Raw genomic sequence first — 72,089 nt, 5'->3', positions numbered from 1 at the left:
CAGTAGAGCCTACATTCAAAGTACTCATTGCCTTGCCACTGGTTATTTAATTGGCCGGGTATGAAAGATCTTGATATGAAGAAGAGTTCTTTGGTGACAACATGCGAGATAGGACGCTTTCCCAGTCAGAATGCCTGTAGGGTTAAGGCAGATGGCATGGGTTCTACTTATAGACGAAGATTTCCGCTGCTTGTGCTTTATTTGATGTTCAATCCTTAAGGCTTTATCTATGTAAGACTTGACCATAACGGTCATAACTTGTGTAAGACGGTATGTATGGATGTAAGACTCCTGTATTCAACTTATGTGTGTTTAGTGAGCATTGATCTCCGGGATCACTGTACACGTGCATTCGGTGATCTCGACTTATGAGTTGGGGTCCCCACAACCGGTCATGGCAAAGACCTCTTTTTTGTGTGATGAGGAGAGGAATTGTAAACTAATTTCGAGTGGGTGGTTTTTATAACCCAGTGCTAAGTGGGAACATGTTTAGGTTGGATCAGTGTGACCAGATTTGCAGTAACTTATTACGTGGTACTCTGGAATGTGACGAGAAACAAACTCAAAATTTATTGATGGTTCTGGGATTGAAGCCCAAAACGGTTCCCAGATAGCGTACGTGGGCCCGCTTTCTTGGACATGTATGTGTCTGCCCACTATCACACATGGTCTAGCTATCACCATCATGTCCGATGGATGGGCCGTAGCGCCTCCCACGGGGTGCCAAAAGGTTGACCAGAATTGCAATACGCAGGTGTGGTTGCTTGCCTTTTAGGTGGCCGCGGCACGCTCTTCTCCTCCCCCCTGCCGCATGCGCGCGCTCTGCTCGTCATTGAGATGGACGCGGCGTGCTCTACTCGCATTTGTCCACGCATTTTGCTCTCCATTGAGAAAATCATGGCGCGCTCCTCTCTGGCATCCCTACGCGCACTCTACTCATCGTTCAGGCAAATTTACAATGGCAATGGTTAATAGTGTCTTACAAATTCAGGATAATTTAAAATGCCACATGCGTCAATGCCCAAAACACACACGAGCTACATATGCTTAGTGACTTAAAATGTCGATATGCGATATTTGCATACAATTATAATAAAATATAGGCTAAAAGGTTGAGCTGGCGGCCTTCCGATGACTGTCTTCTCGGACTCCATGATCAGCATAGCACCCTTGTTGCCATTCATTCTAAGTGTCCCGACCCGCAGCCACGTTACCCGTCTCCGCCTACGGAGCTGCTGGTGCTGGGAGGCTCTTGGGGCTGCTGGGCCTCTTCAAGAACAGCTTGATAGCATTCAATTGCGCGCATAACACACCCGCGGAACCACTCCATTTCCATGTGTCTGCCCTGGTAGCAAATTCCATCCATCACCTGCATCCTCAAGATACCACATTGGCGATGTTCTACTTCGTCGGGGATGTCAACTCAGCCATGGATGCGCTCAAGCCTAGCGACCACATCATCGGGATCGAGGTTGACACGACCGCCGCCGACAATGATGAAGCCGTAGGCTGGCTATCTCATAATTGAATCGCAGAGGTCCTCTACCCATTCCTTGCAGGGCATTAGGCTCTCGATGAGCATTGGTAATGGTGGCTCTTCGGGTGGGTCATCGATCATGCCGCCTAGCAGCTCTGGATCTTTTGCATGGTGGATGGCAAACTATTCATCACACTTCCTCTGCAATATGTACATTGCACCCTCAAGGACTGTCACGGCAATATCGCTGCCGATGGGCCATGGCTCCAGCACCGGCCAATGAAGCTCTTGCTCCCCGACCTGCTCTGGCTCGTTCTCCTTGCCGAAGGTGTAATGCATGAAAGGGTCGACATTGAAGCATTCATCAGTGCCTAGCATGCTTGGAATAACTAATGGTAGATGGGTGTGGACTAGATCTATGCATAGTGTCGATACGGTGCGTTGCCGCCTGGGTCATATGGAGCAAGCCACTTGCTGGTGGCGGGAAACTGATGAGGGAAGAGGCGGGAAGCATTGGTGTGGAATGCGAGACACATTTATAATGTCATTAATTTCTGTACTGGGCGTTTGTGTTCATATAGGTACTACCTCTGTCATGGTTTATTGTCCCCCTTCGTATTTTATAGTACCAAACTTTTACCTTGGATTTAACTAAGAATATATTAATGCATGTCATCAAAAATAATATTATTGGACGCCTATTCCCGGCTATGTTCATCTGCTGTATGAAATAATTATGCATGTGTTTACTCGTCGTTTAGGCGGTCGCGGCGTGCTCTGCTCGCATCCCTCTACGTGTTCCGCTCTCCGTTTAGGCGCCAAGGCACCCTCGGGTCGCATCCCTCTGTGCGCTTTGTTTACCGTTTAGGCGCCAAGGCACGCTCGGGTTGCGTCCCAGCGTGCGTGCTCTGCTAGCGGTTGGGGCCAGCGCACGATCACGTTGGGGAAGCTTCACTTATTTGATCTCAGATTATGTTAATTAATTATACTCCGGATATATAATTAATTAACCTAAACTATGATCTCCGGTGCCCATTCCCGTCGCACAACTCCATCCTGTCGTTGGCTGTTGGGGGTATGTCGGTATGTGTGGGTAACTAGCTAGCAAGTGGATCAGTAGCGAGTCGTTACCGGTGGCCATTGTTGTGGTTATTTATAGCAAGCAGCTAGCTAGGGGATTTTACAAATCACCCTTGTGGAGCGTGGGAAGCCTTCCTGGAGCGCGGCAAGACTAAGTGGAGCACACAACCAGACAACCGTATGTGGTGTCACGTGTTACGACACACGTGTTAACTTAAGGAAACATATGTGTAACTTACTAATCATCGCACACGAGTACTTGCACGCGCATCATGTGCGATACTCCTAGCCATTGCAAGCAACTGGTTTGCATTTTTCAAAGTTTTTTCTACACACAGAATCGCACACGAATTAACTCTAATAACCGTCTTTGTTTTATTTTCTCATTGCAAATAGTTCATCCGAGTGGTTGTTTGCTGCGTATCACACATATCTTGTTTACACGAATCGTTTGTGTTCTTTTGGTTCATAGCAAATAGTTCATCTATGTGAATTGTATGCCACATATCACACACATCTTGTTAAGTTGAACCGTATTTGTTGTGTTGCTTATTCAAAAATAGTTCATCTCGATGAACTATATGCCGTATATCGCACACACCTTGATCTCGCTGACCGTTTCTGTTGTGTTCCCTAATCGCAAACAGTTCATCCGAGTGAACTGTATGCCGTATATCGCACACACCTTTATATGGCTGACTGTTTTTGTTGTTCTGACTCATCGCAAACAGTTCTTCTGGATTAACCATATGCCACATATTACACACGCTACTACAATCTAGATCGTATTTGATGTCTCCACCATCACAAACATTTTGTATCATTTTTTTGGTTATTTTACATCATCGTTTGCGATTAATGCATCACACACAGTTTCATCGAAGGGTCTCTGAGTGGACTGTAGCGTTTGGACCATCCTGCCGTAGTGAACGAAAGAATAAATCGTCAGATGATGGGACGGTTTAGACGCTACATCTCGGACTTGGACCCAAAAGATCTATATCTCAATGGCCGGAGATACACGTAGTCCAATGACAGGCAAGAGGCTACCCTCGAGAAGCTCGATAGGGTTTTGGTTTCGATAGATTGGGAACCATTACACCTGCAGTCTTTCCTCACAGCTCTCAGTACTAGCACATCTTATCACTGCCCCCTACATATCATCCTGGAGGCCGACCTTCGACGAGGCAAGCGGTTTCACTTTCAGAAATTTTGGACAAAGATTGAAGGCTTCCATGAGGTGGTTCAATAAGCCTGGGAGAGCCATCCGGACGTGGAAAACCCATTCAAGAGGCTTTCTATGAAGCTGAAGGCCACCGCAAACAAACTGATGAGCTGGAGTGATAAATATGTGGGAAGCATCAAACAACAGTTGACCATTGCAAACGAGGTGATTTTGCGGCTTGATGTCGCCATGGAGACACGATCGCTATCCCCTACTGAGATGGAACTACGGCGAATGATCAAGCGGAAACTCCTCAGATTAGCATCGCTAGAGCGCTCAATCACGAGGCAGTGGTCCCGTTTTAATTGGTTGAGAAATGGAGACGCATGCACGAAAGTTTTTTCATGCGCATGCAAGCTATAGGACATGGAAGAACTACATTTCAAAGTTGAAAGTAGATGACATCATGACGTGGGATCACGACGCTATTGCAGAGGCGGTAGACTCCTTTTTTGCCAATCTGCTTGGAGTGGCGCCGGACCGGGCATACACGCTGGACCTAGGAGAGCTAGGAATGCTAACTTTTAACATGACACATCTGGAGGGATTGTTCACACATGAGGAGATTTGGGAGGCGATCCGTGTGCAAGACTTCGACAAGGCGCCGGGCCCGGACGGGTTCTCGGCCCGGTTCTCTGTCGCATGTTAGCTTGTCATTAAGGGCGATGTGTTGGCAGCTTTCCATTCATTTGGGGCCATAGACTTTCGTAGGATGACTTCCATTAATCAGACATTCATCACTCTTTTGCCAAAATCTGCCACCGCGCTTGAGGTCGAGGATTACAGCCCAATCAGCCTAATTCATAGCTTCCCCAAGCTGGCTGCCAAGGTCCCAGTGACACGGGTTATTGGCGATATGCCACACTTGGTCGGTGCTCACCAGAGTGCATTCATTAGAGGAAGATGCCTACATGATAATTACATGATGGTACAAGGCATGGCAAAGAAGCTACATATTTCCTCGACACCTTCGGTCATGCTTGAGCTAGACATCACAAAAGCATTTGACACTGTGGACTGGGCGTTCTTGATGGAGGTTTTGAAGCAACTTGGGTTCAGCCCAAAATGGTTTTCTTGGGTAGCCGGTCTCCTTGCATCCTCCTCAACAAGGGTACTGCTCAATGAAATACCAGGCGAGGTCATATATAACTGGCAAGATCTCCGGCAGGGAGACCCTATGTCCCCCTGCTTTTTGTTATGGTCATGGAGGCCCTTCACCACCTACTTCAACGTGCGGCTTCAGATGGTGTGCTCACTCCACTTGCACCAGCCGGGCTATGGCACAGGACAACAATATATGTGGATGATGTAGTCACTTTTCTCAAGCCAGAACGCCGAAGCCTTAGGGCATGTGTTGTGTTGCTCACAGATTTTGGTACAGCTCGGGACTTCGCACGAAAATGGTTAAGTGTTCCGCACACCCGATTTGTTGTTCGAGGTGCTAGTGCAGTGGATAGCCGATCAGTTGGGATTCCAGGTGACCGGATGGCATTGCCGGTACCTCGGGATGCCTTTGGGCTTGCGCAAGATATCGGCATCGCAATTGCAGCACTTGGTGGATAGAATGACCGGTCGGCTTCTCGCGTGGCAAGCGAGACTGCTCTTCAGGGCTGGGCGTCTGGATCTAGTAAAGACCACGCTAGCGTCCATGCCCATACATGCGATGGTGGCTCTAGATCTGCCAGAGAAAACCATCGAAGCAGCAAATAAGATATGCCTCGGTTTTCTGTGGAAGGGACATCGAGATGTACATGGCTGTCATTGTCTAGTGGCATGGGATTAGGTGTGCATGCCAATGGAGTACGGCGGCCTTGGCATTCTAAACTTGTGCCTTCTCAACGCAGCGCTCAAAGCAAAGCTAGCATTGTTCTGGACAGATTGGTGGTCATGGGATGGTAGAATCCAAGATCTCATGCCAAACCTATTCGCTGCAGTCAAAGGAGAGCGTGGGAGAGAACAGTGAGACAAGCCATAGCTGAAGGTTGGTGGCTAGACATGTCACCTAACATGAGCCCCCAACCACTGACCGAGTTCCTACAGGTTGTGGACATAACCCAACACATTCAGCTCATGGATGGCACTGAAGACAGATTGGTCTGGGCGTGGGAACAAAATGGGTGCTTTTCGGCGAGATCGTCCTACCGGGTGTTCTTTGTTGGGAGAGTGGAGGCCGCTGGAGCCATGCAAATCTGGCGGTCAAGAGCGATGGCGACGTGCAATTTCTTCGCGTGGCTGGCGGCTCGGGAGAGGTGTTGGACGGTTGACAGGCTTGTGCGTCTGCACCTACCGCATCCTTCAACTTGCCCCTTCTGTGAACAAGAGCCGGAGACAATCAATCACATCCTTCTCGGCTGCGTCTTTGCTAGACAAGTGTGGCTCTCCATTCTCGACCAGTAGGACAAACTAACTTGGTTTCCAAGGGTAGATGGCAATCTAGTGGAATGGTGGACCTCCGTTAACCCGCAGCCAAAACTTAGTAAGGAGACATGGACCATCATTGCATTGGTGGCTTGGATGTTGTGGAAGCACAGGAACGATGTAGTGTTCAATGGAGCGGCGGCCTCCACAAGTGAGCTCCTCAAGAAGATTGATCTAGAAGGGCAAGACTGGAGGGCAGCAGGGCTACTTCGAGAGGCGGGATCACTCCCTGTTAGAGTAGATGAGTGGGCTACTAGTGAGTAATCGGCATGTCAAACATTGGCTTTCATAGCCGTGGCTAAGTTGTAAAATTGTCTGCCTTTCTAGGCATTTTCTATCTATGATCTCGATACATCAATCTTTGACGTATCCTTGGAAAAACTCTTCATTCATCGCTTGGTGATCAGCCATCAGTGACCCGGACTCAACACGGTAAAAGATAGGTCCCACAAGAAGAGCGGCGCGGCAAGGGCCACATTTGCTTCTAGTAATCTCTAAGATCTTCCAAGGCAATATCCACGTGTTAGCCTGTGTGGCAAACCATGATCTACACATTTCTCACTCCCAAGCCAAATGCATGAGCTACCACATTACTGAACAGAGAATAGCATCCAAAACAGAGCAGGCCTTTCGCTCCCCAGCTCATATAAACCGAGTTGAACAGTAAATATGAAAATAGTATAAACATGAGACTTTTTTAGAACAAGCTTGCTAAATTTTTTGAAAATGAGACTTTTTTTTGAACAAGCATGCTTGTGTGTTCTAACTATGTACACGTTTACCAGATCCCATACAAGCTCTTTCCCCTTTCATGTCTCCCTCCCGAGCCGCTTGCGGGGGAGGCATTGGAGGAGTAAACTTAGCCGCTCAGGACCCTCCTCCCATGCTCCCCTGGCCATCACCGACGATACTGGTTAGGCCGTGCAGTGGGCCAGGGGCATTCGGCCAGGTGAACAACCGTCAGGGCTGGCTGTTGTGTGGTCCTGTGGTGTAGCACGTGTTGACAGTGCGGAGGGAGTGGCTACTACGTGTAAGCGGCCTTGTTTGTTTTTTTTCACTGTTTTTTTCTATTACTTTTTTTGCTCTGTTTTTTGCTTTTTTTTTAGGCCAGCTGCTAGCAAAATCACGGATAGAATTCAAGTCACAAGAGAGAGAAAAAAATGTAAAGCTACTGAACAAAGTGCTACGGAGCTAGCTAGAAGTGTATTGGAGTTGAGATTAGCTAGGAGTAGTACTACTAGTGTGTAACGCATAGGAATAACCGAAGGAGATTTGTGGTGAAACGCGTGGAGTGAAACAACCAGCGTGGGATGTCTGGCGGCTGGCGTGTTAGCCTGTGGTGATGCGGCGCGGGGCAGCAGACACGATGTGCCCAGTTGTCTGGCCGGTCATGAAACGGAAAGCCTGTATGGTTGGGTTACGGGAATCTGCAATGAAAATCAATGCCTGATTCGCTATATTCTCTTTTTTTACTGAGGACGAGCGTTGTGATAGAGAATTTGAGGGTGGACAAAAACAGATTGATCTAGTAGATGATTTTCTCTCCCAGCTAATCTAAACCATCACTAATTCTAGGATGAATGCAACCAAAAATTCAACTACGCAAATATTAGATGCAAAAATTGGTAAAGGCTAAAAAGATAGTTGCAATGGATGAACTAATCTAAATTTTTTTGGCCATTTCGTGGGTTTATAGGACAGAAAAATAAACTGATCTACTAAAACTGCAAATCCCTCCCCGATGAACCCGAAAACAGATACCACTTGATGTGACGGTGGCCTGATCTTTCGATGAGAGTGAGGATAACTATCAATTTGGTGGATTCTGACCTTGACGATCCGGCTATACTGTACCTAATGATACGCCTTGACAATCGCTAAACCAATCTCCGATGGTTATTGACCTTGCCGTAGGCACGATCAACCTGAACAACAAGGTTTGAGTTCTTGCAAGCAATGAAAGAACCGGCAAGAACAAAGATGAATTGCAATCTGAAATTGCGAATGAAAAATTAAGCACACGAACTAGATCAAAAGTTGGGATTTCACTGTGGATCTGACAAGGCAGTAGTCCTACATATCTCATAGAGCGGATTGTAATAATGGCTAAACAATACAATACAACCCGAGTCTAAACATAACACAAGCTAACTATTTATTAGGTGCGGCCACTACCTGCGCGTAGATGAATCCTGGTCGGCTACGACTCGAAGGAAATCATAATCATGAGCCGACCCACATGTAGATGATTTCCTTGTTTAACTGTTGGTGGTGTGGGCTGCATGCGAATGTGGTCGTCTTTGGTCCAGGAGGCCTAATATTCCTTCTCCTCCTTTTGCACTTGAGCACGTAGGTGGCTAGGTAGCTTCTCGCATGTCAATAGTACTGCTGCTTGTGGAATCAATGTGCAACATTTTCCATCTTCCATCTGCATGCGGCTTTTTCTCGTCATCTCTCCAACACCTTCGTTCCTAAGTACAAGTAAATCTGAAGATGAGTGTAATATCATATTCTCGTTAGTTAAATCATATGTACAAATGAGCGATAGCACCTGGCCATTTATCTGGCTGGCGCGTGCTCTAGTCATAGGTCCAAATGGAATAACTGATGTAGGAGTCGCGGTGGATGCAACTCCCCCTTCTTGAACCGAAGTCGCCCTCGACGGTAACTCTCATCCTCTCCCAAATAAGGTTTTAAGTCCACAACATTAAATGTGGGACTAACCCGAAATTCTGCAGGCAAATCAAGCTTACACGCATTCTCATTATTTTTTTCTATCACCTTAAAAGGGTCATCCGCACGAGGCATTAATTTTGACTTCCGTAAATCAGGGAAGCGGCCTTTTCGCAAATGTAACCATACTAAATCACTTGGTTCAAACACAAGACTTTTCCTACCCTGACTACCAGCAAGTTTATACTTATCATTCATGCATTCAATAATTTTCTTAGTCATCTCATGCATTTTCAATACTAGCTCAGCACGTTCTTTAGCATCAAGGTTTACCTTCTCCGAAGATGGAATAGGTAATAAATCAATAGGCGACTGAGGTATAAATCCATAAACAATCTCAAAAGGGAATAACTTTGTGCTAGAATGAACTGAACGATTATAACCAAACTCTACATGAGGTAAACATTCTTCCCACATTTTTAAGTTCTTTTCCAAAACAGCCCTAAGCATAGTAGACAATATTCGATTAACCATTTCAGTTTGACCATCTATTTGAGGATGACATATAGTACTAAATAAAAGCTTAGTCCCCAATTTTGTCCACAACACCCTCCAAAGGTGGCTAAGAAATTCTGTGTCACGATCAAAAACAATTATATTTGGCACACCATGTAAACGAACTACTTCTCCAAAGAACAAATCAGCAACGTGAGTAGCATCGTCACTTTTATGACAAGGTATAAAATGTGCCATCTTAGAGAATCGATCAACAACCACAAATATACTATCCCGCCCCCGTTGTGTCCTAGGCAGCCCTAATACAAAGTCCATAGATATATCTTCCCAAGGAGTGCTAGGAACAGAAAGAGGCATATATGAACCATGTGGGTTCAATCGTGAATTAGCTTTTTGGCATGTCGTGCAGTGTACAACATATCTCTCCACATCCCTTCTCATTTTCGGCCAGAAGAAATGACCAGCAAGGATGTCTTATGTCTTCTTGATGCCACAATGTCCCATAAGTCCACCTCCATGCGCCTCCTGTAACAACAAAAGACGAACAGAGCTATCTGGGATTCATAGCTTATTAGCACGAAAACAAATCCGTCACTAACGATGAACTTGTTCCGAGTTCTACCCTCTCTACAATTGAGCAATATATATTTAAAATTGACATCATTAGTGTATTGCACTTTTATAGTTTCAAGTCCGAAAAATTTGAAGTCTAGTTGTGATAACATGGTATAGCGTCTAGATAATGCATCGGCAATAACATTATCCTTCCCTTTCTTGTTCTTATAATAACATAAAGAAAAGATTCAATAAATTCAACCCATTTTGCATGTCTACGATTCAATTCTCTTTGACTTCTAATATGCTTGAGTGATTCATGATCGGAATATATGACAAACTCCTTAGGCCATATATAATGTTGTCATGTCTCCATAGTCCGAACTAGTGCATAAAGTTCTTTATCATATGTTGAATAATTGAAACTAGGCCCACTGACTTTTTCACTAAAATATGCTACTGGTTTGCCTTCTTGAAATAAAACACCGCCTCAACCAATGTCGCTAGCATCACATTCTAATTCAAACATCTTATTAAAATCAGGTAATTGCAGCAAGGGGGCTTGTGTAAGCTTATCTTTAAGAATAGTGAAGGCTACCACTTGTGCGTCGCTCCAAACAAATGGCACATTTTTCTTTGTGAGCTCGTTGAGCGCCGCTGCGATGGTACTAAAATCCTTCACAAACCGCCGGTGGAACCCAGCAAGTCCAAGAAAACTTCATACCTGTGTGACCGAGTTAGGGATCAGCCAACTCTGGATCGCTTCAACCTTGCTTTATCAACTTCAATTCCATGCCTGTCACGACAGAGCCAAGAAAAGCAACTCGATCCACGCAAAAAGTGCACTTCTTGATATTACCAAATAAATGTGCACCACGCAGAGTAGAAAAAACAGCACGCAAATGGTCTAAGTGTTCCTCTAGTGACTTACTATAAATCAAAATATCATCAAAGTATATTACCACAAATCATCCAATGAAAGCTTGCAAAACTTCATTCATTAGTCCCATGAAAGTACTAGGTGCATTAGTCAATCCAAAAGGCATAACTAACCACTCATATAAACCAAATTTAGTTTTGAAAGCAGTTTTCCATTCATCACCTGGTTTCATACGAATTTGATGGTAGCCACTACGCAAGTCCACTTTAGAAAACACAACTGAGCCACTGAGTTCATCAAGCATGTCATCTAATCTAGGAATAGGATGACGATATCGAATTGTAATATTATTGATGGCTCTACAATCAACACACATACGTGAAGTACCATCTTTTTAGGAACAAGTAAAATTGGTACAGCACATGGACTAAGGGATTCACGAATGTAACCTTTTTCGAGTAGTTCTTGAACTTGTCACTAAATCTCCTTAGTCTCCTCTGTATTAGTTTGGTACGGTGCACGGTTGGGTAATGAGGCGCCAGGTATCAAGTCCATTTGGTGTTCAATTCCTCTCATAGGTGGCAGCCCCGGTGGTATTTCCTTTGGGAAAACATCATGATACCCCTACAAAAGATTAGCGACAGCAGGAGGCAAAGAAGAAGGCATATCCTCAAATCAAAACAAAACTTCTTGAAAATAAGAGCATAACATTCATCAGTATGAGCATCTAACTCAAACATTTCAGCATGTGTAGCTAAGAAAGAAGCACCTTTCAATTTAATTTCTTTAAATGTGCTAGGATCAGATTTGTGCATCTTATTAAATTGTTCACATCATCAACAACTTTCTGATTTTCAGATTTAGTATGCTCAGTATTTGTAATTCTACTAGCCCTAGCAAGACCATCTTTTAAAAATTTGCTCAGGAGACATAGGGTGTAGAATGATTTTCTTTCCTTTATGTGTGAGAGTGTACTGATTAGTTCTACCATCATGTAAACATTGTTTATCATACTTCCATGGCCTTCCTAGTAACATAGAACAAGCTTGCATAGGCACAATATTGCAATTAATAGGGTCATGGTACGAACCTAAAGAAAAAGGAACTCTCGCCATGCGTGTTACCTTTAACTTTCCACCATCATTAAACCATTGAATGTAGTAAGGTTGTGGATGTTGTCAGGGAAGGTAGGGAGAGCTTCTCCACCATGTGAATGCTTGCTAAATTGTTACAACTCCCTCCATCAATGATTATCCGAACGGAATGCTCCTTGACGACTCCTTTGATGTGGAAGAGGTTGTGACGTTGCCTTCTTTGCTTTGACAATATGAGCACTAAGTACACGATGTGATATAAGACTCATGTGCTTATCGGCGGCGGTGGTGATCACATGTTCTTCCTCTTGCGCCAGTCTTGTGTCATCGTCTTCATGCGCAGCAAGCAAGGCATATGTGTCTTCATCAAAATCACTAGCAGAGTCGTACTTGCCGTCTTCACGAATGATCAATACATGCTTATTAGGACACTCCTTCATGACATGGCCAAATCCCTTACAAGTGTGGCACTGGATAACGTTTGTTCTTTTGGAGGAAGCGGACGATGATGACAAATTTTTTGTTGGAGTTGGTGTAGTACTTTTCAATGGTGCCGAAGTGTGTGATGCTGAAGTTGATGAAGTAGGCCCGGTCGAGAGGTTGCAGGTGTTGTTCTAGAGGTCGAGTGGACGGGGTAGCAGTGGTGCACGGTGCCCATGTGGAAGTACGACCTGCAGAAAAATTAGAACGCATTCTCGAGCGACCCTGCACTTCATGTTCACCATGTATAGCAAGATGGAATAAATGGGTCATTGAATTATAATCCTTATAAGCAAGTATGTCATATATTTCTCTATTCAATCCATCCAAGAACCTAGCCATAGAGGCTTCCTCGGTCTCAACTAAACCACAATGTAACATGCCCATTTCCAATTCTTGATAATAGTCTTCCAAAAATTTAGATCCTTGGTTCAAGCGTTGTAGTTTATTTAGCAAGTCACGTTCATAATGTCTAGGAACAAAACGGTGACGCATTATTAATTTCAAAACTTCCCAAGTGGAAGGAATATTATTAGGATGTTCACAACAATGTTCTCTCCACCAAACAGAAGCAAAATCACTAAACTCACTAGTTGCAGCCCTAACTCTTTTATCATCAGGAAAATCATGGCAAGCAAATTTTTGATCAACTAATAATTCGCAGTCAAGATAAACATCCAGATCATATTTTCCGTCAAAAGGAGGCATGACAAATTTAATTCTACCCAAAGAGTCGTCATGGCCACATACCTGAGGACGCTAGTGGCATCCCATACCTTGTTGATTATTGCGTAGTGGATGATGATCATGATCATTGTTAGTGTTAACTACATCAAGATCGTCAGAATCACCAACATAGTTGCCATCTTGGATGTCCTCATGCGGGCTGGCTATCGAGTTGGCGTTGCAAGGACGGGGCTGGTCGATGGCATCACTGTATGAAAGAGGGTGCATCGGGTCCCCTGGGAGCACCCGACAACCTCATTGTAGACCTGTGTTGGTGGCTATAAGGCGCGGACCGGCAGTGGAGGCGGCACCCAGAAGGGCATCGAGACGTTTCATAATAGATGCAAGTGTTTGAGTGAACGTTGCTATCCTCGATCGACTTGAGACGCTTATCAAGTGCGCCCTCGAACGATGTGAACCGCTCGGTGTATGCATGCACATCCTCCTCCAGGCGTGCCACCATAGCTTTCATGTTGTCTTCATCACCTGCCATGGTTAGGATGAAACAAGAACAAAATCACAAGTATATTGCTCCTACAGTAACTACGATCAGGCGGTGGAAAATGTCCCTCGGCTCTCGAGCAATTACCAAGCTCTTAACAGCTTTTACTGTGTTGCAGTGGTTGTCGGCCGTTGGCTATGACAAAGTTATCAAAAGATTGATATAGCGATTACTAAGTGACCGAACAAGGTACAATATAGGGAGTGGAGCTTGGTGAAGGTTTCCTCAACTCACAATATGTGGCAAAATTAAGCAAAACGTAATGCAAGTTGAATAATTGCTCAAACTCCTAATGGTGCTGGTAGTCGACTAGTAAGAGATGAAATAATCTAAGCCCAGATACTGAAACAAGTAAATGAAACCGCATGAACAAAGATATGTGATAATTGAAGTAGCGAGGGACACACAGATAAAGAACAAGGCTCCAGCAGATACAAATGATATGATGTGGTGGTTGGAGCAACAAAATAATGTCCATAATATCAATTGCAAGAGATTAATCTCAACATATGTAAGCGGCCTTGTTTGTTTTTTTTCACTATTTTTATTACTTTTTTTGCTCTTTTTTTGCTTTTTTTAGGCCGGCTACTAGCAAAATCACGGACAGAATTCAAGTCATGAGAGAGAGAGAAAAAAATGCAAAGCTACTGAACAAAGTGCTAAGGCTGGTCACAGTGGGGAGGAATTTATGAGTAACATCACACACTCCAATACAACTTTGCTTATGTGGCACGTATTTAGTGAAGAGAGAGGTGCTTGTGGTAACTAGCTAAGTTACCGGAACATCACACACTCCAAAAAACAATGAGTCTATAACCTAATAAATACATCGTTGCACGACACTACATAGATGTTCCTACCCACTATGGTGGTAGTAACATAGTCTAGAGAAGTGTGAAGTTACTAGCTTATGTTCTTGCCCATTATGACCAGCCTAAGGAGTAGTTAGAAGTGTATTAGAGTCGAGATTAGCTAGGAGTAGTACTACTAGTGTGTAATGCACAGGAATAGCCGGAGGAGATTTGTGGTGGCACGCGTGGAGTCGGACAACCAGCGTGGGATGTCCGGCGGCTGGCATGTTAGCCTGTGGTGATGCGGCGCGAGGCAGCAAACACAATGTGCCGGGTTGTCTGGCCGCTCGCGAAACAGAAAGCCTGTATGGATGGGTCGATGTACGTGCGGGAATCTGCAATGGAAATTAGTGCCTGGTTCGCTATATGTCTCTTTTTTTTGACTGAGAACGCATTGCGATAGAGAATATGAGGGTGGACAAAAGCAGATTGATCTAGTAAATGATTTTCTTCCCCAACTAATCTAAACCAGCACTAATTCTAGGATGAATGCAACCAAAAATTAAACTACGCAAATTGCAAAAATTGCTAAAGGCTAAAAAGATAGGTGCGGCGGATGAACTAATTTAATCTTTTTTGGCTTTTTCGTGGGTTTATAGGACGGAAAAATAAACTAATCTACTAAAACTGTAAATCTCTCACTGATAAACCCAAAAACTGATACCACTTGATGTGACGGCGGCCCGATCTTTCGATAAGAGTGGGGATAACTATCAATTTGATGGATTTTGACGTTGACGATCCAGCTATACCGTACCCGACGAAACGCCGCGACAATCGCTAAACCAATCTCCGATAGTTATTGAGATTGTCGTAGGCACGATCAACCTGAATAACGAGGTTCGAGTTCCAGCAAGCAACCGAAGAACCAACAAGAATAAAGGTGAATTGTAATCTGAAATTGCGGATGAAAAATTAAGCACATAAACTAGATCAAAATTAAGCACACGAACTAGATCAAAAGTTAGGGTTTCACTACGGATCTGACAAGACGGTAGTTTCACACATCTCGTAGATGCGAAATTATAGCGATGGCTAAACAATACAATAAAACTCGAGTCTAAACGTAATACAAGCTAACTATTTATTAGGCGCGTCCACCGCCTGCGCGTGGATGAATCCTGGTCGGCTACGACTCGAAGGAGATCATAATCATGAGCCGGCCCACATGTAGATGATTTCCTTGTTTAACTGTTAGTGGTGTGGGCTGCATGCGAACGTGGCCGTCTCTGGTCCAGGAGGCCTAATACTCTTCCTCCTCCTGTTGCACTTGAGCACGTAGGTGGCTAGATAGCTTCTTGCATGTCAATAGTGTTGCTGCTTGTGGAATCAACATGCAACATTTTCCATCTTTCATTTGCATGCGGCTTTCCCTCGTCATCTCTTCAACACCTTCGTTCCTAAGTACAAGTAAATCCGAACATGAGTGTAATATCACATTCTCGTTAGTTAAATCATATGTACAGAGAAGCGATAGTATCTAGCCATTTATCTGTCTCGCGCGTGCTCTAGTCATAGGTCTAGATGAAATAACTGATGTAGGAATCACGGTGGGTGCAACTGTGGCAGAGATGTCCTTATCAGAATGCATTTCCTCCGCCGTGCGGGGTGTTGGTGCTTCGCCGCGCTATGGCCACGATGACGAGGTGTTGCGGCGGCAGCTATGTGACACTACATGCACAATATGGCCGCAATCCAATGGGATGGGGGAAGATCTACGACGTTACGGATGAAAATCGTGCACATCTTCGATTGGTGTTGGCGGCGACGGCGCCCGTCGGTATCGTCTCCCTCCTTGGAGACGTCTTTAGGGTGTGTCGCCATCACTCCTCTCAGCGAATTGTTGTCTCCGAGTGAAAGCCTAGGTTCGTTGCCGGACCGGCGATGGTGGCGTTACTCTGTTGGGAGCATCGTCTATGAAGACATGACTTGGAGGTTCTTTGCACTGGTTCTCCGGTGCTTGTCGCTGGTTTGAGTTGATCTTCATGGGCGCTTAAGCAACAGCCAGTGAGTCCAAGACGATGGCTTTCTCGGGTCCGGCTGAATGCCACTACCCACTCGTAGTCTCCTCTTAGGCATTAAAGGGTGGTTGGTGCGCAGACAAGGAAAAAGCTCCGTTGAAATTGTTGCTCTTCGAAGTGTCTGGTGCATGTCAAGATGTGGCTTGACGATCTGTTTAGGGCATGCCCCTTTGTGTTGTGTTTGTATTAGTTGCGGTGACTAATCGTTTGATTAGCTTGGGTGTAGATTTTCAACTACACTTGTTATTCGTAACAAGTTGTATTTTTTTATATTTGTCTTCTGCCTTCTATTAAAATATGATACGTTTAGGCGTACTCTAAAAAAAACTATATACGCATTTTAATGAAGAACTGATATTCGTAGTCCTCTACGAAAAAGGCAAAATCAGTGATCCACCGATTCATCTGGGTACATATGAGATCAAGCTACATTTTTTTAAGCCGGTCCCAAGGGTCTAGAATTCATCAAGCAAGAAGAGAGATGCCCGACTAACTAATGGAAAATAGGGCAAATCTGTTACATTATGCCTGCAAAAACAAGGCATACGGGGTAACCTGGCAATCCATACAAGAATGCACACGCACCATCGAGGAGACAAATGCCGGCGAGGTTGCATTTCAGTGTCATCGTTATTACTCCTTCGTGAGGACGACTCCGACTCAACCATCAATGACCACCGATGTAGCCCCCACCTCAAACAAGCACAGACGCCTGGGCGGCCGATGCCAAACAGTCAATCGCACGCGCCGATGAACATACAACTCCAACTCTGTCGATGAGCATTGCAGGGGAAAAGCGTTGAGCCTACGCCGAGCCGGCATGGGAACCGACCACCCGTCTCATGTTATCATCACCGTGGGGCACCGTCTTTGTAGCTCTGACTTCAGGAAGACAAATGATGCACGGCGACCCCTCGAACACATCCGATGAGACCGACCACCAAAGCTCGATTACAGCCCAATTCCGCCCGAAGTCGCCATCATTGCCAGACAAGAAGTCACACAACATACGAACACTTGTCAGCCACAATGCCGCAAGCGTCCAGCCATGAAGCGCACAAACAGGATCCAATGCTCTTCAAGGCGACCCCCGAAAGCAACGACGCTGACACCGACGCCTAAGCATGACCAGCACACCGTTCTAGCGGCCATAGCAGCTACCGTCGCCGCGAAAAACGAAACCACCGCCTCGGGACCCACGATCCACCAAGCCCTAAGCTACCGTCAGAGGTCCCCCATCCCCTTGAGGAACTGGGGCCGCCACCACCGCAGCAAAGGCCGCTAGCAGCGATGGGAGGGGAGCAGTTGATGGATGGGCCTGGCGACACTAGGTTTTGGGGCCCCTGGGTCTCCTAGAAGAGATGACGCGAGCGAGAGGTAGATGAGGTTTCTACTTTGGTTTTTCCAGAAACGTTTCTAATGGGAGCAACTAGTTGACAAATGCTCCTTCGGAGCCTCACAACGATTAGCGTCACTTGGGGCGCTCTCAGCCGCCCGCCACGTGTCGCGCTCTGGGCGCTTCATTCGAATATTTTTTTGCACGGGTTTTCGACTTATTAAACGGGTTTTTCTGGATTTTTTTGATGTTTTGGTTTTCAACCGGTCTTCCTTAGCTTTTGGGACAAAAAATTTTGAGAAATAAAATTTATTTTGCACGAAATAACATGTTTTTTTTCTTCCACCAGAGGCACGATTTTGCTTCTGCGAGGGGCACGTTTTTGCTTTTGAGAGAAGCACAACCATGCCTCTCAAAAACGAAAAAAACATGTTTTTTTTCTTCTATCATAGGAACGGTTTTATTTCCGCGAGAGACACGGTTTTGCTTTCGCGAGAGGCACGAATGAGCCTTTCAAAAATGAAAACAAAAAAAGCGTGTTTTCTGGGTTTTTTCATCCTGAGAAGCACGATTTTGTTTCCCTGATAGGCACAGTTTTGCTTTCGCGAGAGGCACACTCTCGAAAACGAAAAAAACATGTTTTCTGCTTTCTTTTCCTTCCGCGAGAGGCACGATTTTACTTCAGCGAGAGGCATAGTTGTGCTTTCGCGAACTGTGCCTCTCAAAAACAAAAAAAATACGTTTTTTATTTTATTTTTTTTCTTTCGTGAGAGACACGGTTGTGATTTCACGAGACGCACGGCCATGCCTCTTTCATAAAGGAAAAAAGTATGCTCCCGGTTCAATTTTTTGTCCGGTTTTTACTACTGATTTTTTTCTTGAAAATGAAAGCACATTAAAACCTACCAACATAGGTTATAGCTTTGAAACACTTGACGCAAGGAATCCAACTATGAAAGCGGTGCGAGATTTGAACGTACGGTTTAATAGATAAAATGTTTGAATAAACAAATCTAGAAGAAAGAGAAAACTCACAGGTTGCAATCAATTAGTGATTTCGGTTTCTAGTTTGTTATGTTGGGATTTTTATCATGCTCCATTTTGAATATCCGGGTCACTAAGCATTACGTGGAACATGATGAGCCCAAATACAGAACTACCATAAACTGCATACGATTCCAGTTCATCAATAGCTCGTGTACCTCGACAAAAGCACCCAAAACAGATAAATAATTGATAGCTACACAACCTCTACTTACATAAGAGGAAGTCACAAATACAAGAACAATGATCAAACCAGGGGAAATATCACATTAATTTACTGGCAGAGATTGGTCTAGATATTACAACGGGGATACTTTGCAAGTGCCTACTTCTGCGAGTCAGAAGATTCCTCCTCCTTTTTTGTCTGCGACTCGGAGGGTTCCTCCTCAAGTGCCTTCTGGATGTCTTTCTGCAAATTTGAGACCAATGCGTAAGAAAATACTGCGTGATGAGAGAGAGAGAGAGAGAGAGAGAGAGAGAGAGAGAGAGACCTCGAATGAAAATGGAGTGGTAGCAGTTGCGTATCTGTTGATTACTTTCCCATTCTTGTCAACAAGAAACTTGGTAAAGTTCCACTTGATTCTTGAACCAAACAAACCAGGTTTGCTAGCTTTCAAAAACTTATAAAGCGGCGCAGCATCTGGGCCATTTACACGCACCTGCAATTTTCAAGTACAAGATTGACCCAGCTTTACAGATAAACAACAGTCCTGTAATTTGTAATTTGTACCCATGTTTATGTGATGGCCATCAACAGTAGAACATACCAAGAAACTCTGACCTCACCTAATGTATCCAAACTTAAATTGTTGCAAAGAAAAGAAAGTGTATACTTGTATGGAAGCAACAAAACAGGGCGTGTTTGGTAGCCCACATAAAGGCCAACCAGGTCCGCTCAGGAAAAACATAGGTTGTTTGGTTGCCTGCCTTCACAGTTGGGCCTGCATGGAGGAGGATCGATTTGCCTGGCCACACGATCGCTCGGGTGCATACACGGCGAAATCCACTTACACCCAGCTGTGTCAGGGTGGGTTGCGTTCCCCTACGGCAATTGGGACCTGGCGCAGCTGGGCGCCGCTCAAGTGCAAAATTTTCGCTTGGTTGGCTGTGCAGCACAGATTGTGGACGTCGGATAGAAGGGCGCGGCACGGCCTGCAGGACACACCCTCGCCTTGCTACACGTGCCTGCAGGACGAGGATAACGCGGAGCATATTCTGGTGCAATGCGTCTACGCGCATGAGGTTTGGCATATGTGCCTGGATTCAATGCACTTGAGTGTGGAGGCTCCTCTAGTGAGTAACACTTTCGCTGAATGGTGGTTGAGAGCTAGAGCCACTTTTCATGGCAAGGAGAGGAGGGGTTTCGATACATTCGTCATCGAGACAGCGTGGTCTCTTTGGAAACAGAGGAACGCACGGGTCTTCCGTCGACCGGAGCAAGTTAAGGGACCTAGAGAACTAGCTAGTTGGATTATCGATGAGTTACAAGAGCTGATTCGAGCAGGTGTAGGAGTCGGAGGTCTAGATAGATTTGTGAGGAGTTGACCTCAGCCCAGTGTTCGGTGTGGTGTTGCCAGTGACGGATGTTCGCATCTGTCGCAGGTGTCTTGTAATTATATATTCTCTCTTCTATAAAAATATGGTACGCCATTGGCGTACTCTCGAAAAAAAAACAGTTGGGCCTGCATAGCACGAAACTTAAAGCAGCTCCCAGCCAGTTCCGTGCTGAATCGGCTGTTTCCAACCAGCCAAGCTGAGTTGAGCCACATCGAGCACATGCTGGGCCCCTTTGCATGAGGGTATACGAGTACGATGCTAGCTAGTATACAGCCTGTACTTGCTATCTTTTCCCACCTCCGGTAAGCTCCTCTCGGCCTCCTCTCCTGCGTCCTACTACATTGGCACCACTGCCCACGTTATTCCTCTCGACCTCTCCAGCGTCTTGCTGCACTGTCACCACCACCAGCATGGTTCCTCTCGGCCTTCTCGCCCACATCATACAACACTGACGCCATTATCGGCGTTGTTCCTCTCGGCCTCCTCGCAGTGTCCTACTAAACTGGTGCCGTCCCCGGCGTCGTTCCTTTCGGCCTCCTCTCCCTCGTCCTACTACACTGATGCTGCCATGGCGTGCACACTGCAATTTTTCTCCTCTGTCATCTGCCGCAGCACCCTTCTGCCAAAATTGATCCCCTAATACAGGAAGCCTAGAAGCCTAGATGCGGACAGCCAAACGATGTGCAGATATTGGTTTATTTTTGCCAGTTTTTGCTCAGCCAGACTCAACTGGGCCAAGCATGCAATGCAGGCAAATTCGCAGATGACAACCAAACACGCCCACAGTGCATATCTATGTTGACATTTGGCCAAGCATGCAATGCAGGCAAATTCGCAGATGACAACCAAACATGCCCACAGTGCATATCTATGTTGACATTTGTTTCTACCACGTAAACTCGTGTCAAACTTGCGATATGTTTTAAAACATAAGGCATGATATTTTCCCTCCAATGCTGTTTTGATTTTATCGTCTAGAAACCATGATGAACAAGAAATAGCCAATGCTCTAGCTATGAAGAGAAAGTGACTTCAACTAAGCTTCATTAGTGGGAAAATATTAGACGCTTCTTGACAAACAGTTCGGGTATGGTCTTACCTTCTGAAAAACTGGATATTCAGCTTTGAATCTTGTGCATGCAAAGTCTTGGATCTGCTGGTCACTGCCTGGCTCTTGTCGCAAAAACTGGTTGCAGGGGAATGCTAATATCTCAAAGTCTGGCCATTTTAGAAGCAAGAGGAGTTAGTTTTCACCCTACCTAACATCTAAATCATTATATAATTTAGCATCAAAGAGGCAATCTATGGGTTACTTGCATACTGATATCACGCATAATAAGATTTTATGACAGTGCATAAATGAGCTTACTACTGCTGAACGCATGATTAACAATCTGTCATTATAATTTTCTTCTAATCCAATGTCCATTAAGTTCTAGAAGATTTATTTTTCCATAAAGTGTCCACACTTACTTATATCTCACAACAAATGGTTGGCACGCTAAATCCTTCAAGAACTGAAGCTAGTACAATGGCAGAAATTCATAATATTTCATAGATAAAAAGATGAGAGGTCCCATTAGGCAATGTGCAATGCGCCAATGCCATAGAAAAAATATGGTTGTTGACCAGTGTTGCGAAGATCTCATGGCAATATTCATTATTTGGGGATTTAGGTACGGGATTTCATACATTGGAGGTTTAACCTAGGTTCAGACCCCTTGTTCTAGGGGTAACACCCTAATCCAGCTTGGATGTTTTCTCTCTTGTATGAGCCGAATGATCAAAGAAGATTTGTCTAGCCTGTATGCTTGAGTGAACCTATCTATGTCTCGCACCCTTCTCACCTTATATACTACACAGAAGGTGGAGATACAAGGGTTGTTAAGAGCCATGATGTAATAACAGCCATAACGGTGGCTGTTACTGGTGGAATTACCACGTCGCCAAAAGAGCCATCTTGACGGTGCCGCGAGTAACGTTCGTCTTGATTGACTGTGTCTTGGTCCAGTAAAATGAACATTGCAGTGCCTTAGCCGGACGGGCTTCGTGACATTCAATAGGATGAGCTTTATCCATGCCGGACCAGCTGAGTGATTCTCCTGATGAAGACTGCCCTGCTGGGTCGAATCCTTGTCATGGGCCTACCCTGAGGGTTCCATGGATTTCGAGTCGCTCGACTAGTCGCGACTAGTCGACGACTAGTCTATGAGTCGCAAAAATATGGTCGACTCAGCTTAGTGTCGACTCGCGAATCTGAGTCGCGACTAGTCACAACACAGGCTCGACTTCTTCCGAGTCGCTGCTCCAGAGCGACTCGCATGAGTCGCGACTCGAAAACCATGGAGGGTTCCCGCCATTAGTAGCCACCAAGTCCTTCAAGGTATCGAGGATGGCGCCGACTCCTCGGAAGAGGAAGGTTCCTGTGGGGAAACCGACTGTGATCATCATCGAGTCACCCGAAGAGGTTAGAGGCTGGCAGTTTATAACAGACTTAGTGATACCCAATACACTCAGCAGCGAGCTTGGCTTGTGGCCGTTTGGCTTGTGGCTTGTTAGGAAGCATATGATAAATTCTGAGTGATCTCGAGGAACGCACGGGTTTATCCAAGTGGGTCATTGCCAGCTTTGGACCTGAGGAGGCGCATTCCTTCTATTTTCGTCTTCAAAAATTAAGTCAACGGACTCGGGCATTTGGTTAGGAAACCAACATGTGCCATTGAGGATGTCAAGTCCGTACTTTGCATTGGCATTGCCAAGTGATCTGGAACTCGCAGGAGTCGGTCCATCAACGCCTTTTCCTCGAGGGCGGCGATTGCCCAATTGAATGGTTCAGCGTGGAGCCAAATGATGTTGTTGAACGGCGTGGAGGGTAGTGGATCCCGGCCTGGTTCGTCAATTGCGTGTCACGCCGCCTGGTCTAGTCAAGCTTTTAGTCCACGCAACTTTCAGACTGCGTGACCGTTCACGGTCGTCAGATGGAGTCTTGACCGTAGTGTCCGTGTCCCATCGACTGCGCGCATTAGTGCGAGCCATCAAGTGGGTCGCTCCCAGAGGTGTTGTCCCGGGGTGAACGCTTCGGATTCCGCGCAAGGAGTGCACGGTGTGAACTGCTGCCGCTGTTGTCACTGAAGCTGCTGCTGCTGCTGCGAAGAATGGTTGTCGCCTCTTCTCTGCCAGCCGGCTAGCAGGCTGGCAAAGGGGTGAATGGACAACATCATCGGCAGATGAGGAGTGATTGGTGCGGTATGCTTCCATCGGGATGATGGCCCCAAAGGATCAGTGTCAGTAGGGGAAGCCCTGCAAGGAGGTGGCACCAGATGCACAGGCAGACAAGCGCGTGCATCGCACGCGTACATCACACGCTCTTCTTTTACGGCATTCAACTGCATCATCTGAACCCAAATGGGATATTGCAAATTGCTTGTTTTATCACCTTGTGTGAGTGCTTCCTGGGCACCAAACCTCGCTGGGCTTTATGGAAGCGAATCTTCGTGGCAGAACCCCGGACTGTGAAGGCAGGTGGACCGATGTCTTCTTACGGTGGTGTTGGAATCCGACTTGTGTAGGGAAAGATATGTTTGGATTCCTTGAAACTCATAAACTATAGCAATCCAATTAGTTCTATATCCAAGATATCCCCACACTGCCTGGCAATGAGGGTCTTCCTCCATACGCCGATGGTCCTCCAACAGACTCGGATGGATGGAAACCTCAACTCATTGAGAAGGGGGCGAAGGAATCCAATCTCTTAATGGGGAGACTGCAGGTCGTCAAGGATCTGGGGCTCACTGGACCCGATCTGATCGCCACTTGGGTAAATCGATGTATCCAACCACTTGAGGCGAAAGCGCGCCCCAAGTGGTGTTATTCGGGTGCTGATGATCCTACCCAAGTCTCTCCCAAGGAATACATGGACGCCGACTACAGTAACTGGATGGATAATTTGACCAAATGGAAGTTCCGCCACGAGGTGCTTGTGCCTGCATTCGGTGCCGACAATCAGCCTCCCACTGTAAGTTGTTGCAGACTCTTGAGTAACGTACTATTCTTGCCACTGCTCCGTGTTTGACCCATATCTTTGTTTTTTCATGATTTTTTGGAATTTCATTATATGGCGCCTCTCCCTGAAGATGGTCCGGACGGTCCGGATGCGCATGTTTCTCCGTAAAAATGCAGTCCTTTTCCGTACACGGGCCAACCACCAACTGTTGCTCTTGCCAACCGGACAGTCGGGTTGCGACTATAGTTGGGACAAAGAGTGGGCCTTTTATATGGCATGCAGTTACTTGACTTATGCAAAGAATAAATTCAGGAGAATCGAGTAGCATGCTGACTAGCGACACAACCAGTGGGTAGAGCACCCGATGGGATGTGGTGATAGCCCTTGGGCATGGCCCGGAGTCGAACCAAACTTAGATCATAAGGAATGTAAAGATTCGGTTTTTCAGAGTGAATGACGCAGCCCCTGAGCGATAGCCGAAGGGGTCAGTTTTTATTCCAATGATCTTAACTTGAAAGAGTATTGAAAGATAGAAAGCTTAACCAAAAAAGGGAAGTAGTTGGGCAATGTTCCATGTCCTCTCGGTTTCTTCGCCTTCTCGATCAGCCTGTACATGCCATTGTGTAGCACTTGGCTGACAAAGAAGGGTCCTTCCCATGGCGGAGGGAGCTTGTGCATTCCCTCCTTGTTCTGGATCAGCCGGAGAACTAGATCACCCTCATTGAACGCTCGACCTCGTACTCGGCAGCTATGATAGCGGCGCGAGTTTTGTTGGTATATGGCCTAGTGAGAGTGAGCGAGTTCTCAGGCATCCTCCAAAAGGTCGACGGCATCTTGGCGCGCAGACTCGGAATCCACCTCCACATACGCCACGACTCGAGGGGGGTCACGAATGATGTCGGCATGGTGGCTTCTGCTCCATAGACCATAAAGAACAGCGTGCAGCCAGTTGATCTGTTTGGAGTCGTCCATAAGCTCCATAGGAAAGGCGGTAGCTCGTCAAGCCAGCAGCTAAGAGTCTCTTTCAAGAGTCTTAGCAGCCGGGGCTTGATACCTTGAAGGATGAGACCATTGGAGAGCTCCACTTGTCCATTGCACTGGGAGTGCGCTACTGAGACATAATCCAGTCGGAGACCGTGACGTCGCAAAAGCAGCGAAAACGCCTGAAAGTAAAGTTCTTCCCATTGTCGGTGATGATGATGTGCGAGATGCCGAACAGATAGATGAGGCCTTTGATAATGCTGACAACTGTCTGGCCATCTTGCTTGATGATAGGTTTGACTTCGATCCACTTCGTGAACTTGTCCACCGCGACAAGCAAATGAGTGAATCCACCTTTGGCAGTATTGTGCGGGCCCACCATATCAAGTCATCACACAGCATGGCCATGTGATAGGGATGGTTTCGAGGGATGTACCCAGCATGTGTGGCTCACATGCATACCTCTGGCAGTTTTGGCACTTGCAGACGAGATCTTCTACGTCAGCCAAAGTGGTAAGCCCGAAGAATCCATGCTTAAATGCTTTGGCGACAAGGGCGCACGATGACACATGATGACTGCAGGTTCGAGAGTGAATTTCCTCAAGAATTTATCGCCCTTCCTCTGGAGACATGCAACGTTGGAAGACTCCAATGATGTTGCCGTTGTAAAGCTCGCCATTGATGATGGTGCATGCCTCGGCATGGGGGATGATTTGCCGAGCTATGTCTCATCAGCCGACAGCTCCCTTCGGATTATGTAATCCAAGTACGGTTGTATCCAGGCTGGAATGATGGGGAGGTCGGCCTTAGCGTCTGGCTGAATGGGTTCTTGTTCGAGCTCGGCCTTCGTCTTTGTTTTGATGGATGGTTTACATAGTTGCTCCAGAAAAACACCAGAAGGAATGGGCTCTATGGTGGAGCAAATCTTCCGAGTGTATCAGCTGATTCGTTCTACTTCTGACTAACATGATGAAGCTCCAAGCCCTCGAACTTTTTTCGAGCTTGCGACTTCCTCTCGATATACGATCATGGAAGGATCCTTGGCATCACCATCCTTCATGACTTGTTGTACCACAAGATCTGAATCTCCGCTGCAAAGCAGCCCACGGAAGCCAAATGATACAACGATCCACAAGCCATGCAACAAGGCTTCATACTCCACAACGTTGTTAGATGCAGCAAAGTGAATATGCAGTACATATCTGAGCTTGCCGCTTTCGAGAAAAATAAGGATGACCCCAGCCCCCGAGCCTGTAAGCATCTTGGATCCGTCGAAGTACATGATCCATTGTTCAGACCGCACCTAAGAAGGGACTGAGTTTCCATCCATTCAACCAAGAAATCAGCCAAGACCTGAGATTTGATGGCCTTGCGTGCCTCATAGTTGATGTCGTGAGCCGCGATCTCAATGGCCCATTTGGCCACTCGACAGTGGCATCCTATTGTCGATGGTTTCTAACAAGGGCGCGCTACTGACCACCATGACCGTGTGGGCCTGAAAGTAGTGGAGCAGTTTCCTGGACACCATAAAGCCGCCATAAACAAGCTTTTGGTAATGGGGATGTTGTTGCTTGGAGCCGAAGAGAACCTCGTTTACATAGTAAACGGATCGCTAGACCTTCTGCACCTTGCCTTGTTCTGCGTGCTCCACCACCAAGACAACGATGACCGTGTTGAAGTGTATATTTGGATTGCCTAGCCCTTTCCATCAGTTCGGACTTTTGGTTGCGTTGGCTAGTGCATGAAGCTTAAAATGGTATCAGGGCTAAGGTCTTGAGTTCAAGTCCTGGCTTCGCAATTTATCCAAAAGTTGTTGTCGTCCCTGTTGTGTCCACGTATAGGCCTCTTGAGCCATACCTCAAAGTCTATTCATGTGTTGACTTCTCGCATCACACTGAGAGGGCGTCTTGAAGTGTATATGTAGACTGCCTAGCCCTTTCCATCACTTCGGACTTTTGGTTGCATCGACTAGTGCATGAAGCTTAACAAACCACTTGCTGGCGGCAACAATGTAGAGCAGTAAGGGCTCCCTTATAGCCGAAGCGGCTATAGTGGTGTGCACAACGAGTGCTTGAGGTCTCCAAAGATCGGCTGGGCCTCGTTAGTCCACTCAAGGATCGGACTTCTTCAGAAGTGGATAGAGTGGCAGGCCCTTTTCCTCAGCCTAGAGATGAACCGGACAAGAGTGGCAATGCACCCAGTCAGTTGTTGCACATCCTTCAGATTTTTTGGCTTGGACATCTTCAAAATAGCGTTGATCTTCTTCGGGTTTGCCTCAACTCCGCGCCCGAAGACAACGAAATAAAGGAGTTTTACCAAAGACACATTTCTCCGGGTTGAGCTTCATGTTAATCCACCTTAGATTGGCGAAGGTCTCAACCAAGTCGGACAGGAGATCGTCTCCATGTTTGGACTTGACCACGATGTCATCGATGTAGACGTAGGCATCCAGAAAAAACACACGCTCACAAGCAACCATGGAGTCGATCACCTGACCGATATGAGGCAAAGCAAGATTCTTGGGGCATGCTTTGTTGATCGGTCGATAGTCAATGCACATGTGGGTGGATTTCTTCGCTACCATGTCCAGGTTTGCCAGCCACTCCGTGTGGAGGACCTCTCGGATGAAGCCGACTTCAAGTAGCCGGGCAATTTCTTCACCGATGTCTTTGTGCTTCAATGAAGGGCCTGCTTGAATGCTTCGCGCCCTTGATAACATTGAGTTTGTGCTCGGGTAAGTCCCTTACGACGTCTGGCATGTCAGTCGGCTTCCAAACAAAGATGTCCCAATTCTCGTGAAGTACGCTCTTTCCTCCTACCTCCATTCAGAATTAACTGTCGCTGAAATGAGTGCATCTAGACGCGTTTTAGTGTGCAGATTCACTCATTTCAGCGATACTTAATTCCCGGATAAAGAGAGTATTTAGCAGGAACATCAGTGGCGATCTACACGGTCTTGGATAAATCTTCCAAGCCGACTTGCACTTTCTTGGTGTCCTTGGCCGATTGGAAGGAGACGACTATTGATTTTTGTCGGCCGGCATCTGTTCCGCGTCAACCTCCTTCTGGATCTTGGCCAACCCTGTAGCAGCAATAAGGGTCTCAGTGATAGGCACGTCGGCGTCATCGCACTCATTGGAGTGCTTGGGGTAGCCAGAGATCGTGATCACTCCATTGGTGCCCAACATCTTGAGCTTGAGGTAGACATACCAGGGCATAGCCACAAACTTGGCATCGGCAGGGCGCCCCAAGATGACGTGATAGGTACTCCGGCGTAGAGGATGTCGATGTTGCTCACCCCATCCATGAGCACCTTTTGCAGCCGGAACCAGCCAACTTGCGGATCCATGACCAAGTTAGGAATGTGAGTTGGGTGATCGCTACAATCAAATCCGATCGACACCTTCGATGAGTTCAGCCATTGTGTAATGGTTGGCATGGTCACGTTGACCTCGCGGGAGCGAAGCTTGTGATTCCGCTTGGTGTCCAATCCCTGGAAGATGATTACATCTCGCCTGCGGCCTGACCATGGTTATTGTCGTCGCTGTTGTTGTTGTTGGCAACTGATTTCTCCGACCGAAGGCGCTTCACTATGTTGCAATCCCTGGTGGAGTGCATGGATAACCTCTACTTCGTGTCGTGAAACTTGCAGGGCTGATCAAGGATCTTATCAAATGGCAGCTTCTGATATTTGCGTTGCTGCCACTGACGACTTGGCGACCGATTGCCGCTGCACGGCCCATCGTGTTCCGCCATGGCAACCAGCTCTGCTCCGCTGACGCCGTCAGCACCATCCCCCTTCCACTTTTGGTTGTTGTTCCTTCGATTTAAGTCAGGGCGATTTTTCTACCGAGAGGACTCCACTTTAGGTTTGCCTTTGCCCTAAGCAGTCAGATCTAATGGGGGAGTGGTTTTTTCCCCGGAGGAATATCTATTGGCGGGCTCTATTAGTCGACCCATGGTCAACACGTCTGTGCGACCAAGTTTCTGCCTCAGGAGCTCGTACCTAACTCCATATTTGAGGCCTGGATAGCTTAAGGCTCAACGACGTTCTCAGTGGAGTTTTGGAGCCGATTCCAGCGATTGATGTATTCGTGGACCGACTCACCTTCCTTCTTTACATAGTTCCAGGTCTAACAGATGTCCCTCAAAAAATTTGAGAAACGCATCACGTAGATCAGCCTAGACTCCTAGGCGAATGTTGTCTTCGGGCAAGCTATTTAACCATGCCTATCCCAATCCCTCCAAAATCACGGGAAGGTTGCAGATGGCAATGCGCTCGTTGCCTCCGCCGATATTGCAGGCCACAACATAGTCGGTCAGCCAAAAATCGGGCTTGGCGGTACCATCGTACTTGTTGATTCCATTAGCGATCCGCCGTTCTAGGAAAGGTTCAGTCTGTATGCACCAACTGCAACACAAAGGACCGAGTGAACCTGACCCAGTGGGACGATCGGCTTTGCCACGACGCTTGGATCGCTCCTTTGACGCACGGATAGCCTCAATGTCGTCCCATGCATCGCAGGCTCCTGATATCCGCTCCAGAGAGGGGCTGAGTCGGCGTTGCTCGGCACGGATTCGATTGATGTCGTCCCGCGCGATGGGACACCGATTGATGGATCAACTCGGACAGGACGATTACATGGTGATGGGGCAGTTACGAGCCCCCAAAGGTTAGCACCGGACTGACTTTGAAGCCAGTCGGCCTTGCAATGAAGTGGCTATATATTGTTATTCCACCGCAGTCTTGAGCAGCGTGGCAAGTTGGATGTGGTCCTCTGCCGACGGTCAACTGGTGGGTCAAGCCAGCTTGTTGGCCAATGCCGCGACAGTCAGCAGGTTCATGGCCGGAGTACGATGTACTCGGATGCCCTTCAAACCTTGGCTCACCTGTGTGTTGCATGCAACACGAGCCATATGTGTAGTCAAGGCAAATTGTTGAGGAGAACAGCGTGTGTTCCATGTTCTAGCCGCCTGAAGCTCTCGCGCCTCAAGATCCCGCTTCACCTAGGTCAGGCACTTCTGCTCCTTCAGGATGGCCACCCGAGAGGCCTCGAAGGCGACGGCCTTAGGGACGTTCCCCTGACTTGTGCAGAAGTGTGTCATCTTCCGTTCGTGTGGGCACATCAGTAGCGGCCGCACCATTGTTAGCCATGTACACATGTCACAGAAGCATAGTTGTACAAACTTTCATACCTGACGGACTCGGAATCCAGTGTGGGCGGAATAGAATCAGAGTTGATTATCCCCACAAATTGTGGAGTAGCATTGCTAACTTCTGAAGATACGGATCCCAGGGGATGCCCTAGACAACCTTCACTCGCCAACATCGAATGGAAAACAGCAAGCACATGACTCCGGAGCGATCTACAGAGAAGTACATGCTACCGATGCATGGTACAGTGATCATGGGGAGTGCAGCGAAGACAGAATACTAGGCCGTATCGTTGGCATCAAAACGCAGTGCACCGGAACACACAAACTGCCGGGGCCTAAGCCCTCAACCAATGTCCGAGATGATCCTGCCTGGCAGCGGCGGAGCCAACGTACTGCCGTTGGGTTCAGTTGAACCCAACAAAACTTGCCGGCTACGTGCATATTTGTACGACTTACTCAGCCTGAACCCAACAGAATATGAAGCATGACCCCATTAAGCTGCCAAGCCCACGTGAATGGACTAGTAAAAGGCCCAAAAGCCCAGGTACAAATTGTCTCTTGTGCCCACTACCAGGCCTATTCGTCACTTAATCAATAATTAGGTTTATTATCAATCCATAGCATGTATGATGATGGCAGCCGCCGGCCTCTTTGCTTCCCCAACTCGCCTCCCTCTGCTCGTCTCATCCTACCTTATGTCGCCTGAACGCCGGCGGCAAGTGTTCAATTGCAGATCGACAGCGGCAAGCACATAACTGCAGTTCAATTTCGAGGTAGTAAGATCACATGGGCACATCCTCCCCTCTTGTGCATGTTCTATCTAGTCCAGTACGGTAATTTTGCCCTAGTTTTCTAATTGTTTTTCTATGGACCTTGATTGGTCTAGGCTATGGAATGGTATTTTGATGTGGGCTCGCCGAGGTCACCCATTAGACGTAAACTATATCAATTGTCGCAGCAAAGTAATCTCCTGAAGTCTTCCATTCAGAGAGAAATTAATTTAGATGAATTGCCTTATGATGCGACTGATCAGAAGAGAATTTGAGAGTACACACAAAATCCTAAGAAGGAAGTTGATATTTTAACAAGGGGATTTTACGGGCCACCATCTAAATTTGTTTATCCACATAGGGACATTGAAGATACTTACATTCATAATAGGCGAGCAAATGTAAGTTTGCCAATTTGGATGAGATTGCTGATCTTGCTAAGTTAATGGCCCAAACAAATAAGCATGTTACTTTTCCTTTGGTCTATCAATTCTAAAGCTAGTATTAGTATTGCCGGTTGCCACAACATCAGTGAAGAGACGCTTTTTAGTTATGAATGTTGTCAATGAAAAGTAGTATAATAAAATGGGTGATCATTTCATGAGTATTTATCTAATTTTCTATGTGCAAAAGGTCATGTCTTCTACCATTAGTAACGGTGATATGTTTGAATGAAGGATCAAAAAGGGATGCCCCGAAATGTGAGTGACTTTACATGATTCTTTCGCATGATGATATTTTTATTTCAAACTTGTCAAACTAACTTCTTATTTGTTGCTTTTTATATAAAGTGGACGAAACACTATTTTTCGAGGAACTAATTTGTTATTTTCTTTAATGTCCTTAGGAAGAAGAGAAGTTGCATTTGAAGCCAAGAAGTTATTTCAGTATTACCCATGTGATTTTGTAATCTCATCCAATCGGTATGTCTCACACTCTTCAATTTTAATGTAAAAGTATTTGTGATAAGGGATATCATATTCCTATTCATCATGGTTTCTCTGATTGTTATAATCTTGTTGTGATATGGAGTAAAATTGGAATTAGTTCATACCAAGTTCTCACAACTAGTCAATGAGTGAACCCAATGGCTAAATTTTCTGGCTCCGCCCCTGCTGCCTGGACCATAGCTCCAGCACACGAGTGCCCCATGATGGGCGCCTACCCTCGCGTGGATTTCGTGACATTATTCATGATTTGGCGATTTTGTAGAGGCAAGGCAAACATGGGGGTCTAGGTATGGTATTTCACACAATCGAGGTTTTACCCGGGTTCGACCCATGTTCCAGGGGTAACACCCTCCTCCTGCTTGGATGTTTTCTCTCTTTTATGATCCGAGTGATTACAGAGGATTTGTCTAGCCTGTAGACTGGGGTGAACCTAGCTATGTCTTGCACCCTTCTCACCTTTATATACTACAACGAGAAGGTGGAGTTACAAGGGCTGTTAAGAGCCACAATGTAATAACGGCCGTAATGGTGGTACTTACTGATGGAATTACCATGTCGCATAAGAATCATCTTGATGGCGCCGCGCTAACATTCCTTTTGATTGGCCATGTCTTGGTCCAGTCGGATGTACGTTGCGGCCTTTTAGCCGGATGGGCTTTGTGACGTGAAGTCGGATAGGCTTTATCGGTGCCGGCCCAAGTAAGTGATTCTCCTGATGAAGACTCAGAACATCCTTTTCATGGGCCTACCCCGAAAGGATCCCGCGGTCAACCAGAATCATATGTCACGTGGTCTGTAGCTAACTAGGATGCCTCCCTTAAATCTTGGGCCTTGTTCAAGAAATTTGGGGGAAGCCACTAGGCCGTCGACAAAGGTTGTCTTTCCTTTGATGCAGCTCACAACATGGTGAATATGGAAGAAAGCATCCAGCCTATGGGTCTAGCGGGGGGCAAAGGTCTCAATTTTGTTTTACCGACTTAATTGTGTGTTCTTTTCCTGTCCTTAAGGGGCTGTTAGCCTTCTTCTAGGCTCGTAGCTATTTCTACTTTATGTCAATGCATCGAGACGCAATGCTTTTATGTGGTTTTTCGGAGGAAAAAATCAAGGAAGCAAATCTCTAGGGTATTTAGGGTCGAATTAAGCCAGTAGTCCAACATACTGCGAAAATGAATTTCCCCTTGAGTTCTTCAAACCCTTATTTCCTAATTTATTCAAAAAAAATCCTTAAATTTGCTAACATTGAATCACTGAAAATGCCAAACAATATTCTCCTTTTAAAGAAATAGGAACAAACAGATGTTCAGCTCTTCCGCATATTGCTGGACACAGAATATTCTGAGACTATTGGTACTCCAGAAAACTAAAGACAGATCAGTTACAAAGATGAACATGTACACACATTTTTTATGGGAATGAACCTGTACACATTAACACTACTTATACCGTGGTGTGATGTTTGTGTGACATGAAAGTAAAGCTAAAGTCGCACTTCACACGGATGAGAAACTAAAGAAGCCGGTTGTTACTCTACAGAATCAACCAATTCCAGCACCACTTAATCCAGAAAAATGACATCCTATGATTTCGACAAACATCGGTACGCAATCTTCCCCTGGCCGTTTGAGCATATAATCTAGACGATACACAAAATAAACCAAGAAGGGAAGCTGACCTTTCTCCCTGTACTTCTGATAAAGCTCCGTCAGTTGCGTGTAATTAGTCTCCGTGAACCCGCTGATGGGATGACGAAGAACAATATTCAGTACTCCACACGCCAACATGAATGAAGCAAAAAGATCCTAGGAAACTGCCACTGAGACGAGACAAATACCAACCATTTGGAGGCGACGTTGACGATGAGGAGGACCTTCCCCTTGTACGTGTCCAGGCACACCTCCTTGCCGTTGCAATCCTGCTCTCAAAATTTCCCCCAAATAAATTGGAGAAGAAGAAAAATGATGCAGGGTGGCGTGATTCCGCGAGGAGATGAATCACCTTAACGGTGAATTCGTGCACGGAGGTCTCCGGCACAGATTCGGACGCCCCCATCTCGCCCTCTCTTCGCCTCCCGGACGGCGTAAGTCCTCCCGAATCCTCTGTCGAATTTTATCGTGTTTCTTTAGGAGAGAGAATACAGAGAGGATTTCCGTGTCTTTGATGGGCCAACTTATTAATAGCGGCGGTGTGCCGGGACAGGCTGGCCGGCTGTCTCCGTCGAAGTTTCCAACCGGTCCGGCAAGCAAATGTGATTTGCTCTTTTGTCACGTGGGCCCTAAATTGCATTTATGGGACGGCTAAAAAGGAGGGGGAAACTGATGCATTGTTGCCCTCAAAGAAAAAATAAGCTATTACCCTAGATTTTTTCGCATGGTAATACGTGTCTCATTCATATCATAACGAATAAAGTACAAGTTACGTAAAGACCGACATGACAAAACTGAAAAGATAGCAGGATATCTATAAGCTTGACACCAACGTCCGTCACCTGCCTTTAGCACCACCACAGTAGTCACCGAAGAAAAGAATGACGAATCACCTCCTCACCCGAGCTCGACGCGCCTCCATCGCTGATATGCGGCTTTGCGGACCTTCAAGATGGCTCATCAAAAGTGAAGCCCTTGCCGTCGAACGAATCAGACCGGGGCAAACACTCTGGACACGCCATCGAACTCCAGATCTGGCACCCCACCACGACTAAAACGCCAAAGGAGGAAACCATACCTGCCATCCATGAACCACGAGCCCAGCACATGCTCCGTCTTTCAGATGTCGTCGATGCATACCACAATCTGCATTCGCTCCTGGACTACCTCTCAAGCTCCGCGCCGACGCTGGAGCAAACGCCATCGCAATGGCGGAGCCCGAGGACACAGGTCCACCACGAGTATGTCGCTGCCGCCACGTCATCCTTACTTAAACAGACTGATTTCCAAATCCATCCCCAACCATAGTGATGCGGAGCATCCCACAATCATCCCCATGGACGTGCCTACATCTCCCACGACACCACTTGGACCTATGACAAGAGCTCGAGCAAAGGCTATCGAAGATAAGGCGAACTCGATCATCTCCGAACTCCCACTCCCTACTTATGAGACATAGCTACTACCTCATGCGGAGACTCTATGTGTGATCAGGTGTTTGGTGGAGAGTCACGGATCAGCTACAACCATTGGACAAGACGGCGAAGACACCAAGTTCAACGGACAAGAAGAAGGCCCGCTCGAAACTCCCAGTCATCGGACGGCCGACGCCGACCGGACGTCCGACGCCTGGAGGCTCCAAACTACCAGACAAACCCCAGCCTTCGCACGCTACAGCGGCCGGACGATCGACGCCGACCGGACGTCCGACACCTCCCAGCGCCCGGACGACCGAGCCTCTCCGGACGACCGGCACAATCACTCCCGAGCCAAAGCTGCGGAAGAACGAAGACTTCTAGACACCCGGACAACCGGACGACCGACAATTCCTGTCCAGAACCGAAACATCGGACGCCCGACCGGCACCGGACATCCGGACCCTCGTGAGCCTTCGGACGACCAGTGATCGTCGGACGTCCGACGCCTGTGCGTCCGCCCGAGTGTTGGGTCGAAGCCACTTATCCTTTCGCCCCCTTAGACTATAAATAGACTTCTCCCACCTCCTAGCTAGGGTTAACATTTTGATAGCTCATTTGTGAGATAGAGCCTCGCTCATCCATCCGGATCTACTCCTTCATGAGGGACCGACACCTCTTCGGAGAAGATCCACTTGGATTCAAGACCTCCTCTCGGAGAAGACCATCTTCAAGACCTCCTCACGGAGAAGAACCGGTTACCCTATGTATCGTCCCTTGTTGGACTTGGATCTTGTACCCTTTTGTGTTTCGATGATCTAGAACAGGTGTGACTTTATTCTTGTTGGTTGAGTGTTCTCTCGTGTTTTCCCCTCGTTCCCATCCTCGTGTTCTTCGTGTTCTTGGTAGGCTTCACCTCCAAACGTGAAAGATCTGCCTCTAGGGTTCTACCCTACATCATCTTGGTATCATGAGCCACGTTGATCACGTTTTTGGAGCCCCTATCCTTTGTTTTCTAGCTTGATTTTGTTGTTTTCATCCTAAATTCGAAAATCCCCACCACAAATAGCCCCAAATTTTTTTGTGATTTGTTGGTGTGATGAAGTTTTGTTGCATTTGATCCATGGATTTGCATTACAACGTGTGGATCTAGCTTTTCCCCATCTTCTCCACCATTTTCATCCACAAAATCGCTCGGATTTGACCTCTCCACCATCCTCCACCACGAAAACGAGTTGTTCATCCCATGCCCGAAATCGCCCAGGCACCGGATGTCCGACCGACACTGGATGTCCGATGACTTCCGGTCGTCCGACCATTCCTAACGAAACTGAATATTTTCAGGTCGGTTTCCACCACCTCTCCAGCATGCGCACTTGCCTTCCACCACCGCTTTCCGCAACCACCATCGCTCACCCGTTTCGGACTCCGATAAGTTTTGACACATTTTGGTATTTGAGAATTTGAGTTGTGGTTCCCGTGTCCTATTGTGTTTCGGCTATATAGGTACGGTTCGACATCAACATCAACATCGCTCATCTTCACAAAGGACTCATCTTCGCCAAGGATGGTAACCTCGATGACATCTTTGTCATTTCCTTGCCATTGTTGATAACCACCATAGCCTTACTTTTGCGTTGCTTACCCATCGAGACTAGCCATTGAGTATTGCCGGCAACGTGACTTGTGCACATTAGTGATCATACTCCATAGCATACATACCATATCATAGTGGTGCATATCTTGGTATCATCTTTTGTGTCACAAAGTTGTCATCGCATACACAATTGCTATCTTGGTTCGTGAAGTTTTGCATGAGAAAAGAGCTCAAAAGTGAAAGAGCCAAACAAGCTTTTAAGCAAGACGAAAAGATAAGCAAAGAGCTTATAAGCAAGAACCATAGTATCATACTACATTAAGATTGTCATATCCGATCATCTTGGATCATATCATCGAAATACCATACATATAGCATACTTGGGATAGAGGTCGTTGCATTTTTGCCTAGTAGGTTGTGCACAAGTTACGTATCCGCCTATTGTGCAATCGTGCTATCGTCTCTCTAGTGTTGTGCAACAAGAGCATTTTCGTGGACTCCACATTTTGGCTCATTTTTGGTTTGCACAACCCCACTTATCCATTTGCGTGTGTGTTTCCGTGTACCTTACCTTGCTTGGTCTACTTGTTACATTTGCAAATTTGTGAATCTTTTACAACATTATTAAAGCTCACTAACAATTGCATCAAATTTTGTGCCACCATCCTAACCAAGCTCCACCATAAGCTTTTACTTGTGTAGGTGTGAGAACCGATAAGAATTGGTACCAATTGTGATATTTCGTCGTCCACATTTGAGTGATCATTGATCCATCTTCAACATCGGTCAAGGTACATTTGGTATAAGTTCTTCTCCTTTTCCCACTCGCATATTTCTTTGACATGATGGATAGGCCAAGTTCTTCTACCAACCCACTCTTCATCGAGCAAGACGACGACATGTCATCATACGTCACCAAGAGCCACCTCTTTGGTGCACAACGAGTGTTGCATCAAGAGCAACAAGCAATGAGCGACCACATCGACAATCTCGCCACCGACTTGCGACTCTCTGAGCAACGAACAAGAGACTACTTCGACAACAAGCTCGACGCTCACAAGCAAGAGAACGATGCAAGAATGGACGAGATATGTGCCTTGTTGGTGAACCGACATTCTTCCACTTCTTCATACTCAAGACGGAGCCGTTCAACTTGACACACCGACGACACCTTCTCTGGCTCAAGTACACCAACATCGAACACTCTTTGACAAGCCGCGCGTCAAGACTGTCATGCATCTCACAATCCTCTACACGGCAATCACTCGCAAGCGCAAGTCGACGAGCAAGTACTTCGTCATCAAACAAACCAAGTTCCTCTTGCACAAGCTCAAGAACGACAACGTCAACGTCACCAAGAGGAAGAGCGAGCGCGACAACATCAAGATGAACAAGACGCCGAGGCTCAACGTCTTCAACAACAACAACGTGAAGCACAAGCTCTTGAGGCGCAACATGCCCTTCAAGAATCAAGTCGAGCCATTGCCAAACGCAACCGCGATAGGCGCAATCAAGAGGAAGCACTTCGAGAAGAAATCCAAGAGCGACACTACCAACCAAGAGTGCAATGTCAAGTTCCTCAAGCTCCTCCACAAGCTCCACAAGCCCCCCACAACCTCAAGATCAACAAGAGCAACACGACTATGGACATCCTCCGCACCAAGAGCAACATGAGGTTGATAATCCTCCACGTCAAGGGCGTCATCATCACCCTCGACCCCAACACAATGAAGAGCAACGCTACGGCAAGCTAAAGTTCACCATGCCCAAGTTCAATGGAAGCAATGATCCCGAAGAGTACCTATCATGGGCATTGAAGGTCGACAAAATCTTTCGTTTGCACAACTATGAGGAAGAGAAGAAGATCGCTATGGCATCACTTGAGTTCCAAGACTATGTGCTCATATGGTGGGAACAAGTCCTTGAGCGCCGAGAAGCAAGAGGTGAACCACCAATAACCACTTGGGCTCAAATGAAAGATGTCATGCGAGCACGTTTTGTGCCCACCTACTACAACCGCGATCTCTTCAAGAAGCTCCAACTCCTCAAGCAAGGAACAAAGAGTGTTGAAGAATACTACAAGGAAATGGAGATAGCCATGATAAGAGCCAATGTCACGGAAGATGATGAGCAAACTATGGCACGTTTGTTGAATGGCCTCAATCATCCCATCAAGAAGATTGCCGACTTCCAACCCTACTCCAACCTCATTGAGCTCGTGCATCAAGCTACCAAAGCGGAACGTCAAGTGCAAGATGACTTCAAGTACGCCAAGTACTCATCCAAGAACTAAGGCTTCTCCAACAACCAAGCTTCAACGACTCCAACTTCTACCTCAACCAAGCCATCTACAAGCAACGATGACAAGTGGAGTTACAAGAAAACTTCGACAACTTCAAGTCATACTCCTCCTACTATAAGCAACTTCAAGCCGCGCGCTTCATCGTCTACTCCAACCGATGAGACCGTCAAGACAAGCACCTTCAGTGTTTCACTTGTGGTGGACGAGGCCACAAGTCCTTTTAATGTACAAACAAGCGCACCATGATCCTCAACGACGACGGAACCTATGACTCCATGAGTGAAGAGGAAATTGAAGCCCTTGAGCAAGTGGCCATGCACCGGCGCGTGAACGAAGAAGAAGATGGCCAAGTCTTTTGTGATGAGGATTCAAGCCCCACTCTCGTTGTCTCCAAAGTCTTGACTCTTCAACATCAACAAGACGAAGACCAAAGATGCCACATCCTCCACACAAAGGCCGACATCAATGGAAGGTCCGTCAACGTCATCATCGATGGAGGTAGTTGTCACAACTTGGCAAGTGAAGAACTATGCTCCAAGCTACAATTGGTCAAGATGAAGCACCCGCACCCATACAAGGTCCAATGGCTAAGCGATTCCAGCACTATATGAGTTGAGCATACGGTCCAAGTCTCCTTCAAAATTGAAGCATATGAAGACACTTTAGAGTGTGATGTCGTCCCGATGTCCGTTTGCCACCTCCTTCTTGGTTGACCATGGCAATTTGACCGCGGCATCATTCACAATGGGCGTACCAATAACTATAGCTTCAAGATGAAAGGGAAGGAATATGTTCTACGACCTATGTCTCCTAGTCAAGTAATCGCCGAAAAGCAAGCCACCCATCATGGAGAAAAGAGTGAGAAAGTGATCCACCCAAAAGAGAGTGAGAGCCACAAGCCAAAACCGAGTGCCTCCACGATGAGCGACAAGCAAAACTTCGTCCTATTTGCCACCAAAAGTGAGATGAGAGAAGTGTGTGAGAACCCATCGAGTGTTATGCACTTCGTCCTTGTGTGCAAGGACGAGGCACCAAAAACTAACACCTCTCATGATCTACCTTTAGTTTTGTCTTCTCTTTTGCAGGAATTCCAAGATGTTTTCCCCGATGAGCTACCTCCAGGTCTACCGCCACTATGAGGCATTAAGCACCGAATCGACCTCATCCCCGGAGCACCTCTACCTAACAAAGCTCCCTACCGCGTCAACCCCGAAGAAACTAAGGAGATCCAACGGCAAGTACAACAACTCATCGACAACGGACATGTATGTGAAAGCTTAAGCCCTTGTGCCATTCCGGTTATACTTGCTCCCAACCAAGATGGTAGTTTTCGCATGTGCTCAGATTGTAGATCCATCAATGCTATCACCGTTCGTTATAGGCATCCCATTCCTCGCCTAGATGATATGCTAGATGAACTTAGCGGTGCCACCATTTTCTCAAAAATTGATCTTGAAAGTGGCTATTATCAAATCTGCATACAAGAAGGTGATGAATGGAAAACCACTTTCAAAACAAAATTTGGCTTGTACGAGTGGTTGGTTATGCCTATGGGTTTATCGGAAGCTCCCGGTACTTTCATGCGTCTTATGCATTTTGTGCTTCGCCCTTACATTGGAGTGTTTGTTGTGGTCTACTTCGATGACATACTTGTTTTTAACAAATCCATGAAAGATCATCTAAAGCATGTTAGGGCTGTTTTGCAAACTCTTCGCAAGGAACATATTTATGCCAACATGAAAAAGTGCACGTTCGGTGTTGACAAACTTGTTTTCTTGGGTTTCGTTGTTTCCTAAAAGGGTGTCCATGTTGATGAATCTAAAATTGAAGCAATTAAAACTTGGACCCAACCCACTAATTTGCAACAAGTGCGTAGCTTTGTTGGCCTTGCGGGTTTCTATCGTCGCTTTGTGAAAGATTTTAGCACTACCGCCGCACCTTTGCACGCCTTGAGTAAGAAAAATGCTCCTTTTGTTTGGGGACCTTTGCAATCTACCACTTTTGATGAGCTCAAGTATTTTCTTACTCATGCTCCGATTCTTGCTTTACCCAACTTTGACAAAAGTTTTGAGGTTCATTGCGATGCAAGTGGTACCGGCATTGGGGGAGTTTTGATGCAAGAAAAACGAGCTATTGCATATTTAGTGAAAAACTCTCCGATGCTCAACTTAACTATCCCATCTATGACAAAGAATTGTATGCTTTAGTACGTGTGTTACATGTTTGGGAACATTATCTTAGACCTCGTGAGTTTGTCATACATGCCGATCATGAAACATTCAAGTACTTAAAAGGCCAAACTAAGTTGAACAAGCATCATGCCAAATGGAGTGAATTTATTGAATCTTTATCCTATGTGATCAAGTACATTAAGGGTAAGGAAAATGTAGTGGCGGATGCCCTTTCCCGCATATGCACGCTTGTAACTCAACTTGAATTGAATGTTATTGGCTTTGAGCACATAAAAGACTTGTATGTGAATGATCCTACCTTTGCTATTCCTTATGCTAAGTGTTTGACGCATACATCTTGGGAACGGTATTACATCAAGGAAAATTATCTTATGAGAGCTAACAAACTTTGCATTCCCGAGTCTTCTCTTCGTTTGCTCCTTTTGCAAGAGGCTCATGGAGGAGGAATCATGGGACACTTTGGATGCAACAAGACATTCGCCACGCTCTCCAAGAACTACTTTTGGTCCAAGATGTTCCGCGACGTCTCACGCTTCACCAACCGATGCTCTACATGTCGCAAAGCTAAGTCTAAAGCTCAAACCCATGGTCTTTACATGCCTCTTCCTATTCCTTATCAACCTTGGGAAGACATTAGCATGGATTTTGTACTTGGCTTGCCTAGGACTCAAAATGGAAAGGATTCTGTGTTTGTTGTTGTGGACCGATTCTCTAAAATGGATCATTTTATCCCATGCAACAAGATAGACGATGCTTCACATATTGCCAATATCTTTTGTAGGGAAATCTTGCGCCTACATGGAGTGCCCAAGATGATCGTCTCGGACCGCGGCATCAAGTTCTTGATTTACTTTTGGAAAACTCTATGCGCCAAGCTCGGAATCAAGCTTTTGTTCTCTTCGGCATACCATCCTCAAACCGACGGCCAAACGGAGGTGAAAAACCGTACGCTCTCCACTCTACTTCGCGTGTTGATCAAGAGGAATATCAAGGAGTGGGAGGACTATCTACCCATCGCTGAGTACACCTACAACCGCCCAAGACACTCAACTACCGGCAATTCCCCTTTCGAGGTCGTCTACGGCTTCAATCCGTTATCCCCATTGGACATTCTACCTCTGCCACTACAAGAGCACACCAACATGGACGCGAGTGTATGAGCAAGCTACCTAAAGAAGATGCATGAAGATACGAGAAACACCATCGAGCGCCAAGTAAAATGACTCGCGACCAAGCTCAATATCAACAAGCAATCCCATGATATTGAACATTGGAGATCTTGTGTGGCTACACCTTTGCAAGGACTGATTCCCCAACGAACGCAAGTCCAAACTTCTACCTCGAGCCTATGGACCCTTCAAGGTGCTAGCACGCTACAACAACAACGCTTACAAGATTGACCTCCCAAGAGACAAGTACAACATGAGCGACATCTTCAATGTCAAAGACCTCTCGCCATACCATGGTGATGGCACTTTCGATCTGAGGTCGGATCTTTCCCAAGGGGGGGGGGAGATGATGTGGAGCATCCCACAATCATCCCCATGGAGGTGCCTACATCTCCCACGACACCACTTGGACCTATGACAAGAGCTCGAGCAAAGGCTATCAAAGATAAGGTGAACTTGCTCCTCTCCGAACTCCCACTCCCTACTTATGAGACATGGGTACTACCTCATGCGGAGACTCTATGTGTGATCAGGTGTTTGGAGGAGAGTCACGGATCAGCTACACCCATTGGACAAGGCGGCGAGGACACCAAGTTCAACGGACAAGAAGAAGGCCCACTCGAAACTCCCAGTCATCGGACGACCGACGCCGACCAGACGTCCGACGCCTGGAGGCTCCAAACGACCAGACAAGCCCCAGCCTTCGCACGCTACAGGGCCGGACGACCAACACCGACCGGACGTCCGACACCTCCCAACGCCCGGACGACCGACACAATCACTCCCGAGCCAAAACAGCGGAAGAACGGAGACTTCCGGACGACCGGACGACTGACCCCGACCGGAAGACCGACAATTCCTGTCCAGAACCGAAACATCAGACGCCCGACCGACACCGGATATCCGGACCCTCGTGAGCCTTCGGACGACCGGTGACCGTCGGATGTCCGACGCCTGTGCGTCCGCCTGAGTGTTGCGTCGAAGCCACTTATCCTTTCGCCCCCTTAGACTATAAATAGGCTTCTCCCACGTCCTAGCTAGGGTTAGCGTTGTGATAACTCATTTGTGAGATAGAGTCTCGCTCATCCATCCAGATCTACTCCTTCGTGAGGGACCGACACCTCTTCGGAGAAGATCCACTTGATTCAGGACCTCCTCTTGGAGAAGACCATCTTCAAGACCTCCTCACGGAGAAGAACCGGTTACCCTATGTATCGTTCCTTGTTGGATTTGGATCTTGTACCCTTTTGTGTTTCGATGATCTAGCACATGTGTGACTTTATTCTTGTTGGTTGAGTGTTCTCTCGTGTTTTTCCCTCGTTCCCCTCCTCGCGTTCTTCGTGTTCTTGGTAGGCTTCACCTCCAAATGTGAAAGATCGGCCTCTAGGGTTCTACCCTACATCACATAGGACCGATGGCCTCTTCAGGGAAGGATTCGAAGATTCTTTATTCAGGGCTGTCATTATTGCTGCTGAAGCAAAGACGATGAACAACCTAATAATCTAGACTACGAGGGAGTAAAAAACCTCAAGCGCTCGGTTAGGAATGGATATGCCCAAAATATTATTTGGCTGAAATTAATAAATAGCCAACACCTCAAGTGCTCGGGAGTGAGTAGCAGCACACGTCAAGCGCAGTAGCAGCAAGCCAATCATCAACTCAGCTATTGCCTTCATGCAAGTGCTCTCTTCCTGGTCGGCGCATTGACGCCTTATGTGCCCCGTCTCGTCCAGCGTGTGCCTGAGCTCCAGTTCACCGGAACTCATAGCGCTCGTGTCTGTGATTGCGCAGCAGCGCGCGCTGGAGCAACGTCATGGAGGTACTCATCGATGCGGACGACGCGGTGTCGTGACATGCCCAGGAGGAGGACAGATTCTGCCATGAGGCCGTGCTCTGGAGCTGCTGCCTCGTTGACTAGTGAAGTTACCATGTAGTGCAGTCACCATGTATTGGGTATTTAGTAGGGCACGTGGTGTGTTGTGCATTGTATCCATGTCGTTGCTGCATCACCCAGATCCTACTCAGATGTCGTCTCGTTCCCAAGTGATGCGCCATGCCTCCGCCATGGCCACGTCCATCCAGCCCTACGTGAAGATCGGGCAACCCCTAGTCATGCCGAATGTAGTATGGAGAGCACAAGCGCTACAAGGTTGCTCCTCGAGCTATTCGAGGTTAGGAGGAAGAGGGAGCTAGTCCTCTGCCTTGCCTCTGATGTGGGTGGAAGTGAGTGTGTGTGTGTGTGTGTGTGTGTTCTACTAGTTGGGCGACCCTCTACATGGAGGGCTCCTATGGGGTCTTATAGGCCGACCCTCTAGGGTTAAAATGGTAAAGTTACAAGGGGCGGGGCCCTGGTGTCATCGTATGCAAGCCGGCAATAGGGCCCACCGGGTCACGAGATCCGCCAGGTCTGTCAAGCATGGGCCCCGCCAGTTGCACAGTACTGTGACTTGTCTTGTCTAGTGTCACAGAGTGGTTGGCGTTGTGCGGCTACAGTGATGCGTCACTCGGCCGCTGTCCGCCCCAGTCAGCCCTGCGGGGGACACTGTAGCCACGCTTGCTTCGGCCAGCATGGGTAGGTAGCGCACTAGGGCCATGCCTGCCCCGTCATGGGGAGTTGTCTCGTCATACGTCAGGATGGGGCGGGCGCTGACCCACGGCCAGCCGGCATGCGGCCAGTCGGTCGGCCGGGATGCCACACCTAGCCGGCCCACACCGGAGAGCCGGACTGCGATCTGCTGGGTTGAGGGGCGCCTGCCGCCCCGATATTTCAAAAAGGGATCCGGGTTTCGCTACCTACCCGGGGTTCATCCCCTTGATAGTAGTCCACGAAGCTGTAAAGGCCCACCGGCTTGGGGCAGGAGGGCCTTTGCAGCTTACCCCAAGGCTGAGGATTTGTTGATGAATTAGAAACACTAGGCCAGATGGCGCGGGCCATCCGGACGTTGGTTTTGACATCGTGGATGCAGGCAACACCCACTGGATGCCGGCTTCTAGAAGCCGGATTGCAAAACTCGCCCATGGCGGGAAATAGAGGCGTCCGCCAGGCTGTCTCTCGATTCGCGCCTGTCACGGGCCGGAGGGCCGCCGTGTGCAGACTCGCGACGGAAGTGGCCCTGCCAGGCCACGCGCGTGGTGGGACGGGGATGCAGGCTGGGCCCCGCTAGGCCGCGCCCTCGGCCCGCGCACACGGGATTTATTTTAGCCGCATAGGATAGTTGTGCCCCCAACGCGGTTAATGCTTGTGGGCAACGTGCCCACTTAATGCGGGGGAGTGGGATAGTGGGCGCAGACGATCCCACTCCCCCACGATCTCTAGCGGGTATAAAATGAGGGGGAGGGCGGTTGAAACACATATGCACGCGCCCCCGCTATCCCCTTGTCTTCTTCCTCTTCCTTCTTCTCCGAAGAGCCTAGGCGGAGCCTTGTTGCGACGCTTGCGTGCCGCTCAAGCCACAACATTCGAGATCAAGAGATGGCGCCTCCCACCCCTCTCGTCTCCACCTCTAGCGACTCCCATGGCGATTCTAGGGTTTAACCCTACGATCTCCCTCCGGTGACTCCAATGGATGGCCTCCTCCATTGGGACTTCTCCCCCGGCCTTAAGGTTGAGGCACAGGTGCGTGCACGGTTTGGATCTATGGTCCACTTCGTCCCCAACCCCGGCTCCAAGGAATTCTTCCTTGAGGTTTCCTTCTCCTCGGCTTCTTTTCCCCTCTCGATGGACTCGGTTGGTTTGGCTCTTCAATCTTGTATTGGAGGGCTCAGTGATGGTTTCAATGTCATTCGTTTGGGTGATCATCATTTCCGGTTCTCGGTGGCATCAAATAATGTGAGTCACTTTATCTTTGGCCTACTGGACCGTATTTGGCCGGACTTCATCTGCCAATTTCATTTGCACCGTGGTATGGACTCTCACCCCCGGATTCAATCATGGCATGCGGATTCTGAGCTGACTGGTTTGGCTTCCTCACCGGGTCCGGCCATCAAATCTAAATGGTTATCTTCACAGCATAATGTGCCTATGGATCCTGCATCTTTGCCCGTGTTTCAGAAATTGGGTTTGATCCCGCCGCTGACGGACTTACATTTCGGCGAGCCTCCAGTTGAGATCTCTTTTGGTAGTTTTTTGGCTCCGGTTTCTCAGGATATTTTTTGGATTGGGTCCATATCCTTACCTATCTCCTCGGATATTCCAGCCAAGTTGCCTTCTTTTCGAGGAGGGTTGTTCAATATGGGTTTATGGGATTCCATCCCTGATGATACTCTGCACTCCATCTTGGATGGCTGGCAGGCTGGCTATGATAATGACAGTGTTAAGCTTATGGTGCAAATTCCATCAGTCCCAACCAAGGATTATATTTACAAACGGCTTAAACATTGTTCTATATGTGATCAGCTTGGACATGTCGCAGCTACTTGCACTGGATACTTTTGTCAAAGCTGTGGGGATGATTCTGGGGATTGTTCATGTTTTCTTCACGTAGAAACTCCCATAAGCATGTGCCATGCAAGGTGGGCCCAGACCCTTTAGGTTATCTCTGCAATGCTTGTTCCGCAACTGACCACATGACTAGGCTCTGTCCTGGGCTTCGTCGTTGCACTCTTTGCCACCGTTTGGGTCATGAGGCCCGTAAGCCCAGTTTTTGCAAATTTTTACCTCATTGGGCTTGGACACAAAAATCACTACAAGTAACACAATCTGAGAGGATCTTACCTCAGGGTGAAGCGGATGTGTCTGTGGTTGGAAATTCTATGGTTGTTGGTATGGCCCGTGCTGTTAGGGATATGCGTGCACGCTGGGTTTGGAAACAGAAATAGAAAATCCCATGCTCCTCGGACGTGGACACCCCCCATTGCTTGACGCTACGCCTCCCTGGTCAGGGTGTAGTCAATTCCGCCTACCAAAAACCCCAATCGGGTGAGCCGACGTCTTCCTCGAGCTCACCACCCCCGCCTTCATCGCCCCTGCTCTCATCGCCTTCGCCTCAGCGCAAGCAACCTCTCTGTCTGTCACCGGCGATATCCCCCCAAGCGGATACCCAACCTCCGGCATCTCGAGCTATGGCGAACTTCCCGGTGCGCCCGTTTGCCTTCGCTCTGGATGGATCAACCTTCGATCGTGGCCCTGCTCATCGAGTCCAGCGCCATGTCATGGTGGTGGATGATCCGCCCCTCAACCATGACAGGTACGCTATTGTTTCAGTCGATCCTCCAGTCCCTGACCATCAAAAGGAGTTTTGGCTAGCTGAGGTCTGTCGCATTATCACTGGGATTTAGAGTATGATTTGGTGGATGATTTTATTTACCCGCTGGGCATTGGATGTGTGGTTTTTGCGGATATGGATAGTAGGGATGCTGCCATTAGAGAGGAGCCCCACGCTCTGACTGAGGACTCCACTTTCTCCTTAGTCCCTCATGAAGAAAGTATCAATATGCGCATGCCTGCTTTTGAATATGAGGTTTGGGTCATGTTTCTTGCTTTCCCAGCGGACTATCAGACTGAACACTATATTCATAAGGCTGTCTCTAACTTTGGAAAACTTCTTGTCTGGCCACGCCCGGGCCACAACAAAGCTAGAATTCTGGTTAAGTGTCATATTAAGGATGTTGCTGAGGTGCCGCGCAGTCTTTTAGTTACCAGGGTTGGTTTGCTGCCAGGTCTTGCTCGTTCTTGGTATGTCCCTGTGTATGTGCTGAATGGCAGAAATACCATTCCCAACTTAGTTGGAAATGAGGATGTTCCTCCCCTTCTGAATGCCTCACCCCACCCATATGAGCTTCCATACTACACCCTCATGCAGCAGGCAAGAATTGATGAGATGAATGCACAAGCTGCTCTGAATGAAGAGGCATGGAACGCTCCGGAACCTGCTCAGGAACGCATTCAGGAAAATGGTTGGCGCATGTGGCTTGTGGTTCCTCCGCCATACATAGGATTCAGTTTCAGAACATTCTTCCAGTATGACGGGTCGTCCCTGATGGATGGTGTGGACCCAGAGCACAATGTCCAGGACAATTTGTCTGATATTTGGTCTTCTGATACAGAGTTTCAGGTGGTGGAAGCGCTGGCTGATGGTTTTGTGCTTGGGAATCCTGCTGCAAGACTGGCGTTCGTCAGAGCAGGAGGGGATTCAGTTAACTTCTTTGTGGCTGTTTATCATGAGCTATTGCTTTGGATGGGGAGGATGCTTAAACACATATATACGCCAGCCCTCACCTTTCAGCAATCCGCAGCTGTTATGTTACCTCTCAACCCATTCAAGTTCCTCCAAAACCAAATGAATGCTGCTGCTGCAGCCTTGCTTGAAGGCATGGTCCCAGAGTTTGATGTTCTGTCAGCGGTTTTCAGTTCAACCTTTCAGTTGGGTGCTGCCATCGTCCCCTCGTCTCTGCTGCAGGAGTTTGCTGAGCCCAGGTCTGAATTGATCAATACTGATTGGGAGATGGCTGCTCGCTCTCCTGGTCTCAAGTCGATCCCACAACTTGCCTCTGATGATGCAGAGTTTCAGTCAGTGCCACTGTTAGATCAAGGTACTGCTCTTTAGGTGATTGCTTCTTCATCTCTTTATAATGCTCCTCAACCCCGCAATGTTCTAGTGCCACTTGACACCACCACTGTCAGAAGAAGCACTAGATCTAACAAATATGATGGCTTCAAGATTAGTCATGTTACTGACATCAAGCGCTCCAAGTCACGGGTGAAACCACGCGAGACTTCTTTTGTCACAACTGTTTCTTTGGCTGCTGACCCCATGCAGGTTATGACTGATGCTTGTCCCCCTCCTACGTCGATTGAGGATCTTCAACAGATGGGTAGCCGTTGCGGGATTGCACAGGATGTTCTCTCTCGCGAGAAGCTGCTGGATGATCAGCGCTCGTCCACTGGAGCCAGCGACTTAACTCTCTCTCGCTCATGAATAAATTGTGGAATGTGCTGTCGTGGAATATCAGAGGCATCAACTCTCATTGCTAAACTTTTGGCTCTTAGGAATGCTATTGATACTAGCGGTTGTTGTGTGCTATGTATCCAGGAAACTAAGCGTGAATCTTTTGATTTAGCGTTTATTAAAACTTTCTGCCCCAAGCGTTTCGATAAATTTGTGTTTTCACCGTCAGTGGGTGCCTCGGGTGGTCTTATCATAATATGGAATAGTTCTGTGTTTGTGGGCATGCCTTGGTATGTTGACTCGTTTGCTGTGGGTGTCTCTTTTGTTGCTACTCAGTCCAGTGAAACTTGGAAATTGATCAATGTCTATGGTCCATGCTCTGGTCAGCGTCGGGTGGATTTTACTAACTGGTTATTTGACCTGAATATACCTGATGATGAAAATTGGTTGATCCTAGGAGATTTTAACTTCATTCGCTCCACGAATAATAGAAACAAGCCTGGGGGTGACGCTGCGGACATATTGTTGTTTAATGAAATCATTCGAGCGCAGTCCCTGATGGAGCTACCTGTGAAGGGCAGAACATATACCTGGAGCAACATGCAGGATGACCCCTTGCTTGAACAGCACGATTGGTTCTTTTCTTCCTCTTGTAGGACCACCTCCTTCCCAAACACGATGGTTCTGCCGTTGGGTAAACCGGTGTCTGATCATATCCTGTGTGTGGTTGCAATTGAATCTAATATCCCTAGGTCCAAGCTTTTCCGCTTTGAGAATTTTTGGGTTAACCATGAAGGGTTTACTGATGTGGTTGCTGCCTCCTGGTCCAAGGCATGCCATGCCCTGAACTCTGCTGCCCGCATTTGTAAAAAACTCAAAACACTGAGATATGATCTCAAGAGATGGAGTAGAGGTATCTCAAAGCTGAAAATTATGATCCAGAACAGTAATGAAACTTTAGTTATGATGGATAATCTCGAGAACAAAAGACCTCTATTTATCCAGGAGTCAAACTTCAGGAGGATTTTGAAATTTCACTTGCAGACACTGCTCAAGTATCAGAATGAGTACTAGAGGAAAAGATGTACGATCAGGTATTTCAGATTTTCTGATGAAAACACCAAGCTCTTTCAATCTCTGGCCACTGAGGGATATAGACACAATTCTATTGTCGTGCTTCGAGATGATGATGTGGAAATCAAAGACCATGTTGGCAAGGAGGGGGTGCTGTACAAAACCTATAAAAAACATTTGGGTTCTTCTAAACCCACCAACATGCGCTTTGATCTTTCTAGAATCATTCGCCGGATTGAGGGGCTGGATCAATTGTCGGCACCCTTTTCCAATGAAGAGATTGATGCTGTAATTAAGGAAATGCCAAGTGACAGGGCTCCTGGCCCTAATGGGTTTAATGGATGTTTCCTTAAAAACTGCCGGCAGATCATCAAATCAGATTTCTATGAGATGTGCCATGATTTTCATGCTGGAGGGCTAGATATCACCAGCATTAGTGAGGGCTACATCACCTTGATCGCTAAGATCTCTTCTCCAGAAACTGTGAATGATTATAGACCAATCACTTTACTGAATTGTTGTCTGAAAATCGTCACAAAGATCTTGGCTAACCGGCTGTAGAAAGTCATCCTTAAAATCATCCACAAAAACCAGTACGGTTTCATTAAGGGGAGGATAATCTAAGATTTCCTGGCGTGGTCATTTGAATATATCCATCAATGCCATACCTCAGCGCAGGAGATAATCCTCCTCAAGCTCGACTTTGCTAAGGCATTTGACACGATTGAGCATGCCCCCTGTTGGAGATCATGAAGCACATGGGTTTTGATGACAAATGGCTCGGATGGATGAAAACGATCTTTGGCTCGGGGGTTTCTTCTGTACTCCTTAATGGAGTTCCTGGTCGGAAATTCCAATGCAAATGTGGTGTGCGGCAGGGTGACCCTTCCTCGCCGCTAATTTTTGTCCTTGCGGCTGACCTCCTCCAAGCAGCAATTAATGATGCTTTCACTCGAGCACTTGTTGAGCTTCCTCTCCCTCGTGACAGTGCGGGTGACTTCCCGGTTGTTCAATACGCTGACGACACGATTTTGGTGATGCAGGCATGTCCCGAACAAGCTGCCCGTATGAAATCTATCTTGGAGGACTATGCTGCTTTGGTTGGGCTAAAAATCAATTTCCATAAATCAACTCTTATACCCATTAACATTGATCACCAACGTGCTTGTGAGTTGGCAGGGATGTTTGGTTGTTCTGTTGGTTCCCTACCGTTCACATACCTCGATCTCCCAATGGGGACGACGAGGCCAAGCATTCTTGATCTCATGCCGCTAGTGCATGCAGTTGAGAGGAAGACGTCCACTGCGCTGTCTCTGATGTCGTCCGAGGCTAAACTAACTTTGGTCAATTCTGTTGTGACGTCGATGTTGATCTATGCAATGTGCACAATAAAATTGCACCCAAAGGTGATAGAACATCTGGACAAACTGCGCAGATATTGCCTCTGGGCAAAAAATTCTGACGATGGAGTCAAGAACAATTCCCTCGCGGCATGGGAACTTGTGTGCCGCCCAAAACGATGCGGAGGCCTTGGCGTCATTGATATCAAAACCCAGAATGTTGCCCTTCTCTTGAAGCATCTGTTCAAATTCTATAATCATGATGATGTCCCCTGGGTGGAGTTGGTTTGGGACGCTTACTACAGGAACAAAGTACCGCATGCAGCTGATGCGGTGGGCTCTTTCTGGTGGAAAGACGTGATGCAACTCAGTGGGGTTTTTCGGGGGATCACCAAAGTCATCCCGGGGGATGGTTCTAGCTCTTTGTTTTGGAAAGATGTCTGGTTGGATAGTGGTAATGACTCTCCACTCATGGACGTGTACCCACGGGCTTTCTCCTTCTGCTTGAATGAGGATCATTCCATTGCTAAGGTTCTTACTGCAACTGACCCAGCCATGATCTTCAGCTTACCTCTTTCGATCCAGGCCAGAGAGGATATCAGAGAGATCCAGCAGGGGTCGATGCAAGTTTGAGTGGCCAACGACCGTTGTGACATTTGGGAATGCACGCTCAGGCGCTTCTCATCCAAGAAATACTATAACCACTGCTACAAGCAGGTTGTGGTAGATGAGGCATTCGGTTGGCTTTGGAAGGCCAAGAGCCCGATCAAGTTCAAAATGTTTGGGTGGCTGCTCCTTGTTGATCTTCTGAATACCAGAAACATGCTCAAGCGTAGACGCTTTGCCGTTGCGGGGGGAAACTACACATGCATGTTCTGCCAAAACCCTCCCGAGGAAACTGTTGAACATTTATTCTTTACGTGCCCCTTTAGTCAGTGCTGGAGTAGAGTTGGATTGGCCTGGCCGGTGGGAGTCAACAGATTAGCTTTGCTGCATGGGGGTAGAGATAACTAGAGGCAGCCCCTATTCATGGATATCTTCCTGTTGGCTGCTTGGAGTTTAAGGATGGAGAGAAACAACCAACACTTCAGAGGGATTCAACATTCTTTCGGGGCATGGCTGGCTAGATTCAAGCATCTCTTGGAGTTGCTGACCCATAATTGCAGAGAGGAGCTTCATCCTTTCCTGTCTAGTTACATTGTAAATTTGGGACACTAGTGTTGTAGCTAGCTTACATGGCCGGGGCCCCCCAAAACCCATTGTAACACATATGTAACTATTCCTTTGTGAGTAATACAAAAGTTAGTGGGAGCCTCTCCCACTGTCGTTCACCTTCAAAAAACATTCGGCATCGTGAAATACTACGCGCCCGTGCGACCCCTCTCTTCTTCTCTTTCGACCCAGTGCCCGCGCCCTCGGAGGGCTCCGGCGATGGTGTAGCCAAAGGGCTCCTAGGAGGGCTATGAGAAAAGCGACGACGACATCAAGTACCTCAGTGACACCAAGTGGCTGCCGCCGGTGGAGGCGGTGGTAGTGCACCCGCCTGGCGGGGAGAGCATACCGGAGCCTCGGGAGGGTGACACGTGGTGTTTTGCACCCACTTCGCATGCGGATTCATCCTTCCCGCGAGTCTCTTCTTCCGCTCCTTCCTCGAGTTCTTCGGGCTGCATCCACAACACTTGGGCGCCAACGCCGTCCTGCATCTCGCCAGCTTTGTCATGCTCTGCGAAGGCTTCCTTGGCCTGATGCCGAACACAGACTTGTGGGGGAAACTCTTCTTCCTCAAGCAGTAGGGGGCGGCAGCCGGCACCATGTCCGACTGCGGTGCAGCCATTATCTCTGGTCGGCAACATGGTTCATTCACCAAACTACCCCTCGAGGACTCCACCAAGAAGTGGTAGAAATCTTTCTTCTATGTGTGTAACGTCAACCCGGGGGTGGATCTCATCAATCTACCACCATTCGTCAACGAGCCGCCGTACACCAGACTGAACTAGGGCTACCAGCCCCGGAACCGGCCGCAGGAGATGGTGAACGTCTGTAGCAGGATCAAGGACATGACGACACGTGAGGGACTAACGGGGACATATCTCATTGCGACCTTCATTGTGCGCCAGGTGCACAAGATATGCGAGATGAGCGGTCGGCGTGACCCCTGCCGGATGTTGACCCGGGAGCTGAATCCGGACCAAATCACCGAGCGAGTCAACAACATTCCCAAGGTCGGGCTGAGTGGGGGCGACATGGTGCTTCGGGAAGGCACCCTACAACTGACGGAACCCGGCACTGGCAGTGAGTCCCTGGTCTTTGTTCTTTGCCACCTCTGCGTTGTTCCTGATGTGACAGGAGAGTTGCAGTTATTCATGAGCTAGCAGGCCCACGACGGGCCGAGTCAGCAGATCCCACTGGATGACCTGCCTGACTCGAACGGCGAGGGGACCGGCATCAAGGCCGAGGGGGCGGTAGAGGCACGGCTAGCCGGTGCCGAAGATGGCGCGTCGCGTCACGTGGGTAAGTCTCCGCCTCCAGATCACCCGCGACAGGCCAGATGACGACGATGAAGAATTGACTGGTGGCCATGATGCAACGCCTCCGCTGGGAGGGGACGCCACACGCCAGCGTCACCCCCCCAAGGTAGCCGTGGAAGATGGCTGGAACCGGGCCATCTCGCCAGCTGGCAACCGATTGCTAGCCTCATGGGTAGGAGTCGGTCGAGCCACGGCCAGCTGCAAAGCGTCCAACGCCGATGCAGCTGGCGCGTGAAAGGAACGCTATGAATAAGAAGCATCTGCTCGTCCCGTCGACGGGGCCAAGGCGGGCGATTCTAACGGTCATCGGGTTAGTGGACTTGGTTCTTTTTCAATGCTTGCTGCTTCTGTGCGTTTTTCTCATGTTCTTCTCACGCCGTGGAGGTCCAGCCTCGACCTAGCATTGGCAGCGACAACGGCCGCGTCCAGGAAGGAAACTGTTTGGCAGAGGACCCGGAGCAGCATCAGAGATCATGAGCCGGGCTGGACCACAGAGGAGGACCTCGTGGCCCGGCAGACCGACCTCGAACACAAAGCCGCAGAGCACGCCACATGGCTGGACACGGAGTTGGTGGAGAAGGAGGCAAGGAGGGCCGAGGAGGCCTCGACCCAGGCATGGGAGAGAGCTGCCCGGGCGCAGGGACGAATAGCCGTAGAGCCGGCCTGGCCGTAGCCGCGTAGCCGGCCAACGGCGAGTCCGTGGTCGACAAGGACATTCTTGTGGACCCGCCACCCTAGGCAAACCTGGGCGGCGGGGGCGAGCTTGGAGAAGAGAACCGCTAGCTGGACGCCGTGTTAGCCGGCAAGGCACAGACGATGGCGGCCCCGAGTGGTTCCGGTACCATGGTGGTCACCCAGCTGCAGGCCCTCGAGAACCAGGCGCAATCGTTGGGAGCGAGCGGGTCCATCACTGGCTCCGTGACCCAGACGCCAGCGCAGCAGTCCTGTGCTAGCGCGGGCGCGGGTGAGGTCGTGTTCGGGTCGCACACCCGGGAGGATGCGGCGGCGGATGCTTTATGCCCGCAACTCCGCCAGCGAGACAGCTGCCGGTAGGCTTTCGTTCGAGAAGAGTGATGCGTCTCCGTCGTATCTACTTCTCCTAATGCTTTTCCTCTTGTTTTGGACTCTAATTTGCATGATTTGAATGAAACTAACCCGGACTGACGATGTTTTCAACATAACTACCATGGAGTTGTTGCTGTGCAGAAATAAAAGTTCTCGGGTTGGAGCGAAACTTTGCAAGGAATTTTTATACAATAAAAGATAATTTCTAGAGCCAAGAACCACCGGAGGGGGGGCACGTGGGTGGGCACAACCCAATAGGGCACCCCCCTCAGGCGCGCCCAGGTGGGTTGTCCCCACCTGGTGGCCCCGCAGACTCCAACCCTGATACTATAGAATCACATTTTAGTAGAAAAAATCGAGGAGAAAGAATTATTGTGTTTCATGAGACGGAGCCGCCACCACCTCATGTTCTTCATCGGGAGACCAGATCTGGAGTCCGTTTCAGGCTCCGAAAAGGGGGACCTTCGATCTTCGTCATCACCAACCCTTCTCCATCACCAATTCCATGATGCTCCCCACCAAGAGTGAATAATTCCTTCGTAGGCTCGCTAGTCCGTGAGGAGTTGGATGAGATTCATCATGTAATCGAGTTAGTTTTGTTAGGGCTTGATCCCTAGTATCCATTATGTTCTAAGATTGATGTTGCTATGAATTTGCCATGCTTAATGCTTGTCACTTTGGGCCCGGGTGCCATGATTTCAAATCTGAACCGTTTATATTATCACCATTATATCTATATTCTAGATCCGATCTTGCAAGTTAGTCACCTACTATGTGTTATAATCCGTAAACCCCGGAGTGAGAGAAGTCGGGATACATTCTGGTGATGACCGTAGTTTGAGGAGTTCATGTATTCACTATGTGTTAATGCTTTGTTCCGGTTCTCTATTAAAAGGAGGACTTAATATCCCTTAGTTTCCAATTGGACCTCGCTGCCACGGGAGGGTAGGACAAAAGATGTCATGCAAGTTCTTTCCATAAGTACGTATGACAATTTACGGAATACATGCCTACATTATATTTATGAACTGGAGCTAGTGCTGTATCGTCCTAGGTTATGGGTGTTATATAATGAATATCATCCAACAAATTCACCGATCCAATGCCTACGAATTTCTCTTGTATTGTTTCTGCTAAGTTACTATTGTTACTGTTACTATTGCTGTTGTTGCTACTATCAAAACTATCATACTACTTTGCTACTGATCACTTTGCTACAGATAATTAATCTCCAGGTGTGGTTGAATTGACAACTCAGCTGCTAATACTTGCAAATATTCTTTGGCTCCCCTTGTGTCATATCTATAAATTTGGGTTGAATACTCTACCCTCGAAAACTGTTGTGATCCCCTATACTTGTGGGTTATCAAAACCTTTTGCTGGCGCCGTTGCCGGGGAGCATAGCTATATTTGTTGTGTCACTTGGGATTATTATCAAATTATCACTATGAAGAATTTGAAGGATTCTAAGACTAAGATTTTTCCCTCCAAGACGAGGAGAGGTAAGGAACTGCCATCTAGCTCTGCACTTGATTCACCTTCTGTTATAAGTAGACTTGCATCACCACCACATGCTATTAATCCTGATATGTCGCAAGTTATTGATGATGCTACTTCTGCTATGAATGATACTCATGATGATGCTAGTACCTTTCTTGATAATAATGTGTCACTAGGTGAATTTCTTGATGAACAACTTGCTAGGACTAAAGCTTTTGAGAATGTTGAAACTAATGAAATTGTTGAAACTGATGAAGAGCTTGAAACTAAAAATTTTGAAACACCTATTAGACCTAGTTCGCCTAGATATGAATTTCCTAAAGTGCCCGAGGGTTATGTTATGGATGAGGAGACAACTAGAGACTTTCTTGCTTGCAATGATAGGGATGATCTTAAGAAAATATTATGCAAACTAAAAGAGAAATCTTTGAATGCTAGAATAAAATGTGATCCTAAGTTTGCTACTTCACCTATATTTGTTGATGATAAGGATTATGAATTCTTTGTTGATCCAGAGTTGATTACTTTGGTTGAATCTGATCCTTTCCATGGTTATGAGACTGAAACTGTTGTGGCACATCTTACTAAGCTCTACGACATAGCCACTCTTTTTGCTCATGATGAGAAAATTCTCTACTATATACTCTCAAATTATTTTCGTTCTCATTAAAGGGTGATGCTAAGACTTGGTATAATACTCTTGCTCCTGGTTGTGTGCGTAATCCCCAAGATGATTTGTTACATCTCTAAACAATATTTTCCTACTCATAAGAAACAAGCTGCCTTACAGGGAATATTTAAGTTTGTGCAAATTGAAGAAGAGAGTCTCCCACAATCTTGGGGGAGGCTTCTCCAATTTCTTAATGCTTTGCATGATCATCCTCTTAAGAAAAATGAAATACTTGATATCTTATATAATGGACTAACCGATGCTTCTAGGGACTTCCTAGATACTTGTGTTGGTCGTGTTTTCAGGGTACGAACTATTGAACAAGCTGAGGAATTATTGAATAATGTCTTGAAAAAATTATGATGATTAGACTCTTCCCATACCACCACATAAACCCACTCCAAAGAAGAGGGGTATCTTATATCTCAGTCCTGAAGATATGCAAGAGGCAAAGAAATCTATGAAGGAAAAAGGAATTAAAGCCGGGGATGTCAAAAATTTACCTCCTATTGAAGAAATACATGGGCTTGAAACACCACCACTACCTAAGGTGGTAGAGGTAAATTCTTTATTCAAGTTTGATGAAGGGGATATCCCTTATAATAAGCATCCTAGTCAATGCCTTTATGAGTTTGACAACTACATTAGAAAGCAAGACACTTCAATGCAAATGTTATGAAACAATTGAAATACATTTCCGATATGTTAGCTCGCTTGAGTGATTTGTTACTTAGAATCTCAAATGGTGTTAGAGGTGTAGGAAAACATGACTCTATGGTTCAGACTCAATTAGAACAAGTTGCTAAATCTCAAAGAGAATTGCTTGATGAAATGAACAATAATATCAAAGATCATGCTGTTAGAGTGATGACTAGAGGAGGTAGAATGACTCAGGAACCACTTTATCCCGGGGGACACCCTAAAAGAATTGAACAAGACTCTCAAAGAGTTAACACTCATGCACCTAGTCCTTCTAAAAAGAAAAATAAGAAGAAAAAAGATCGGACTTTGCATGCCTCTAGTGAACCTGAAGTAGAAAAACCTCCTGATAATGATAAGGAAGTCTCTATCTCTGATGCTGAAACTCAATCAGGTAATGAACACTCACCTTCTGATAATGAAAAAGATAATGATGAGGTTCATGAAGACACTCCAACAAATAATAAAGAACCAGATAATGATGTTGAAATAGAACCAGCTGTTGATCTTTATAACCCACAACCCAAGAATAAAAGGTATGATAAACGGACTTTGTTGCTAGAAAACATGGTAGGAAAGAGAACCATGGGTTCAAAAACCTATGCCCTTTCCACCTAAATAAACTAAGAAGAAGGATGATGAAGAATTTGAACGCTTTGCTGAAATGCTTAGGCCAGTCTTTTTGTGTACCCGCTTGACTGATATCTTGAAAATGCCTCCTTATGCAAAATACATGAAAGACATCATCACAAGAGAAAAATACCGGAAGCTGAAATATCCACCATGCTTGCTAATTACTCTTTTAAGGATGGAGTACCTAAAAAACTTGGAGATCCGGGAATACCAACTATACCTTGCTCCATCAAAAGAAACTATGTGAAAACTGCTTTATGTGATTTAGGAGCTGGTGTTAGTGTTATGACTTTCTCTTTATATAAAAGACTTGATTTGAATAAACTCACACCTACCGAAATATCTTTGCAAATGGATGACAAATCAACTGCCATACCTATCAGTATTTGTGAGGATGTGCCCGTTGTTGTTGCAAACATTACTATCTTAACTGACTTTGTTATACTTGAGATACCCGAGGACGACAACACGTCGATTATCCTTGGTAGACCCTTTTGAATACTGCAGGCATTGTTATTGATTGTAATAAAAGCAAGGTCACTTTTCATATTAATGGTATGAGCATACGGTGCACTTCCCGAAGAAACAATTCCAAGTGAATGGTATTAATGTTATTGAAAAATCTCCAACAATCACTATTGGAAGTTTTCAACTACCTCTACCTACTGCCAAAAATAAATATGAGATGCTTATTGTTGGGGACATTCATATCCCCATTGAGTTAACTTAGTATTTTACGAAAGTTCTTCGGTTTCATGCTAGTCGGAAGTGGTTGTTAATAAGACTTGATCACCTTATTAATGAATAATTTTTGAGAGGTATGAAGTTGATGAATTTAGTGAGCACTACCTTCAGTCCTCACCTTTTGTTTTCTGTTTTTATTACTTAAATAAAATAAAATGCCATGTCTTGCCTGTTTTCTGAATTTCCCATGCAATAAAATGATCCCAAAATAAAAGTTCTCAGAATACCTTGAAAATTTAATATGATTTTTTTGAATATTTATGATTTTTTGATGCAAATAACATCAGAGGGGGGGGGGGGGGCGCACCAGGTGGGACAACCCACCTGGGCGTGCCAGCACCCCCAGGCGCGCCCTGGTGGGTTGTGGTCCCCACGTGGGCCCCCTCACTTATCTCTTTAGCCAATGTCACCACCTACCTCCAGAAAAAACCACCATTGCTCTCTCTCTCTCTCTCTCTCTCTCTCTCTCTCTCTCTCTATCGTGTTCTTGCTCTCAAACCCGCAGATTTCGATCTCTTTGCTCGAAGCTCCGTTTCTGAAACTGTTTCGGGGGATTGTTGCTTGGTATGTGTGTCCTCCATTGGTCTAATTAGTTTTTGCTTTAGTGATTTATATTTTGAATAATTAGTTACTCTTGGTGCTGCTATAGATGAGCTTGCATGATGAATTCTTAGAGTTCTAAGTAGTTTGAATGCTTGATATGGCCTCTATGCATCCCTATGAGTAGTTACTATCAATCTTGTGAAGTTTTGTTGAGAAAAAAATTTGGACTAAAAATTTCAGAATTTTTTCTTAGGAAAAAGATGAGTATCTTTAGGAAGTTTACTTCCAAGAAGAATTCTAAGGGAGTTATTGGGGAGTCGTTAGATAATGACCTCCGCACCCGGAGGATGGTGGAGGTATGGCCGTGCGAATGTCCGCACACCCCATTCATGGACGGAGTTGGAATCTGTCAAGAGTTTGCACAATATGCCTCTAATGCCGATTCATAAGTAGGAATAATCCTCCTGAGGTGCAGTTTAATTTATATGTTGAAACTCGTCATATACCACTTACTGAATTTGTGACATATGCTTGATCCTTTCTGACGGGGAATTAAGAGAGCCTAGGCCCACAGAGTTTGATAGTTTTTACCGCACTCTGACGCTAGGGCATGACAGAGGAGTGTCAGGTGTCACCGCCACTAGCTTACACTTTCCTGCCGTGCATTATTTTGCTCTATTTATTGCGAAGTGTTTGCTTGCTAGAGAGAAGGCAGGTGCACTCAGTGCCCAAACTCCACTGTCTTACGCCGTGCACTTTACGGCGACAACACTTACAACTTGGGAGCTATTGTGGCACATCGCCTCCACATTAACAGATCCAAGGGTAAAATACATGGTGGTATTTATGCTACTCGCTTAGCGAGTCACTTTAATGTTCAGATATGCCAGCGCGACTATCCCTTTCCCAAGGTTTACTTAGATGGCCAGGCTATGGCACATCATCAATTTATTGATGGCAAGAATACTATTATTGATATTCCCTATAACCTGGTTTTTAGTGAGAACACTTGTGATATTATTCCATTGCCTGCACCTGCTTTGTTTGACTCTATTGCCAGGGGTGGATACAGGATCATGCCTGAGGACATTGTTGCCTACCAGAACAACCAGGCGGTAGCAGGGGAGGAGCCTCAATAATGGGATGCTCAGGTGCCCACTCCACAACACTACGAGATGGGACCAGATGGCTACTACGAGTGGTGATCACCAAGCTAGGCCAAAAGCCTAAGCTTGGGGGAGTACGTATTCCCACCGACATTACATTCATGGTTACATAGTTCATTCCAATTGTAGGTGTCCACGCTTTTTCATTGTATTATCCATGTTAGATTTATTTTCTAGCTTTCTTCTTGTGTGTTTGAAAAACTTTGAGAAAATCCAAAAATATCTCTTGCCAAGGTTGTCAAAATCGTGCTTCTATTGTACGATTCTACGACTTTATGATCCAAACTAACCCATATGATTCTACGATTTTGGTTCATAGAATCTACGTTTTTATGATCCTGATAGTGAAGATTCTACGATTTGCGATCCTGCCATCAGAGCTCCGATCCGATTTAGAATCACGATCCTGACAACCATGTCTCTTGCTTCTTTTCGGTTTTCTCTTTCTAGTTTAATTAGTTGCAGTATTAAAAGAAAACCCAAAAAGATTTCCTTGTTCTTCTTTTACTTGTTGAGAGCTTTCCCATTTAGATAGTTCTTCTCGTTTTTGTTTTTCTCCCTTCTTTAGTTTGCTTTCTTCTAGAAAAACTAAAAACTCCAAAAATATTTCAGTGTGTTTCTCTGAATTTCTTTTTCCATTTTTACCTAATCATACCGAGGAGAAGACCATGATGAAAATGTTGAGGGGCTCTCATATGCATTATTGTTGATCTAACAAAGAGCTCAAACTGCTTTGTCTTCTCCTTTTGGAATAAAGTGTTTGCAGATTCTAGCTTAGTCCACAACACTCTTGCACTATTATCATTTTCATATCATTCGGTCGTGCAAGTGAAAGGTAACAATGACGATATTTGATGGACTAGCCGTGGCAGAGAGAAACAGTATGAACTCAACTTGATCTGTTTTTGTAAATATGTTTAACCTAGTATCCATGATTCATCCTATTATGATTAAACATGTTTGCAATGACCCTTAGAGATTATAGTTTCTCATGCCATGCTAAAGTAGCTAGGAGTGGATAATGATTTATCTTGGATGTAAACATCGCATTAAAAATGATTGTGATGAAGTATGATGATATGGTATCGTCCTCTAAATGTTCGGGTGGCTTGACTTGGCACATGTTCATGCATGTAGTTGAATCAAAACCAACATAGCCTCTATGATATTTATGTTCGTGGTGATCATATCCTACTCATGCTAGTATTCAATGTTACTTACGCATAATGCATGTTCATGACCGTTTTCGCTGTCTAGATGGCCGCTTCTCAACCTATTTGCTAGCCTTCGCCTGTACTGCGGGAATACTGCTTGTGCATCAAAATTCCGAAACCCAAGTTATTCCAGATGAGTCCGCCATACCTACCTATATGCGGCATTACCCTGCCGTCCTAAGTAAATTTGCATGTGCCACCTCTAAAACTTCAAATAAATATCCTTTTTGTGTGCATGGAATGTTCATTGAGTGACAAGAGGTAGTCGGTTTCTTCCATGCTAAGCAGGTTATTCTCATGATGAGTGTTTATTCACTCATCATTATACGAGAGGGGCGGTAATAGGGATTCCCAGTCCCAATTTCAAATTGCAAATAATTAAACAAAACTCCCCCGGGACTATTGTTAGTATGGACGGTACCTGTTGTTTCAGACCAGCCGTGGAGTGTGATTGTTGGTGGAGGGGGAGTAAACCTTTTCCTTTTATCGCTTGGGAACCGCCACTAATGTGTTTAGCATGGAAGATACCGATAACTAATGGTCGCGAAGTAAACAAGAAGGGTGCATTTTTTCAAAATTTCATTTACCTCTGTTTTAAAAACTTGAGCTCTGGCACCAGTGCAAATCATTGCTTCCCTCTGTGAAGGGACTATCTATTTACTTTTATGTCGTGTCATCACCTTCTCAAATAAGCGCCAGAACCTGATAGCACTATTGTCATCCTCATGCATTGTGTGTAGCTAATGTCGGGTGCATCATGACTGGATATTTTCTACCATGAATTACAATGTTTAGTCGCTGCTTGAACTTTGGAGGTGCTCTGCATTTATGTTTCGCAGTCTCAGAAAGGGCTAGTGAGATACCACTATTGTCATATTATATCATGGTTGTTTTGACAAAGTGGTGTCATTTGAGATATCTTATTATTGCTCACTTGTTGATTATGCCATTGACATGAGTTAATATAATTTTTGAGAGTTACTGTCGACATGGTTAGTCATAATCTTTGCTGAAAATCCGGGCGCTATTTAAGCTTATTTATGTAAACAAGAGCAAAAGAGTTCGTAAAAGTTTTTCTTTTTCACTTACAATTTATCAACTGAATTGCTTGAGGACAAGCAAAGGTTTAAGCTTGGGGGAGTTGATACGTCTCCGTCGTATCTACTTTTCCTAATGCTTTTCCTCTTGTTTTGGACTCTAATTTGCATGATTTGAATGAAACTAACCCTGACTGACGTTGTTTTTAGCAGAACTACCATGGTGTTGTTTTTGTGCAGAAATAAAAGTTCTCGGATTGGAAAGAAACTTTGCGAGGAATTTTTATACAAGAAAAGATAATTTCTGGAGCCAAGAACCACCGGAGGGGGCACCTGGGTGGGCCTAACCCACCAGGGCGCGCCCCCCTCAGGTGCGCCCAGGTGGGTTGTCCCCACCTGGTGGCCCCGCAGACTCCAACCATGATATTACAAAATCACATTTTCGGAGAAAAAATCGAGGAGAAAGAATTATCACATTTCATGAGACGGAGCCGCCGCCACCTCCTGTTCTTCATCGGGAGGCCAGATCTGGAGTCCGTTTGGGGCTACGGAGAGGGGGATCTTCGATCCTCGTCATCACCAACCCTTCTCCATCGCCAATTCCATGATGCTCCCCTCCAGGAGTGAGTAATTCCTCTGTAGGCTCGCTGGTCGGTGAGGAATTGGATGAGATTCATTATTTAATCGAGTTAGTTTTGTTAGGGCTTGATCCCTAGTATCCATTATGTTCTAAGACTGATGTTGCTATGACTTTGCCATGCTTAATGCTTGTCACTTTGGGCCCGGGTGCCATGATTTCAGATCTGAACCATTTATGTTATCACCATTATATCTATATTCTAGATCCGATCTTGAAAGTTATAGTCACCTACTATGTGTTATGATCCGTAAACCCCGAAGGACAAAAGTCAGGATACATTCTGGTGTTGACCGTAGTTTGAGGAGTTCATGTATTCACTATGTGTTAATGCTTTGTTCCGGCTCTCTATTAAAGGAGGCCTTAATATCCCTTAGTTTCTGTAAGGACCCCGCTGCAACGGGAGGGTAGGACAAAAGATGTCATGCAAGTTCTTCCCATAAGCACGTATGACAATTTACAGAATACATGCCTACATTATATTTATGAACAGGAGCTAGTGTCCTATCGCCCTAGGTTAAGACTGTTATATGATGAATATCATCCAGCGAATTCACCGATCCAATGCCTACAAATTTCTCTTATATTGTTTCTTCTAAGTTACTATTGTTATGGTTACTATTGATGCTGCTACTGCTATCAAAACTATTGTACTACGCGCTACTGATCACTTTGCTGTAGATAATTAATCTCAAGGTGTGGTTGAATTGACAACTCAGCTGCTAATACTTGCAAATATTCTTTGGCTCCCCTTGTGTCAAATCTATAAATTTTGGTTGAATACTCTACCCTTGAAAACTTTTGCGAACCCCTATACTTTTGGGTTACCAAAGAGCAGGAGCAAGCGCGGACATCGAGTAGACGGTTGCGGTAAATCTTCTTGTTTTCGGTGCTTGGCTATTTTCTAGTGGGGGTGCGACAGCCCACCCACTAGGTGCAGCCCCCGAGGGCCGGGCTGGCTGCGCAACAGCCAGGTCGGGTGTATACCAGCGTTTTATCTCTTTCTTGAACCTTTGTATTCATGGAGCATTTGTACGACCCGAGGGCGGGTGTGCATAACCAGCTTCTGGAGCGGTACCGCGGCCTCAAAGCCTAGCTCGCCGTCAAGGAGGGGGAGCTACGCCAAGCCCAAGGGACGGCTCACATGCTTCCAGTGGGGGTGCACTAGCACACCCACTAGGTGTAGCCCTTGAGATTCGGGCCAGTTGCGGAGCAGTCGCGTCGAATCTTAAAGCGTTATTCTTTCTTCTGTCCTGCATCTCACTTATGACTTCTTCATGCCTCCACCGCAACCGAGGTGCCGGGGCTCCAGACCCAGCTGGCCGAAGCCGGCCGACAGCGTGACCTGGCCGCTGCAGACCATGACTAGCTCCAGGCTGAGGTGGACCGACTGGTGGCAGAGGCAGCCAAGGCAACGGATGCCCACCAGGCAGAGCTGAGGCGGCTAGCTGAGGAGCATGGGAAGGCAGTCACCGTGAAGGACACGGAGCTGAAAACTGCTGTTGAGAAGAGTGCCCAGCTCGAGCGAGACCTCGAGAGGCGCAACCGCGCATGGGCCCTGCATGAATACGGGATGTTGGCCTAGGTGCAGCATCTCAATGAGGCCTTCGTCCGTAAGTGCTTTTTCTCTTCCTCTTTGTTCGACCAACATCATGACTCGGCCGAACTTTCGTTTGTTTTGCTAACTTCTTGTTCGTTCACCAGGTGTTTTTCCCGAGACACAGGAGTCAGCCGAGGCGGTCGTGTGTGCCCACCGGGTCGACCAGCAAGTGCCTGGGGTGGAGGTTGATGAACATGCTGCCTGGACTTTTCTGGAGCTCATCCTCGCCGTGGAGACCCGCCAGGGGCGGTGGAGGAGCAGATGAACCAGCTGTTCGAGGCCGGCATGAACATGACGAGCGCCCTTTGGCCAGACGTGGTGGTTGATGAGGACATGACTACCTTGGAAACGACCAGAAATATTGCATACATGCATATTTGTCAGGTGATTTCTAGTGCAAACTACTCAATAATCTATTTATGTTATCCAGAACAAAAATACTTCACACACTTTTGTGTTTTGTCTAATTGCAGGTGTATGGGACATTTGTACAATTCACATATGAAGATAAGGGAGAAAGACATGTTTAGTTGCTATTCAAAAAGTTCTCTAAAAACGCCAACAACTTTTTCATAGAGTTCAAGTCTCTCACGTTCTGGATTCAGATTCGGACTACACAGACATACCTGACTCAAAACGCCAACAACTTTTTCATACGGACTTCGAATTGGGTGATTCTTTTTTTTGTTGTAATCTAGATTTTGTTCTCTTTCCAGCCCAACTGGATTCACCTTCAAATTCGCCTGGAGCGTTGAGATATCGACGAAACAATCAGACACTGCAGCAGAATCCGAGTCAAACAACAAGTCCAAAGGTGTTGCATCACCTCCACTTGGGCCCATGAGGCTTGTACGACTTAGGGTTGGTTTTAGGATGCCTTGGGACGTTCTCCCACCTCCTTGGCCGCCACCCCTTCCTTCTATATAAGTAGATTCATCTAGTAGCTTTTTCCTTGGGATTTGTTTAGTTAAAAGTTAGCCATTGCAACTTCGTGTACTTCGTTTGTGTCCAACGACCAGACCAATACCGCTTACGGATCCCCACCTTTATCAGTACTTCATATATATTCGCAATATTCAGATTGCTTTATCATATTCTTGCTTGTTCTTCGATTGCTTGCAGGAATAGACCTTCGTGGTCAGGTTGATCATGCTCCGGAGTGGTCAATAACCTCTCGGAGTTGATTTAGCGATTGCTAAGGCGCAACATCATGCACGTTTGTAGTCGGATCATCAAAGTCGTCTCCACCAAATCGATAGTTATCATCCCATCGAAAGATCGGGACACCTCCGCCTCTATCAAGTGGTATCAGTTTTCAGGTTGCTCGGTGAGAATTTCCAGTTTTCCCTAGATTAGATTTATTTTCTTACCTATTGTCCAAGAAAAAGCCACAAAAAAAAGTTAGATCTATTCATCCTTTGTTCAAGCCAGTCTGAGCCTTTGCAATTTTCTTTTCATTGTTTGCATTGTTGAATTATCGATTGCATCATCGTGTCGTGTTGCTGGTCTTAGTGTCTAGTTCGTTTAGAGTTTCGAGTTCTGTTCACATTAGTCACGCCGCCGCTGCATCGTTATCCCTTCCGCTGTCCACCACCCATCCATCAAATTCCACCATGTGCTACCCACCGTTCATTGTCATAATCATAGTTGAGATCGTTCACATCTTCGCTTGATCCAATCTGCATCTTATCTAGTTTGTTTTGGAAAGAGAGAGAGACAAAAAAAGATGGAAAAAAGAGAGAAAAAAGTAAAAAAAAGTCAGAAAAAAGGGAAAGAAAAAGACATCATCTCAAGTGTATGATACATTGTCATTGTCCATACCGACATCAGCTACGTCTTTGCGACAAGGTAACAACAAAGGTATTGATGATATAACATCACATGAGAAAGGTGCATCCCTAATTAACTTTAATACATCATGTGTTGAGTTACCTGTTGATTTGAGCACGCCACCTATTTTAAAGAATCATGTTACTATCATGAATGCATCATGTGATCAAACAACTGAAATACCAACAATTTTGAGTGCACCCATTGAATTAACTATTGATGCAAAAGAACCAATGTTTAATCATTTTGATATGACCTCTAATCTTGGTGATGATTCTGTATCCAATGACTTAGTGCATGTTTGCTTATTTAAGCATGTTGTAGCATGTAAATTTGATGCAAGTAAGGTTTATTCACCAATGTTGGGATGGTTTAATGATGAATATTGTCAATCTTTTGATAGGAATAAGAGCTTCACTTATATGTGCAAACTGAGTTGCAATATTTTCATACCTTCTACTTATGATAATATTTTGGCTTTATATTTTATGATATATGAAAGTTACTCATGTATACATGTGTCATATGTGCAAAAATCAAGGGAAGTAAAAATGGATGACATATACATATACAACATGTATACCTTGTCTCTTTTGTTAGCCACATTTCAGATTAACCAACGCCGAGGACGGCTTTATTTTTAAAAAGGGGAGGATGATGAGGACATGACTACCTTGGATACGACCAAAAATATTGCATACATGCATATTTGTCACGTGATTTCTAGTGCAAACTATTCAATAATCTATTTATGTTATCCAGAACAAAAATACTTCACACACTTTTGTGTTTTGTCTAATTGCAGGTGTATGGGACATTTGTACAATTCACATATGAAGATAAGGGAGAAAGAGATGCTTAGTTGCTATTCAAAAAGTTCTCTCACGTCACTTTTGGGCCAAGAGAAGATAGAGTCCAAGTCTCTCACGTTCTTGATTCAGATTCGGACTGCACAGACATACCTGACTCAAAACGACAACAACTTTTTCATACGGACTTCGAATTGGGTGATTCTTTTTTTCTTGGAATCTAGATTTTGTTCTCTTTCCAGCCCAATTGGATTCACCTTCAAATTCGTCTGGAGCGTTGAGATATCGACGAAACAATCAGACGCTGCAGCAGAATCCGAGTCAAACAACAAGTCCAAAGGTGTTGCATCACCTCAACTTGGGCCCATGAGGCTTGTACAACCTAGGGTTGGTTTTAGGATGCCTTGGGACGTTCTCCCACTTCCTTGGCCGCCACCCCTTCCTTCTATATAAGTAGATCCATCTAGTAGCTTTTTCCTTGGGATTTGTTTAGTTAAAAGTTAGCCATTGCAAATTCGTGTATTTCGTTTGTGTCCAACGACCAGACCAAGACCGCTTACGGATCCCCACCTTTATCAGTACTTCATATATATTCGCAATATTCAGATTGCTTTATCGTATTCTTGCTTGTTCTTCGATTGCTTGCGGGAATAGACCTTCGTGGTCAGGTTGATCATGCTCCGGCGTGGTCAATAACCTCTCGGAGTTGATTTAGCGATTGCTAAGGCGCAACGTCGTGCACGTTTGTAGTCGGATCGTCAAAGTCGTCTCCACCAAATCGATAGTTATCATCTCATCGAAAGATCGGGACACCTCCGCCTCTATCAGTGGTGCCCAACAACATCACGTGGCTGGCGCGTAGCTGGAGACTGGCATGGCACGGCTTGAGGCCTGGAGGGATTCCGTGGCTCGGACTGGAGCGGACATGGCGCTCCGTTTTGTGATGTCCTGGTATCCGGGCGTGGACCTGGGCCGACTGGCCGCGCAGAGCATCGGAGCGGTGGAGGAAACTGGCCCCGCGGTCGACAATGATCGTGGTGTGGGCCAGCTACCTTGCATTCTTCACCCCGCATGACGAGTTCATCACGGAGCGCATAGAATACGGCCCAGAGATCCCAGTCGAAGACTTCAGCCTACTACTTGACGACCCGGAGGGCAGCTTAGCTGAGTCAGGGGCCTACACGAATGACGGCACCGCGGTGCTGGATGACACCGCCACAACCAAGGAGTTCGCGTGCTCTAGAGCCGGCGCGGCGGCCGCATCCACCTCGGAGGAGACTGAAGCCGACACGGATGCCGCCTAGGCTGCCCTTTATCTTCGTATACTCAAACTTGAATTAGGTAGCAGGTCCACCCACTTGGGGTGTAGTTTGTGTAACGAACGCCTGGCTGTGGGCCTTTGGTTATGTATATAAATTCGTGCGTGCATGCTTGCTCTTGCACTTTTATTTTAAGCCGTATTTCTTGTTCAACTTCCCGCTTGGTTTCCTTCCCGCTAGCTAGACAGCCGGGAGCCGATTGTGGCTGGGGATTCGGCTTTAGGAAGAGGCCGACAATACTTAGGCTTTTTTAGACGTTGAGCATGAGCGAAACACCCATTGGGCCGGCCAGCGGCGGATGGCAGAGCCGGCCGTCGCGCAGCCGGTCGTGCGACCATAGATGAGAAAAAGGGAAAGGGTGCCGGATTGGCCTGACTAGGCTCTCCCACTTAGCTTTTTCACGCGTGACGGTGCTCCGGCCTTTAGCTCTTGCCGGTTAGTCGACCGAGTGCTGGACTGCAATGTTGAGGAAGAGAGGGCTTTGGCAGCACGTACATTTCGAAGTAGGCTAAGGGAGAAGGCGAGGCGCAGTCTAGCCGGTGAGCCCCTGAGCCGGCCGTGTCGACCCAGAGGGGGATAAAAAGGGGAACAACGCATAGAGCACATAATTCAATGTGATCTAAAAGTTAGCCCCCGAGTGTCATTGGGGGGATCTGGTGTTTCATTATACCCAAAGGGAGGTGATGCGTACATACATGCGTTTAGCTGTAAAACGGACGAAGAAGCTCCGTGTTCCAGGGGTGCTCCATCTCTTTGCTGGAGGCGTCTCTATTGCGCTTGTTCGTCTTCTACGCGTTGATGAGGTAGTAGGCGTTTCTATCGTGCAACGCCTTGCTGGTGAAGAAGGGGCCTTCCCATGGGGAGGCCAGCTTGTGCTGGCCGGCTGTCCGCTGGACGAGTCGGAGCACCAAATTCCCTCGCGGAACGCGAGGTTCTTGATTTTCCATTTGTGGTAGTGGTGCAGGCCTTGCTAGTAGATGGTCGACCAGCTGAGGGCCAGGAGGCACGCCTCCTCGAGCAGGTCGACGATGTATTCACGTGCTTCTTTGGCTTCGGCCTCCATGTACAAAGTGGCCCGGGGCGAATCGAACTCGACATAGGTGGTGATGCTTCAGCTCCCTAAACAAGAAAGAACGGCATGAAGCCGGTCGATCGGTTGGGCGTTGTCTGGAGACTCCAGAGGACGGCCGACAGCTCATCAAGCCAGCTACCGGGTGATCGCACGAGAGGCTCGATGAGCCGCGGCTTGATGCCGTCCAGAACTAGGCCATTGTCCCGCTCGACTTGGCTATTTGACTGGGGGTGTGCAACGGAGGCCAGGTCAAGGCGGATGCTGGATGCTGAGCAGTACTGGGCCAGGGTGCCCTTAGCAAAGTTGGTGCCATTATCGGTGATGATGTCATGGGGGACACCGTAGCAAACTGTGATATCCTTGACAAATTTGACGGACATTGGCCTGTGATAACCCATAAGTGTAGGGGATCATTTGTAGCCTCTTTCGAGAAGTAAGAGGGTCAAACCCAATGAGGAGCTAAAGATAGAATTTATATTCTCTCAAGTTTTATCGACCACCGATACAACTCTACGCACGCTTGACGTTCACTTTACCTAGAAGAAGTATGAAACTAGAAGTACTTTGTAGGTGTAGTAGAATAGGTTTCTAAGATAATAAAGAGCACATAAATAAAAAATAGGGGCTGTTTAGATAAAGTAACAATTAAGTTAGTTTAACGAGTGTGGAAAAGTGGTGGTAGGAGTTGCGGAATTGTCCCTAAGCAATTGACTACACTACTAGACCGATAGCAAGTTTTATGTGGGAGAGGCCACTGCTAGCATGACATCCCTTACTCGCAATTCTATGCACTTATGATTGGAACTATTAGCAAGCATCCGCAACTACTAATGTTCATTAAGATAAAACCCAACCATAGCATTAAGATATATTGGCCCCCCTTCAATCCCATATACATCAATTTCTATGCTAGGCTGAAGCTGCTATCACCCTTGCCCTCCAATACATAGTCCTATCAACATACAACTAACCCTACGGTGTGATCCACACGCACACTCATATGATGGGCACCAAAGGACATCAACATAAACACAAGCAAATTAAACCAATCATAGCAATTCATCAATTACCGATAGGACAACAAAAATCTACTCAGAAATCATAGGAT

General features: G+C 46.6%; 1 protein-coding gene across 1 annotated transcript; it reads right to left on the bottom strand.

The window, feature by feature from the left end:
* Positions 1-18,973: 18,973 nt before the first annotated feature.
* LOC123091950 (probable glutathione peroxidase 4) lies at positions 18,974-34,549 on the bottom strand. The gene is made up of 6 exons (XM_044513575.1): positions 34,292-34,549; positions 34,132-34,208; positions 33,969-34,030; positions 21,535-21,653; positions 19,370-19,537; positions 18,974-19,287 (listed from the first exon to the last, which is right to left on the bottom strand). The coding sequence occupies exons 1-6, from the start codon at positions 34,343-34,345 to the stop codon at positions 19,204-19,206; spliced, it is 564 nt and encodes a 187-aa protein (XP_044369510.1). The 5' UTR covers positions 34,346-34,549; the 3' UTR covers positions 18,974-19,203.
* Positions 34,550-72,089: the final 37,540 nt, after the last annotated feature.

Source organism: Triticum aestivum, chromosome 4B (genome assembly GCF_018294505.1).
Source record: "Triticum aestivum cultivar Chinese Spring chromosome 4B, IWGSC CS RefSeq v2.1, whole genome shotgun sequence".
Taxonomy (NCBI): domain Eukaryota; kingdom Viridiplantae; phylum Streptophyta; class Magnoliopsida; order Poales; family Poaceae; genus Triticum; species Triticum aestivum.
The sequence above is the reverse complement of the archived record's forward strand: the minus strand, read 5'-3'. Positions and strand labels throughout refer to the sequence as shown.

Bases quoted from the DNA above. Each gene is read 5' to 3' on its own strand.
- LOC123091950 (XM_044513575.1), bottom strand. From the start codon at position 34,345: ATGGGGGCGTCCGAATCTGTGCCGGAGACCTCCGTGCACGAATTCACC. The intron at 34,031-34,131 runs GTTGGTATTTGT...TCATCCCATCAG, and splicing joins GTCAACGTCGCCTCCAAATG to CGGGTTCACGGAGACTAATT. The intron at 19,538-21,534 runs GTAAGACCATAC...TGAAAATTGCAG, and splicing joins AATATCCAGTTTTTCAGAAG to GTGCGTGTAAATGGCCCAGA.